This window comes from Hyalella azteca, unplaced genomic scaffold (assembly GCF_000764305.2).
Source record: "Hyalella azteca isolate HAZT.00-mixed unplaced genomic scaffold, Hazt_2.0.2 contig16930, whole genome shotgun sequence".
NCBI lineage: Eukaryota > Metazoa > Arthropoda > Malacostraca > Amphipoda > Hyalellidae > Hyalella > Hyalella azteca.
Window position 1 is genome coordinate 8526 of NW_025946735.1, and position 63524 is coordinate 72049.

At 34.7% G+C, this 63524-nt stretch overlaps 1 protein-coding gene across 1 annotated transcript; it reads right to left on the bottom strand.

Moving 5' to 3' along the window:
* Nucleotides 1-28756: 28756 nt before the first annotated feature.
* Nucleotides 28757-59733, bottom strand: LOC108682882. The gene is made up of 10 exons (XM_047885109.1): nt 59288-59733; nt 55251-55325; nt 52025-52041; nt 51357-51397; nt 49904-50114; nt 48487-48610; nt 34813-35027; nt 31660-32530; nt 30651-30958; nt 28757-29712 (listed from the first exon to the last, which is right to left on the bottom strand). Exons 1-10 carry the CDS (start codon nt 59591-59593, stop codon nt 29289-29291), a joined length of 2592 nt encoding a protein of 863 aa, XP_047741065.1. The 5' UTR covers nt 59594-59733; the 3' UTR covers nt 28757-29288.
* Between the last annotated feature and the right edge of the window lie 3791 nt (nt 59734-63524).

Sequence of the window (63524 nt, forward strand, 5' to 3'; positions counted from 1 at the left end):
ACAGAGGAGATTTTTCTGGGTTATTAACTTATTACCCTTCCACGCAGGGAATGTTTTCGCTCTGTTAGAGCTCTTCAAATCGTTATACAAACAGGATGAGAGTTCATCTAATATCGGTACAGGCAGTGTATGAGCTCGCGCGAGCCTTGCTTCGGCTTCATGTGCTGTTCATTGAAGCATTACAGATGAAAAAAGTGAACCGGAATTTAAAACGTCATCAGACAATGTTTCAACATTTACAACAAATAAGCAATACAATAACTGTCCCGTCATCCTACTAGAAGTGGAAGCGTGCATTAAAACATGTTTTAAACATTTACTTTTAAATTAAATATATTATTTAAATACATTTATTTAAATGCATTTCAAATACATTTAAATTAAATTATTTAAATACATTTTTAAATTACTTCATTATATGAAGTAATTTACTCAATAGCCTCCTCTAACTCGCTAAATAAATTTCCACCTACTTACTTTTCTCAAAGAACTAACTACATCATAAGGGTGAGTTAAACAAATTCATCTAATTTATAGACGCATATCAGTCATGCTTTTCAATATTTATTTGCCTTGAAAGCAACTTGTGTACCAGTTGCCTGAATGCAAAAGATTTTTAAAAAATTAAACTTTTCATCTAATTTCAATTGCTGACCATTTTAACCTTGGGAGAAAATTTAGGCCAATAACCTTAAAAAAATAACTTAGGCCATCTCATTATTTTTCAGCAAATGAGGTTCATGATTTTCCGTGAAAATACGTGTGTGTTTTTCCAGAAAATTCGTCTATGATCTGAAGTCCTATAAATATTCTCTTTGCCCTTTATTTTCCAATAGGCCTTTGCGGCCATGAAGCCCATGGAACCATCGCATTTCTAACAAATATTATTTGGCAAGCTCTTAGAATTTCCTAATTATTCTCAGCTCCAAAGAAAAACTCTCTGAGTAACTATTTCCAGCGACAATAATGCGTTTCACCATCAAACGTAACTGGCGAGTCGTATATTTAGTAAATTTATCAGAAGACGCACAATAATAAAAACATAATATATTGTTTTATTCTTCAATACATAAACATTTTCCGCCAAGCTTCTTTCGAAAGCAGGTACAGTGGAGTGAATTACTCTGCTTATTCGGCACGTTGGGTTTCATTTAAATTACATAATTATTCATTTTGAAAGAAGCCGCGTAGTTACAATGCTGATGCACTCGAGTTCCTCTCAAGAACAAAATGGCTTGTCAAATTAAAAAAGTAAAGTCAAGTGATTTTTAACACTACTGTTTTGTGTGATAGAACAGAAATTTTTTGTTTTAGATCAGTCAAAATAACTGGTAGTCGATTACTTCATATTTCTGCGGTTCCATGTCAAACAAGTGATGCTACCGTGTTGCAGAACAAAAACTTAGACAATCCATCAAATATTACGCTAGGTTTTTTCAAGGTCAATTCATGTCTCTTCAAAAAAAGCAAACAAGGTTCCATATCCGCGGTACTCAAATAGGTTGTTTGCTTCCCTCTGTGTCAACTCTGTAGAAAGCTTCTACATTCGCTTGCTATGATCCAGAGACTTTCTTTACCCAAGACTGCACCAGCCAGCGTCTCGGTAAGTTTCGGTATCAGCCCAGTTTGTTCAGCAGCAAAGGCCCAGTGGCAGCAAACACCGATACTATTGAGCACGCTCGAACATTACTCGCCTCGGGCAAAAATGTCGTTGCAAAATTGTTTATGATTCTATCTACTCTTTTATTGGCCTGTTCAACAACTTTTCTTATTATTTACTATTGTAAAACATCTTCCAATGAAGTTTAGCGTCATTCATCTACATACAGACAGCCCGTGAATATTTACATTCATGCGCTTATTTATATTTATATTCATTTTTGGTGAATATTTATTGAGTAATGAAATCAGTTAATTTAGCAGTTTAACTGAAGATGCAGATGAATTTAACAATCTGAAGACGCGTTACGTTCAAGTCAAATTTTTTAGTTAAATTATTGCTTCCGTATATCACAATTTAAGCGTCTACATGAGATGATCGAGATCGTCTCCAAGTTAGAGTGGCGGTCAACCAAACTTTGGAGTGGAACGTCGGCACTGGACAAGTATCAGGAATTTCTGAAGTAACTATCTGGAATTGCAGAAACAGGTATCAGACATTTCTGAAACAAGTATCAGAAATATCTGAAACATGTATCAGAAATATCTGAAATAAGTATCAGGAATTTCAGATACAATTATCAGATATTTCTGAACAAGCATCTGGAATTTCAGAAACAGGTATCAGACATTTCTGAAACAGGAATCAAGCATATCTGCAGCGTGGATCGGGAATTTCAGAAACAAGTATCAACAGCCACAGGTAGGTCCGTTAAAAGCCACATTAGGCACACAGGACTGCAACTGACCACACAAGTCTGACGAGGTTGAAAGAAAACTCAACGTACATGTTGCCGCAACCAATCTGATGGCAGCGACAATTATTGAAAATTGCATAAGTGCTATCAAAATGTACTTATTTTTTACAAAATGTACTTTTGTATTGTTATATCACTTCTCTAATGAAATTCGTGCGAATTAAGTATAAAGATTAGATCAAATCGCCATTTATTGTAGTTCTACTCTATGTGCGAGTATTATTACTTCATTTAAGTTAAATTTATATTTGATAGATTAAAGAGTATTTTTTTAAATTGTCATATTGTGCCCTTGCTTCCTACGCCTCGTAGAAGAATTGATTCATTATTAGTCGTGGCCTCCGAATAAGTTGAATATATATCAAAAACACCATTTGTTCGGAGGAGCCGGTGAAAGGCGAGGTTTACTTTTAACTTAAAATTAATAATACCATGAGATGCTCCTAATACATAAACACACACTCCGATATATGAAATGCAGATATGCTGCTAAAAGAGTGAATAAAATACTGTTGGATTGTTGAGAGACTTCATTCTTTGCTATACGTGGGAAATGGGCAAAACATGCACATTTTACATGGAATACGTTCAGTATTTTTACTTCTGCTTATTTTCACTGGAAAAAATCCTATAACATTTCAAACGGTAATAAAAATGGATTCCGATTAACTACTAATTCCTAACGGCTCTGATGCAATATTTATTCAACGCAGTTAGACTTTGTTCAACTGGAAAGAGTTTTTTCTTTACCACGTTCAGAGTTTATTGGAATCGAATGTGGCTGTCCTATGAATTACTGTTGATCTGCCCACACATCCATTGAATATAGCAGAATATAAATGAAAAATGTTCTATTTGCTGGATCAAAAATTGCCTGTGTTCCTCGATACGTGCTCGTGTTATCAAAATATTTCCATTTATAACAATTATTTTAATGGATCATCACAATAGAAAGTTAAATAATGACAAAAAATGTACAAATATAAAAATTTACTAATGTAAGCGATGAGAAAATTATGGAAGTAATTATGAAAATTATCCTCTGAAAGGAGACATTTATCGATATAAAATTTTTAAGCGGACGCGTAATTTCTGAGTCGTCCACGATTGCGATAGATTTTACTGTGATTTCAGAGCATATTTTACTCACTATTTAGCAGTCATATTCAAAACCATGCTCAAATGAGCCCAATAACCGGCGTCTAACTTGCTTGGTTTCACTATATATCACGCGACAATTTGAACTTTTTATTATTAGTTTTATAATTTTATTATTTATTTTATTTCCAAAAATAATTCGGAAATTATTTGTACTGCGTTACAGAACATTCTTCATGTAAATTATTATGAAAGCAATACCAAGTTTAACGACCAGCTTCCAAATATTTTATGTATTTTTGTGAGTTTCATCGAATTACAACACTGTTACTTTACAAGTGATAGTTAGGAGCTTAGTCTCAACACGTATCATTTCAGGTAAATTTTGGAATTATTTCGGAACAAATTCTTCTCATGTTAAGTTCGCAGGAAAATTCTATGTTGAATCGATCTTGCTTTCTGTGTTTCATTAAGGCCTGAATTCATCTTCTTTATTCATTGTAACTAACTTTAAAACCATGGAAAGCGGGATTCTAAGCCCATAGAGATGATTCAAGCAAAGCCAGCTTCATTTAATGGTATATACTATTTACTTTACGCATGTTAACTCGTTTCTTAATAGTTTACAAAAATATCACATGAAAGACTCTGCACTGTAAGGGGATGAATTGAAGACTCTGTTAATTACTGGCTTGTTGATTTTGTCGAACTTAATTTCAGACGAAAATGTTTTTTATGTACATCAAGATTCTGAAGAACATTCCCTATGAGGTTGGAAGTCAAAACCCTATTATGTGTATTGCGAAATTTTAACCCAAAAATGTATTATACTAGAATCATCGAGAACTTTAAGCTGAAACTTCGATTACATGATGAACCTGTACGATAGAAAAGTATCAAGATACAGACAATAGGATAAACATGCAATTTATTTGTGTTAATCTATGTAAAATTATTGGTCAGTGCACTTGTACTATATATACAGACTAAAACTCAAAAATGAGTCGCCGATAGGTAGATAATTTGGTTGATGTCAATTGTGCCTGTGGAACCTAAAATTCCATTCTAAAACTTAACCAGCGCAGATATAACTAATACTTCACAATTTTAATTCGTAATAACTTTCTTTCAAGCGTAAAATCACACGGTCTGCAATTCTGTCGTTCATAGAAGATCTTCATAATTCCGGTCCTAATAATTCCGCTACTATGATAAAATTCCTACCTACATACACGTAAATTTCCAACCTACATAGACTGGAAAACTATATCGAATAGGTTCATGGTATGTCATGATGACACATATCATTTACTCGAAAACAAAGGAGACGTCCAATTTGCAGAATCTTTTGTCTTTATAGGCATTCATGGTATGTCATGATGACACATCATTTACTCGAAAACAAAGGAGACGTCCAATTTGCAGAATCTTTTGTCTTTATAGGCGCATTTAATGTCAAAGCAAAAAAAAAAAAAAAAACTCCAGAGCTTCTTACGAAGATTTATTCATACAGCTATTTTCATCATAAAGCAAGAAAGTCTTCCAACCTCTAAATACAAATTCAATATCATTACGGTCATGTCTCGTGCTTGCAATATGGTGATGCGGAATCAAGCGAAAAAAATGAATGTGATCAGTGAAACCTTATACTTCAAAGACCTGGACTTTGAAATATTCGAATCAGATTATTGCCTGCAGCCAAATAACCTTCTTGATGTCAAGTCGAAAAATCTTCTTATTTCAATAAAATTTGAGAACCAGGTGGAGATTTTCTGAAATTCAATCTCGCGATCAAAATTATTTCCGGTAACGGACAGATACTCGTGATTATACTCCCTTAAATGCTTTTCGATATCCATTAAATATTGAAAATTTGATATTTTTTAGATATGCATGAATGTGATGGCATGTAGCTTGTCATTGCGCAGATTGGGAAACTAAAGTTTGCGATTTCCTAAGTTGTGATTTTATGACTTCAGATAAGAAAGTTAGTAAGTGTTATGAATATTAGAATAAAATATTTCAATGAAGTTAACCGTTGTTAACCTGAAGTTTTTATTGTATGTCTTACTCAGCAAATACCATTGTGAATTTTGTTGCTCATGCACAATCAAATAATCCTAAACCAAATCGAATTCAGCGTTATATTATCGTATCTGCATGTCAATTGCATAGCAAGATCTAAATCATCGTGAAGAAACTTCATATTGGATTTCGAATATGCCAATAGAAGCCATATTTTGAAAAAGGATTTTGCATTTAAATGTTTCTAAATGTAAATTTAAAAACCGTTATTTCAAATTTCTCTATACCGGACTAACGGTATAGATATATAGCAGTAAATAGCAAATACAACTCGGTAACTATTCGAGAGTATTCCATTAAGGGTAGAAATCTGCTTCGAGCTTGGAGCACCAAGTTTACCCGCGTACGGAACGTCAAGTAAAATTTATTTAGCTCTTATTTGCTAACTGACTTGTACTCCTATGGGGTAGTTCATAAAACTCTACGGAATATACTCCACGCATTCAACTAACTCATTAGGTCTATAGTGCAGGCGTATCATCAACTATGTGACATGACTATAATATTGCCGATATTGAACAGACTGTATTCTCATTTGTTTAAATCGATTAATCATGCGTGTCGTAGATATTTGATTAATAAAAGACTGAATACATGGAACTTGGTTATAATTATTGAGCAGAAACGAGTTTCAAACAAATCATTTAAACTCACAGCCTTCAATTCAGTCATTCTCATTCCTTTCATCAACGTTGAATATAATATCTCGAAAAAAAAATAATGAAAAATAAACGTAGGTTGGAAATTCCCAAGCTAGTTAATATCGATAGGCTGATTATTAATAGAATTAAGACAATTGACAAATTATTAGTGGGTATTTTATTACCGCATCTATAACCAAATTTAACATGACATTATGTATTTTTAACAATAAAAATACATTGTTTAAATGAAAGTCTCTTCTTTCTTAGAGTCGATAAAAGTCTGTTGTCCACAACAACTCTTTGGACAGGCTTTAAATTAACTCAAAATTTCATTTTAAAAACAAGTATTTTGTGTCAAATCTAGATATTTTTGGACGTTCGCAAGGTTACCAAATTTTAGGTGCAAGTTTACCCTTAGTTTTCCTGCTGCATTTAATGTTTATAATTAAAAGCAACTCAACTTTTGAAATGACTTTCAAAATAAATTCTTGTCACGAGGCCAGTGAACTTTTATCAAGGAATGCCCGGCAAACTTTGCCGACTAGAAGAGAACAATGAACGCGTCTGGGATCGCTCTAATGCATCTCACCCACGTAATTTAGGAACAACTATAAAAGTTGATCTAGCGAGTAAATAAAACCTCGGTAATTAACTTGCAAGATAACCCTAATTTGTGAAGTGAAAGTTGAAGTACGAAACTTCAAAGGATGACGAGATGACTTACAAAAATTTAAAGGGCGAAAACTGTACCTGGAATTTTTTATCAAGCCCAAACAGAATAATAACAAATTATTTGGCGAGAAAGATGATTCATATATCCCAACTCATATAATTTCGCCCACAATATAGCCCATACACTTTGAGGCTCCAATTGAATGGAGACGCTCCAATTGAATGCTGAATGATTGTGGAGTACGATAGCTGATCATAAATTTTAACAGTCCCTATGTCTTTTCATTAATAATTATTTTCAAAGTTTCTACTAATAACTATTCGAACTATGTCCCGAAGTTCCAAATATGAAGTTCTAAAGGCCCATCAATAAAACTTTTAAGGCGTCTTTCGCAAGTTTAACTGCTGCCAGCACGGAATTTGCCGGGCTCTGAGGTAATGAAATATTTAGAAATATTTTGAAATTTTGAAATATTAAGGAGGAAGATTGCATCTTGGCAACTGATCTTGACGATCCATAAAATAGAATTGTTATATATGTTTTGGACAATATTTTTCATCTAACGCCTAAAAGCATAGGATGAAATGCTTCAAGCGAAGCAATATAGTTCTGGTAAATTATTGAAAATCCATGTTAAAGGTGAAAAATGTGTTAGATTAAGAACTTCCTGTTTATTCTGAATATTCGGTATATTTCAACAGATTTTCAGGTTCATTTCCAATTTATGCCTTTCTACAGCCTGGTCTAATTCGCCTAACAAAATATCCTGGTGTTTTGTGAGAATCGCTATCGCATTCGATACTGAAACCTGAGTTCGCGATTTTTAGCACATTTTCTCATTTATGAAAAAAGGCGCTATTGTGCACGCCATGTCAGTCCGTCCGTCTGTCCGTCTGTCTGTTCGTCTGTCTGTCTGTCCGTCCGTGACTTCACGTTTTCGTCGACGAGAAAATGCGCTCTCTGTCACTCACTGCAGTGAGTACTGAGTTATATTTTTTTTGTTCTGTGTAAACTTCACGTAACGCACCTGATTGAGTGATATGATGGCTTGAATCGTCACTACCCAGGATAAATAGGCATCGTTTTTTGGGAATCTTATAATCGATAATCATAATTTCAAAAGTTTTGCAAGTTTATCAAAGGAAGACCCGTCCGAACCCAAATTTAACGAAACTTCTTCCAAAATCCAATTATGAAATTTAAAGAACACTTTAACTTAACTCTCAATTCTGCTGATTTTGCTACTGAATTGAAAAATACACTAAAAATATAAAACAATATAAAATTTATTTATCTAAGTTCCACCCAGTTTTAGAATTCCAGCACAAGAAATAAAATTTAATTTTTGAGGAAAATCGAGATTTAATAAGTTTCCGAGAAGCAACTATGTATATGTATGTGCGGTGCCTGTCCAAAAACGCAAAAACCATCTCAAACATGTACAAGAAAGCCTGCATATTTCCCAAGGCCATTAACATTTCTCTTTCATTTCATGAAGGAATAGTAAATTTGCGAGTGTTACGGCATACGACAGGTCGCTCATTAGATTTTCAGGCAACTACGAGGAGCCGAGAGGCGAAGGCTTTTTTTCAGTTATCATAAATTTGATATTCACCTCGACGCATGAATGTCATCCTTTAGAGGACTCGTTGAACTTATGATACATATTTGCGATATTTAGGTTATTTCCCCGTGATTATGTGCTGCATAATAGTTGGAAACGTTTCAAGTAAAATTTGCTTCATATTAGATAATACCCGTCATATTGCGAATAGAGTGAAGTTATTTCAGCTTTTTAAATAAATATAATTGGAATAATTCTGTCAATACCAGAAAGGTACAAATATCACACGCTGAGATAGTATATATTTCACTATATATATAATATTTCGGTCCGGTTTGCAAATCGGAAATGTGGTTCATGATTTCCTGTAAGATAATTGATTTATTAGTAAATTTGCCGAAGATTGCTCCCCTTGTTAGCTAATATCATATCCAATTATGCGCTACTATCAACTAAAAATCTGCAATATTTTCTAATAAGTCACTAACACATTTGCGCAAACCCTTGTCTCAGTATTTTCGAAATTGGACACGATTCATTTCGTCCGACATGTCTTCTGAACTTCTAACGATTTTAATGTAAAATACCTGCTTCCATCACATTAATGCTCCAGAATTCCTCTGGATATAGAAAACATTAACATGACCGGTAATTAAAATGTTCAAAGGAGATTATGTTTTGCGCAGCGAACTATGCTGAACTCGGCTTATGAAATGAAACAAATGAATGATTCAATGTTAGCATCAATATATTCCTTGATGTTTAATTCAATTGTTTAATGTCTCTTGATTTGTATTTGTCATGTTCGTTAGCTGCGGTTGATAAAGCCATTAGAAATGGAACTTTCATCACTGAATGCAATCACTATCACAGTCATTATTTAGAATTAACAAACGTTGTTTCCCGAAATAAGGCACGTCTTGGTTTGGACATTTAAAACTAACAAAATCAGACAGTATAATCTAATAAAGTCAAATGTATTAAAATAATGTATACTTAATGTACTTAATAATAATGTATACTTAATTAATGTATACATAATAATAATGTAATTAGGTATACAATACCTAATTATAAATGTAAATTTCTGGTGTATTTGCGATTCAAGCAATCATGGTTCATTGCTTGATACTTACGACTACAGAGGTTAAAATTAACAATGCTTGTTCAGTGACATGTCTTCCAGAATATAATATGCTAATAAATTTTTTCAGCGTCTCCACGTCGACTTTGAAGATTTGAACCGCATGAACTGCACGGCAACAGGTTATGTCTGACCTGTCACCGATTCCATTCATTGCACAAATCCCGCTGATAAATAGTTCTCTGACCCCAAGTTCCCAGCACAAATATTGATCAGAGTAATTACGTGACCGACCCACTGAAAATCTCTTAAGCATAGCGTTTGATTTATTCATTTGTGACGGCACTGGTTCAGTTAAAGGTTTGATTGAGGGAACGCATATTTGACCAATGGACCGACATGGTCATTCAGAAACAATAAATTCCAGCAAGTTTCCTCCATTAAAGTGTAAAATGCCTCTATAGACACGTTTCTTCCGTGAGTAAATACACGTGGAGATTTTGTTCTCAGGACAAGTAATTGGGATCTTCAGTGCTCCTCTCGACCTAAATTTTGCCAAGTCTGAGATTCTGTATAATAAGGACGCCAACGTTATTCGAAAATAGTTGGCCTCAATATGAGCAATAATATTGATATTAAATTTCTTAATTCTTATTTTTTATACAACCCAGTATAATAAATCGGATTCAAAGTGAATCACATAGGACGAGTACAATGAACTTTGATCGCATTGTTTAACACTTAAAACTCAGTTTTACGTAAAACACTCAGTAAGAAAAATATCAGAAACGCACCCACTATATAAACATGTCAGAAAATATACAATCAATTCATTATAAACCGAATTTCGGACTTCAATCTTTGAAAACATGGAGCTATTCATGTCCAGTAAAGTTTTAATTTATCAGCGCAAATCGTGAGTTATGATAGAATTGCATCAAATGAAGGTTGGTCAGTGTTACGGTCTACATAAAAAACATTTCAACGGTGATTGTTTGAAGACATTTAGGAAAATAAACAACAAATCCAGAAAACTACAATTTTATCCATCAATAAATACCGCGTCTTCTTCGTCATTATAAAACTTAAATGATCAGGCTACGAATAAATTTCGTTAAAAGTCGTTTTCTTAGTTGATTATATGCCCATTTTAAAGCATGTTTCAATGATGCACTCTGAATTTTACGTTGGGCGCATTTGAAATCAACGATATAAGTTTCATTTGAATTATATAGCTGATCTCTCAGAAATATTACTGCATGAAATTTCAAAAGAACTATAGAAGCGAGAAAAAAATGAAAAACAAAATGGAATCATTTTCAAATTTTCACTGGAAATAAGATTATTTAATAAGGACTCTCGACAGCATGACACGTCAAACTATACTGAAGTATTACTAGTATTACTTATACTTAGTCAGACGAATGCATAAATTATCAACTTTTACATATTCTTTCATTGCACAAGTTGATCACGCAAAAGTTACCTCACCATCGAATGGTGAGGTAACCACCATCACCTCTTCTCCATCGAATCCTGCACCAGTTTCTTGCCATGTCACTTGAATAGCCACCGTAAATATTCAAACTCATTCGCATGCTTTTCACCTCCATTCAGCTACGATTTGACCTGAGTGGGTCGAAGCATTATTGTCTTGGAAGATTCATTCACCTTCAAGAAACATTGTTTAGCGCGTATATTGCATGCATCTGGTGGCCGTAAGTGTTCATATATTTGCGGATATCTATCCTTCCGTGCAAAGAAACAAAAATTGGACCACAACGACTGCACGATGTGACTGCCCACAGCATTGCTGAGCCTCCGGCGGGAATTTTCACTGTTCCCTTTACCACGTTTTACTGATTTTTTCAGACTTTTAGACACTTGGATTGTTATATGATTGTTAGACACAAATTAGTTTAGGCAAGGGGCTAAATAGACCAGTATCTAGTGCTCCTATAAGAAGTTACAAGAAGAAGAAGAAGAAGAAGAGCCTCCAGCGTGCTTTACCGCAGGGAACAAACTATCCGCGTAGGAAATTTGCATGGCTGTTCTCCTCACGCCAACTCGTCCTGAACTCAGGAAAAAAGGAAACTGGACTCACAGGTGAAAATCAATTGTGTACACAGAATTGAGGGTGTACTATCAAAACTAAAAAGTACCGCTTTGTACCAAGCGAGGTAAAGGGCTAGTAAGACACACGGTTTATAGTTTTATATTTTATTTCCTCGTATTTCTCGTTCATTTATTATTATGTTCTTCATTTCTCGTTATGATTCATATTTTATTATCGATTATCGGTCAAATGTTTGGGGTTAAAGATAGCCTATTTATTGATTAGTCCCCAACAATATTTCAGCTGCACAAGCTGATCTTGCTATTGAAATTGAATCATTCTGCCGATATTTATAATTTTTAGAGCCAAATGGACCTTTATCAACTGGTATCAGACGTTTTCACTAAACATCGCTGAATTCTCTGATGCAAATGTTTTTGAAGATAATATGCCCAAGTATTTCGTCATCATTATGATACACGAGACCGATACTTCAATTTCGAAAAGTTCCCGTTCAAGAGCAACGTCCGCACTCCGAGAAATTTAATATCTGCAAAGCGCTCAACAACTCCACGATTAGATTTTTGACATCGCTTAATCGCTGAAAAATATTGAATATTATTATAAAAAAGTCAAACCTCTTAAGTAGTTATTTGGTTGCAATTGCCAAGTATTGCATGAACGTTCAAAATATCCTTGGGCTCTGAAACTAACTCGTTATTTGTATTTAGCCAAGGAATTCAAAAATATGCAGAACGATTGCTATTGTTCACTCATGAAATTTATTTATCAACTTTGACCTCTCTTGTATTGTGCCAATCTCAAAGGCTGGCTTTTGAATGCGAGCAAGCATGATAAATTTTCATTTCTTTTCATATGCCTCACATGCAAGTCAAAGTGATTTTTTTCAGTAACTGAAGTAATATTAACAAGCAAAAACTTCAACCCAGTCAAAATTTCTCTCATGGGTTCAAGTCTTGCAAAGAAGTAACGGTAATACATGTTAGAGAAAGAAGTCACGAGAATTAACGAAGTCTAAATAAACAAAATATACGAGATTGTCACGATAAGAATCTGAAGTTTGAGCTGTTTTTACTACAGCGTAATTATAAAAGTCTTCGTTTGCAGTAGAATTTTTAGCCAAGCTGAAATAAACTTCACTCCAAGTCGAGGCCACACTTATCATCACAGCGGAGCTCTGCATGTAGGCAGGTAAGCTTTCCGAAGGATTATTTATGACCTTAAGCGCATGTATTATAGCTTTAGTTCGGCTTCTCCCATTGGCAATAAAAATTGTGACAGATGCTCACCATTCGCTGAATTGTTCATCAATATTCATTACAGTACCTGACGCTTGGAGCCCTAAAAATGTTAATGCTGTCCGGAAGTATACATGGTATTTTTGTGGTCAATTTCCAGCGTACACAATCATTATCCATCTAAATCATCCTGCACGATTCTCAAAATTCTCAAACTGGATTGAAGAAAAATCAATTTTCCCGGACTTACTTTCAATACGTTTCCGAAATCATCATTAGTTTGAACGTCACAGTCTTTCTTCACATTAGATTTTTCCTCATGTTTTCAGTCCACATTGATTAGGAAATATATTTGCAATTTTTAATCATGTTGCAAGATGAAACGGCACATTTATATATTTATATTAGTTGTAAAGATTATCTGAACTGTAATATTAAAAAAAATTTGCTGTTCTTACTTTTATTGTAAATGAAATGCTAGTTCACATGAGAAAAAGTGCATTTTATCTTTGTTTATCAGTTGCAAATTAATAAGCACTAGGTTCAAATTATCGAAGTAATTTTTTTCGTCTCAACAGGTTATATTATAGAAGGAATTCGTAATAATAGTTCATATATAATCGGTATTATTTAACAAAGGTATACTGTTAATTAACTTGACTGAGCGTTAATTTTTTTCGTGCTTTTCTTTCTAGCGGATGAATTAATAAAAATTATAACAGAAAACACGGACACATTTAATCAAAAGTTTAGATAGTAACAAAACTAAAATTTCTCCATCTCTGTCGAGGCCCTCTAAAAATATATTTAAGAATTCAATATATACATACACATTACTTAATTTATATGAACATTTTCTGCATCTTCTAAACGATTCCCGTTCGGTAACAAAACGCGTAGCGAAAAAAATCCCTTGAATCATCACATTTATATTGTGCACCGGTGTGGAGCCAGCATTGCCTCTGACGTCTAAATTTCTTCCTTCTCAAGCAGGAAGACATTAATCTATTTACTTCGTCTTATGTTTGTTATTCATCGTGCAATAAAGTCTATCAAAATACATATTGATGTCATAGCTAGTCTGCATAAGAGCGTAACTTTAATTTTGAGCGAAACGCAAGAAAATTGCCTTGCGTAGCTGAAGTTACCCAAAAAATTATTCTAGTCTCTTGCAAGGCTTCTTCGGCAGCACCTCTTTACTTCCCAACTTTTTCCCGTTTTTTATCGCTACGGTTAACTTGAGAAAAAAGTCAAATGAAGTTCAAGACTGATCAACAACTTTGGCGAAAAAAATATCTTCTCGTGGGTAGTGGTAAGTTAATTTGCATGCTGAAGAGCTGAACGCTTCAGTTATATTACATCAAACACTTAGAATTTCCAAAAAAGTGCATCATGCACTGCAGACACACCCTTAAACTCTCTCATGAAAATAGGCAAAATTCTTCTAATTTACTGGAAATGAATGTAAACATTTCATATTGCAGATCACATAATACAAAGTTGAAATTATAGAATGACTAACAGTTTCTAGCAGTTGATGGCTATTTCAAAAGTTAAATGCTGATTAAATCTACAGAAGAAATCAGCAATAATAATGTAAGTAATGTGACTTCTGTATTATATTCAGTTAATTTAGAAGACGCGATCGCATGTTTCCTCTGCCTGCTTGATCTGCCATAGTAGGACTTGGAGGCAATCAGAAAACGAATACCTACTTTAAGCATAAGAACAGAAAGTATCTGTATTAACAGTAAATCAACAAAAAATATAGAAAACACTAGTGGTTTGTTGATTCGAGATGTTGTGATTGCTTAATCAGGTATTAATTCTTTGTGATGCATAATGAAAGAAGTATTATAATTTAAATTTGCAATTATTATTTCAATGACTATCGTTACGGTTGTGCCTATATGGTAACGTTGAGAAATTCTATGTAGGACAAATTAATGTTAAAATATAAACACGGATATATATATGGATATATATATGGATATATATATATATATAATATATCCATAAATTATTGGCATATTTTAAAAACGATTTTAGTCCTGCATTTACGCATATCCAATTCAAACCAAGAAAACTAGATGAATAATTTTTTTAAAGCCATACAATATTAGTTCTATCTGACCTGATAAACATTCAATCCTTCTGACCTGAATTCAATCAATCTGACCTGATGAACATTCCCGTTCAATCCTAAAACATAAACAGTTGCTGGCATCAAAACGTGTGATTAAAATCTTCTGCAATATTCTCATAAAGTCATTAAGAAACTGTTAATACATCATGGCTGAATGAACCCTTAAATAAAAAAACGGCATCAATAGTTATGTTATTTGTTTGAGTTGTTACAATTTGGTACGCTGTTTAAAAAACGTGACTTCTTCTCTTGACCACATCATCAGAGGTCGAATAGAGAAGATTGAAAATTATCAAATTTCAAGCCAGTAGTTTTTGCTTCTACAGCATTGCCATGTGAGAATTTTACATCCTCTAGATGACTTAATTTGCCATGTGAAGTCTTATAGCTGAATGTTGACGGCAAAAGGTGCTGCTGTTCGCTGTACAGTTTATAATAATCGGGACCCATCTGTTCCGCAAGTCTCCATATTTCCACTCCAGTTTTCCATTTGGCAATCGTAATCATTCCAAGGCTTTATATGCCCTGTAATTTGTACGGGCAAGTTCTGTCGAGTAGGAAGTGAGCCTCTGATAATTGTGATCCATATTTTAAAATATTTCACCAGGAAATTTTACCTTCCTAGCTAAGTGCGCAAAAAAACGTTAATAATGAAAATACAGAAAAGGCTACCAAAATTATTAAAAGTTTTGTTTTTATTCAAAAATTTACGGAGGCCCAAACTTTACTGAGATCAGCGTGGCAGCTACTTTGTGAGGCACTCGAATTAAATTTTAGGTTTACACTCAAATGCAGTTACCGTGTTGAGTTTTATTCAGCTTGAATCTTACGGAAATTAACACAGTCTAATTTCTGATCTGAATGAAATAAGAAATTCCGAGATTCAACCTATTAGTTTTTACGTCTTATGAACTAACCTAACCTTAGCGGCATAGTCTAACCCATTTTAACCCAACCTAATCCAGCCTAATTTTTAGAAGTTTTGATTTAATCAAAAACGTATCAACTTGAAAAATTTGCTGAGATTCCAACTGCGTTGCCATGCTATTAATTAGTTATGACCTATATTTTATGTGTATCCATTCAGAATTGAGGGACTTAAGAGTAGTTACGTTGTGCAGAACCTGCGTTTTTTGCCCTGATCCAAAACGAAACGACGTAAAAAATCGTAACAATCCCACCCGCGGAGCTCTGCTAATAATTTGTTCTTGTCTATTTTCATGAAGATCCGTGAAGATCCGTTAAGAATTGAGCGACTTGTGAGCTGTTTGATTGCGCAAAAGTTGCGTTTTTGGTTTTAATCGAGTAAGAAATGATGTAAAATTCTGTAATAATCCTCCCGATCATTTTCATCAAGATCCGCTGAGATCCATTACGAATTGTGTGACTTGCATGATATTCAGTTGCGCAGAAGTTGCGTTTTGTCAGTCGAGAAAGAAATAAAGTAAAAATTTCTAATATTCCTCCCGAGGTGCATTGCTAATAATTACTTATGTTTTTAATGCCTTACAAATTCATTGAGAGTTGAGGGACATACGAGTATGAGCTGTTAAATTTGGCAATAGTTTGCATTTTGCTTTCGAGTCCGCGAGCTGGCTCCCATTTGAGTACGGAGAAGTGTTCCCCAAACTTTTAAAATAAAGATATAGTGAATTTAATGGGTACTTTCTTTGTTTTTAAATTAGTGGTGATTTTAGATTGAAAAAACTAATGATATAAGTACTTATTTAACGAAAGTTGTATAAATGTAAAACGAGCGCAAAGTTTTGAGTTGCGACTATTCTAGTGCACGATCGTTTATTAAAATATATACCCTTAGAAATTTAAAAAAGAAAACAATATTCAAACCAGAGTTAGTGAAGATCTCAGCAATAACTGGCAGTAGCATGTTAGCTCATTATATCGTATCGTCCTAAAGTTTCGGGAAAGATTTTCAGATATAAACTCTAGAATCTATGTAGAAATTCAGAGACTGGAATTTCTCAGCATATTTTGAATAGAAATGTAGGTTGTGCTATGTGTGAAGTCTAGTTGCGTGTTGTGCTGTTTTTTTCAGCGATTTTTTAATCATAAAAAANGTATGGCCCTTGCTTCACTCATAAAATAGAAATTCTGCCTCAGATTGCGCTCAGAGCGTTGGCATCACTGCTGCTGCCCTGGTGCTTTTTCTCAGCATTTTTATTAGGAATGCCGACGGCAATCAGATGCTAATAATTTGCAGTCAAGCATGGGTTTCACGCCAAAGGGATTTTAACGTGATTTTCGGGCCTATTTTCAAGATGAATAAGGAAAAATTTACCTTAAATTTAGATCGTCATTTCCTGTACAATCTTCATATATTAAGATATTTAATACAACGCAAATGGACATGGTTCTTCGATACACAAAGAGCCTTTGTCGAAATTTCCAGAGATAAATTTTCCGTATAGTTTAATGTTCTTGTTCTCTTGTATGTTCTTGTTCCTCTATGTTCTTAAAAGTACATTCTAGGACACACTTCGCAACGTGTACAAAAGAGTTCAGTGAATTAACTGGAAAGATTTTCCTTACCCGCTTATGTGCCAGCTTTATTTGTTAAAAAATTGAGAACTTTTGGGACTGTAAGATTACAAAATGAATTGCCATTGAAAGAAGCTTGCTAAGGAGTTTTTTTCAACAGCATGTATGTGATACAAGATTTCTCGTACTCAATAAGCATCAACAAGCGGTCGGGAAGGTGCCTTTCATAGTCGCTAATTAACCAATGAATGCCAGCTAGTGACCGATAAAGAAATTAAAATCTAAGTAATGAAGATTAAGTCTCCTTTTACTGAATTGAATTCTTTGATCCTTGAGGAATGCTTCCGATGATTAATTGGAAGCCATTATTCTTCATTATTAAATGAACGTGCATATTGCCAAAATGAGTGTTTATCGGAACCAAATTATGAAAATTTATTAAAAAATCAGTTAATCAAAAAACTTTAAGCAGCACTTTGCTTAGAGATGTTTTTTTTATTTTGAATTTATCCCGTGAAAGACTCATATATAAATTCACAAGGAATTTAAAAGCAAAGAAAACGCCAAGAAAATTCACCATATCGATATTGAAAACGTTTCGGAGTCCAGCTCCATCATCAGTTCGACTAAACTAAAAATGAATAAAATCACTTTAAAAGTCAAAATTCAAAGATAGACATAAAACCTAAACAAGACCTAACATTATATCGAAATAAACAGGACTAGTTATGAACAACTTAGTCCTAGGGGTACGACAAGAATATAAAATCCTAGCGATTGTGAACTTGCGATATGAGCAGACTAATGATATAAGTACTCATATATAAATTGAATGTAACCCACAGTCATGATATTAAAATGTATTTGCTCTCAGCGGTGTCGTTGTTTAACTTATTTACTCGAGTTTGAATAAATGAACTGCGCAATATTTTGTGGAAAATAGATTGTTCCCTGAGTAAATAATTCGACCAGAAAATGCAGTCACAACACATTTTTGAGAAAAAAAAAACAATTTCAAGCCTTGACTTTTAATTAAATGTTAACGATACGACATCTAATAGGCTAAATTCTTTTGTGATATGCATATTAAAATCTCAGAGCAAATTCCCTTAGAATCTTCATTTTTATGGCATCACTGATTATATATCATGTCTTTATAGAGAATTAGACTTAGAGAATGTTCTACCAAGACTAAAAATTTTTTTGCATATACTCCGATCACGTGCATTAATTAAAGCGTCTTTATTGTCTGTGCCATATTGTATCTTTGCAAAATGACACTTGATGGTTAATGAATGAGTTCATTTTTATGAATAGATCCCAGTAAATTGTTTTTATATTAATTTCCTTATAAACTACAGTCGTTCTTTCATTCATATTCCTAGTTTACGTGTGCACGATATGGAACTGTAAAATATATTAATTTTATCTATTTTATTTCATTGTAAGGGCAGATAATAAAAAAACATCATCGAGGAAAATATATTGTTATTTCCTATACTTAAAATGAGATGAATTCAAACTCATTCGCATGCTTTTCACCTCCATTCAGCTACGATTTGACCTGAGTGGGTCGAAGCATTATTGTCTTGGAAGATTCATTCACCTTCAAGAAACATTGTTTAGCGCGTATATTGGATGCATCTGGTGGCCCTAAGTGTTCATGTATTTACGGATGTCGATTCTTCCTTGCAAAGAAACAAAAATTGGACCACAACGACTGCACGATGTGACTGCCCACAGCATTGCTGAGCCTCCGGCGGGAATTTTCACTGTTCCCTTTACCACGTTTTACTGATTTTTTCAGACTTTTAGACACTTGGATTGTTATATGATTGTTAGACACAAATTAGTTTAGGCAAGGGGCTAAATAGACCAGTATCTAGTGCTCCTATAAGAAGTTACAAGAAGAAGAAGAAGAAGAAGAGCCTCCAGCGTGCTTTACCGCAGGGAACAAACTATCCGCGTAGGAAATTTGCATGGCTGTTCTCCTCACGCCAACTCGTCCTGAACTCAGGAAAAAAGGAAACTGGACTCGCTGGTGAAAATCAACTGTGTACACGGAATTGAGGGTGTACTATCAAAACTAAAAAGTACCGCTTTGTACCAAGCGAGGTACACGAAACAGTTTATTTTTAGGCTGTTATTGGTGGGTAAGCTTGAACATTTATCGGTGCCTGGCTAACGAAGTTGTAAATTCATCACTATTTTGGATAGCACGGCCACAATTGGTTCAGTCCTAATGGTCCTGCCATTACATTATACGCTTTTCAGTGTTTCCAGGAAAAGGTATAGCTTTGTTAGAAATAATTATTCAATTTCTTACCATCCCTCATTTTGAATTTTACATTTCTATCATTTCGTGCCCCATACGATGAATTGTGGTACCTGAACTTCGAGTGAATAACTTACAATTAAATAAACAAAGTGACTTTCATGTCATTTTGTTGATGTTGTCTGTAAATTCCGTTCATAAAAATCGCTGACTTTTGAGCAAATGCCGTATTCGATTGTGGTATATACTTACATGCACGTCCTTCCTTTCTTCCTCTTAATTTTTTAAAAACTTCAGCGTGGGGTGTCTCGCAATTAATATAAAAATTTGACTCCAAACATAGAATGGATTTCTTTAATTCAACATCTGCATTGAAATGATGATGAACAATGTGTCACTTATGATCTTGGAATGTATTGCTTTGATAGACATACTACTTTCAAAACGGTTTTGAACGGAGTTTGCAAAAAAAAGAAGTATTAAGAATGTAAGCTAATTCATCGCACAAACTACACAACATTTCTTCAGTCGCGTATGATGTTGGAGTCAACCAGACTGTGAGCTACAAATTCATGTGTAGGTGCTAACAATCTTTCCATCATCATTTAGTATTTTAGTTGAAAAAATGAGAAATTGACTGACATAGAAATTGGCTGACACTAATGATAGCAGCCGCAAATTGCCACGTGTTCTTTTATAATAACGCCAACACACTTTTATTATAATATTCATAACTGAAAGAGAAGAAAAGCACGAATATTAGCAAACATGATATCTAAGCTCTGACGGCTAAATCTCGGTGCCACGTTCCCAAATACCTCCGTACCTTTTGCTGGCTTATCTAGCCACGTGTGGCGACTTTTTTTTATCCTGGTAAGCCGGTAACCGCAGCAGATCAAGACTGTCAGTCAAAAGCAAGGTCATAATTTTGCGGTAGATTCTACATCTGCACTGAGCGAAGAGTAAAAAACTTCCTGCCCTAACAAATTGAAGCTTTCGGCTCCCGGAATGCACTGAAAAAAAGAGAAAATTATTTTACTTGGGATATTCAATTATACCGTTCCCAGTGATGTTGTTAGGGAACGCCTTTCATTATAATAATTTCGTCGATACTTAGGTTACAAGTACTGTCATTTCGGTTTTTGAGTTAACTATGAAGTCACCTCGTGTAGACCTGCCATGTAGCTTGTCATTGTCAATTGATCCACCACAGAGGTTAGTGCTCGCATTGTTTGTCGTGCTAATCTTCCGTGTTGGTGGCGTTTCTGGTGATATTGAAGATTATTTATATTAGTTTATTAATTATCTGTGCTGTATTCATTTGATAGTGTTCCATTAATTCAAGTCCTTAATTTGTATTTGTTTGTGCTTTTTAGCGAGGCTCCGAACCTAGGACATGATTAGGAATTGATAGACAAGGGCTAGTAAGACACACGGTTTATAGTTTTATATTTTATTTCCTCGTATTTCTCGTTCATTTATTATTATGTTCTTCATTTCTCGTTATGATTATCCATTAAGAATTGAGTGTCTTATAAGATATTCAGTTGCGCAAAAGTTGCTTTTTTGGTTTTAATCGAGAACGAAATAACGTAAAATTTTTAATATTCCTTCCGAGGCGCATTGCTAATAATTACTTATGTTCTGAATGCCCAATAATTCATTGAGAGTTGAAGGACATACGAGTAGGAGCTGTCAAGTTCCGCAATAGTTTGCATTTTGCTTTCGAGTCCGCGCGCTCCCATTTGAGGACGGAGAAGTGTTTCCCAAATTTTTTGTAAAGATATAATTAATTTAATTGGCATTTTCTTTGTTTTTAAGTTCGTGGTGAATTGGTTATTGAAGAATCTAATGGTATAAGTATTTATTCAACGAAAGATGTATGTGTTTAACAAGCGCGCAAAGTTATGAGTTGCCACTATTCCAGTTCACGATTGTTCATTAAAATATATCCCCTTATACATTTCAAAAAGAAAACAATATTCAAACCAGAGTTAGTGAAGATCTCAGCAATAACTGGCAGTAGCATGTTAGCTCATTATATCGTATCGTCCTAAAGTTTCGGGAAAGATTTTCAGATATAAACTCTAGAATCTATGTAGAAATTCAGAGACTGGAATTTCTCAGCATATTTTGAATAGAAATGTAGGTTGTGCTATGTGTGAAGTCTAGTTGCGTGTTGTGCTGTTTTTTTCAGCGATTTTTTAATCATAAAAAAATAATTTAATCGATGTTATCAAACATCATCCAGAAAAAATCTAAGAAACTACAAGCTTCCTGGAATTCAACTTCTGTAAAAGAATTCATTAACCATTTTTTATCTAGGGTTCTTTAGCATGCTCACTAATGAGCCAGCTTTATTTGTTAAAAATAGAAAACCTTTGAACCGTAAATTGCATTGAAACAGAGCTGCCAGAAAATGTTTCGAGAAACATACATTCATACATGCATGGATGCAAGATTCCCACACGAAGTGCAACTAAGCCAGCTCAGAGCAAAAATGTGACATTCGAATTTTCTAATGAATTAATATGCTTCAGAAAAAATACTAACAATCAACAGTATAATAACAGAAGTTATTTATAATGAAGAACTTGCAACAGAATACTGTACTTACTTACAAACTGACAAAATGATCCATAATTTTCCCTGAACTTAAAGAAATTTATCCTCAAGTTGCACCTGCATGAATATCAGTTGTCTGAATTTTATCGTGTTTGTATTGTGTATTTAGCCACCGACTGCCTTAAATGAACTTGGATTATCACCAAATTTGAGAAATTACTATGGTTTTAGTATCTGCTGAATTAGAAATTTCAGAAACAACTATCATAATTTAACGTGATTTTGAAGTGAGTTTTATAAATTTACCCATTCAAAGCATGCGAAATGGCTGTGAATTTACAAGAGTTGCTTAGTCTTTTCTGAACTAGGAATTGAATCGATACTATCAAAACTGTACGTAATGTTATAAAATATATCCTAGAAATTGTTTCCGTTTACATTTATAGAAAAAAAACACAACTTTCGTGTGTGTGTTTAGTCGTTTCTGAGTTTGCTATACAAACAACTTCTGACGAAACGAAATTTGTGGCAGGAAAATGGAAACTTTTCAATTAATTTGAATTGTTTCATTTAATTAAGCCGTGCGTTCCGAGATCTCGAAATCTAAACATGCTAAAATCATGAAATTAAAAGAAGGAATTAAATTAAATCAAACCCCGCCTAACTTTCGTTTCAATTCTCCCATGCGTAAGGTGAATAGAATGCCTTAAGGTTTGATTCGACGTAACATGCATCACCCTCAGGTCGAAAGCATAGCAGCCAGTTTTATGAATTAAAATTAGCTCGTCAGCTTACAATTATTGAATCAATTCAGCTTTATCAATTAGCAATCTATTCTTCAACAATCGTTTAATCAAATTACATACGTAGCTATTACACAAATTCTTTAGTGTATCGAATAAAACTCGGCACTCCAGCTTTATTTTAAATTCAGGCCTCGAAGCTGCTTTGAACTCCTCTGAGCCAAAACAACATCCCAGGCAATAATTTGCTTATTTCTAGTCGTCAGGCTTACAGCGTAAGGTCTGAAGGCTTGACACAAATGGAAGATTTTTTTCGACAATGGGCAGGGTGAGAGGTGCCAGATCACGGGCGATGGTGTTGAGTGGATCTAGTGGATCACTGTGAACCGAAACTAGGAGGATACTAAGGATGGATAAGCAGAATCGGAAGAAGGACAGTAACGAAGGAACAGCAATCATACGTCCCGGTACTACATCGCTAATTTACCAACCGTATTCTCCAAATCATCGACTAGCTTCACTCATAAAATCGAAATTCTGCCTCTGATTGCTGTCAGAGCGTTGTCGTCATTGCCGCTGCCCTGGTGCTTTGAATTTTATTAGAAATGCGGACGGCAATCAGATGTTAATAATTTACAGTCAAGTATGGGTTTTAGGCCATAGGGGTTTTAACGTGATTTTCGGGCCAATTTTCAGGATGAATATGGGAAAATTTACCTTTAATTTATCTCGTTATTTCCTTCACAATCTTCGTATATTAAGATATTAGATACAACGCCTATGGACATGGTTCTTCGATACACGAAGGAGCCTTTGTCGAAATTTCCAGATATAAATTTTCCGTATAGTTGAGAGATTCCTAAAATTCATCTATGTACTTAAAAGTACATTCAAGTACACCCTTCGCAACTTGTGTAAAAGAGTTCAGTGAATTTTGTTTAACTGGAAAGATTTTCCTTACCCGCTTATGTGCCAGCTTTATTTGTTAAAAATTTGAAAACTTTTGGGACTGTAAGATTACAAAATGAATTGCCATTGAAAAGAGCTTGCTAAGAATTTTTTTAAACAGCATGTTGAAAAAACAGCATGTTATTTCCTCGTACTCAATAAGCATCAGCAATAAGGAGTTTTTTTCAACAGCATGTATGTGATACAAGATTTTCTCGTAGCCAATAAGCTTCAACAAGCGGTCGGGAAGGTGCCTTTCATAGTCGCTGATTAACTAATGAATGCCAGCTGGTGACCAATAAAGAAATAAAAAACAAAGTAATGGAGATTAACGTCTCCTTTTACTGAATTGAATTCTTTGATCCGTGAGGAATGCTTCCGATGATTAATTGGAAGCCATTATTCTTCATTATTAAATGAATGTGCATATTGCCAAAATGAGTGTTTATCGGAACCAAATTATGAAAATTTATTAAAAAATCAGTTAATCAAAAAATTTAAGCAGCACTTGGCTTAGAGCTGGTTTTTTCATTTTGAATCTATACCGTGAGAGACGTATATAAAAAATGAATAAAACCCACAGCTTTGATATTAAAATGTATTTGCTGTCAGCGGTGTCGTTGTTTAACTTATTTACTCGAGTTTGAATAAATGAACTGCGCAATATTTTGTGGAAAATAGATTGTTCCCCGAGTAAAGGATTCGACCAGTTCATTTTTATATCATTTATATTTTAAGTTCATTTTTATATGCATATTAAAATCTCAGAGCAAATTCCCTTAGAATCTTCATTTCTATAGCACCACTGATTATAAATCATGTCTTAATAGAGAATTGTCTACATTTCCTCCCACGACTAAAAATTTTCTTGCGCATACTGTACTCCGATCACGTGCATTAATCAAAGCGTCTCTATTGTCTATGCCATTTTGCATCTATGAAAAAGTAAACTTGACGGCTATTGAATGAGTTCATTGTTTATGAATAGATCCCAATAAATTGTTCTGATATTAATTTCCTTATAAACTAAACTCGTTCTTGTAAAAATTGTAAAATATACTAATTTTATCTATTTTATTTCATTGTAAGGGCAGATAATAAAAAAACATCATCGAGGAAAATATATTGTTATTTCCTATACTTAAAATGAGATGACCGATTAACAGCGATTGGGCTGCATTAAATTGATTGAATATTAACCGAAGAAGCTCCGTATAATTTAAAATTATAATTAATTATCTATATAAAAAAGAAGCCCCTTAAATGGTAATAACGATTTGAGGGCGCACAAAATACACCAAACTTTTCATACATATCAAGCTCTGTACAAGGCCATCGAATTTATGACACAAGCGTATGAGAACGTATTCTAGAAGCGGTAACAATATAGTTACACAAACGACACAAAGACGTTGTCGACACGTTACGCAAAGATATTCTGGATCAAACGCATCATCCAACCATCAATTTACAAGCAAAACATTAATCGAGATTGAATGTGCATCGTTGACCAATTGCATCGGCGTAAAACTCTACTGGTATTCACGTACGCAGGTTTCATGCACATAGACTTATCACTGTGGTACAAATGAGGTTACTGGAAGGAAGATGTATTTCTGCTTTGAAAATGAACAATCACCAATTGATTGCTTGTGGAAATTGGTCAACAATCACCGATTGATTTTTTTTCTTTGATGCTGGATTGCGAATTATTACTCTATAGTCAGTGAAAACTTGCTCAAATGGAAACACAAATCAAATCGAACACTAAAATGAGCCTCTCATAAATTTCACAAGGCAGAGAACTACAAAAACATGTTAAAAGAAACTTAAAATCAAAAGAGAAAAAGCTTCATGAACTCCTCCACTAGCATCAGTTTTACGGCCATAATCAGTCGTCTGCAATCGCATAAAATTATTTAGGCAGACATAAATGAATCAAATCTGGATATAGCCAAATCACTTTCGTATGTAAAACCTTTCACTGACTGACATTAAGTCTTGTGCAAACAATTGTCTCATATTTTACGAAATACACATCAATCTTAAATGCAGCATATTTGTGATTAAGAATTTTTTATTTCTTGGTTTTCATTGATATTCTCGTCCAGAAGTACAGCTGAAATTTATGAATATCTGGCATCATTATGGACCAGTGTTATCATCTGCTGGATACAAGCTCAAGTGTCATGTGATTCGCGTATGTTCCTACGTAAATTCTCGAATAACTCTGAATTTTTAGTTTGAATCGACTGCTATTAGTTAGCTGACAAATTTTAAGTGAAAGTAATGTGTCTTTATATGGAGCATTGGACGTGTTTTGGAAACATGCGATTACGATTTAAAGACGCCGCGCATGTTTAGAACCTTAATTATAGTGGCAAGAACTACTTCATTTCAAAAAGAAGGGCACAAAAAATTACAAGCAATCCGATTAGTTGGCTTCTTCAACCTGAGGTATTTCTTCAAACTCTGAAAAATTCCTTTGATAGTAAAAATCTGCTAAAATTGAAAAAAAAAAACATTAAGTTTCAATGAAAAGAAACGATAACGGATTTGTGAAGATTTTTATGAAAAATAAGCTAAGCTTCCGATTCTGCTATCTACATGGATTTTATTATACCTTGAGATCATAAGTACTCGTAGAGTCTTTCTCAAAATTCAACAATAACTTGATTATTTTTGGTCTAATAAAAATCTTCTCAAATTGGATCAATTTCCCTGAGATTCTGCAAAGGTGATCAGTTGCAAAGATTGTCACCACATGCACAGATTGTCAACGATCAACACCGTCCGAATAAAATGTATAAAAAATTGAGATTAGAACAAGAATGATATTTACTTATTATTACCTATGGATATTGATCTTTACTATCTATATTCTAAACATATTTTAATAATGCATTACGTCCTAAACTCATCATAAGGTCATAAGGTAAGGTCATAAGGTCTGAGAGTTAAACTTGAATAGGTATAGCGTATACCAAATAATGTAATAATGACGGTAAATAAACATTCTTAAACTGAAAGTTATTTAAGAGTTTGTCTCGAAATTAGACAACAGAAAGTTATTTAACATAACAAATATACTAAAAAGAAAAACTGAAATAATTTTACTGGAAAAATATTCAAATTTTATGATACCATTTCCTGTGCAGAAATTCTTCGTTTGAGGCCGCGATGAAACATATGTATTGAGAATATACCAAACCAAAAACTCAGCATACGTAAAGTCCTAAATTACCTTTGATCTTTTAAATTTTTTAGCGAAAAATTTTTGTGTACATCAGCTGGACCAGCGCAGCTCCACGGTACCGGCACCGAGATTAGACAAGTTCGTCGTGGGTTCAAGTCTTGAGAAGCTCAGGGCCTATACTTTCAAAAAAATGTAAGAGATCGTAAGTTCATCAGCCAATCATTGACGGCCTTTCAAGCAAAATCTACCAATCATAGACAAGAAAATAGAGCGTAAAGTAACGTTCACTTAGCGAGTTTTGAAAGTATAGCCTAGGTCATTTCTCGCTGTCGCTAGTGGGCGGTGTATGATGGGCATCTAAGGTGGTGCTTCCGCATGGCCTGGAGTGATGACCAATCACGTTTTACTATGCGGTCTCATTGGAAGATTTTCCCACATATTTCTTTACGAGCAACGTGCACACAAATGGATGTCAGATTATTGTACAATTTCTTCAATGCTTGAAAATATTTCAGCAGACGAGCTAACGTATTCCTGTTGCCAGTAATACATCTCAACTTTTGTTAATAATGAGTGAGAATGTCCTTCCAGTAACCAAATGCTATGAGGTGGTTCAACTTGAGGTTCCAAATCCAGATTTTGTTCCGGTTCAACTGATTACTTTTGTTGAATCTGATATAAGATTTTAATGACTTTCGCGTGAATAATTCTATAGTAGACTGCGTTTTTTCATATCACTCCGAGAAGTGAAATTTTCATAGATTCCTTGAAATTTTCATAAAAATATGTAAATCCCAGGTTCGATTTATACTGTTAAAAAATAGGTTTTCCAAGATTTATTACAATGTTATCCCTGAAATGTATTCCAAATTAATTGAGGATGCTGAACCTATAAAATAGAATCGAATCGAGAGCTTTAAATAATTTGCTGTTAATTGACCAATGTTGTCTGTATGCCGTGACCATCGCCATTAAGGTACAAAATTGCTGATGTTCTGGCCGCCAAAGGTCAGGGCAGCACGCATGTTGTCCATCAGACTTAAATAGCAGCAAAGCTAATGCTTAATCTGAAGTACGGGGTAATTTTGTTCCTTTCATTTATTTTTATTATTCATAACTTTCGATATCCATGAAAAGTATGAATAATATTAGCCACTTATCTTCACACGACTTCTTGTTTTATACTATACGTTTTTATATTACTGAAAATATTCGATTCTTTATGCATGAGTTAAAAATTGCACAGATGAAGTGGCGAACGATTAATAATAAAATAAGATAATCATTTGATGGACACGTTTTAAGCGTATTTTACGCACATGGTTACAGATATCACGAGAAAGCTAATATTTTTATAAAAAATTATTCTGGAAAATTATGATGGACAAGTTACAGTATTAGAGCACTATGTTCCTGATTGTATGTAAGTTATATGATTCTCGTGAATGTTAAGCTTAACAAAAAATATTTCGATTTTTAAAGAGTTAATGACGAGTTTTTACACAATTATCAGTGAATATATGATCGGACAAGCAGAATAATAGATTAAGGTAAACATTGTACATATAGTAAGAGACAGTTACTATCTATAAGCGTTAAAAAATCTACCATAAATTAATATTATCATCATAGCATTTGAAGCTGACAATGAAGCTGATTTGCTTAGATAATCTAAAGCTTACTATTAATAAATATTATGATTTAAGAAAGGAAGCTTGCTTGAACTATACGCTATGATGGTCATAATCATGATGGAAAGCTTGACAGTTAAGATGTATTACAAAGATTATCGGAGTATGTATACCTAAAATTAGAATTTGATCATAAAAAGATATTTATTTGCGATGATTTAAATAAAGTCAACTCACGGAAGCCTGGTTGATTTTCGAGTCAAAATGGAGAATCAAAAGTTCATAAAAATGCAATTGAGTAAACTAAATGTACATGTTATATTAGTGAAAGAATCGCCAAAGTCAGTTGGTAGATCCATTTTTTACGTATTATGCATGACAGATTACGATCCATGATATACAAAATTAAATATTGGAAATATTTTCGAGTTCTGTGCAATTCAAGATGGCGGTAGGGGCTTCATGATAAAAAGTTGATGATGAAAACCGCGCTGTGTTTTGCCTTGATATTCCTTTATGGGTCTCTGGAGCCGCGATGCCCGGCAAATGCGGCAGACTTTTAGTGCACCAACACACGTAGAAACAAGCGGTCCCACACGAGTACTTGTTTGGCGGCTGAACAGATGCTGGAGCTGCGACCGTCCACTCGGATACAATAGTTTGGTCAACCTCGGCCTCGGACGCATGCAATAGCTTGTCTGCAGTCACTGACGTCTGGTCTTTGGAGACCGGTGGTGCAGGGGGTAGGTTGGTCTGTTTGTCGCAGCACATTTTACTGCAGCCCGCGCCGCTGTTGCTGCTGTTGCCACTGCAGCAACCATCGCCGTACCTACATAAATTAAAGATGGAGCAACATTTATAACGTGCGCACCAATATCGTACATAACCATTTATTAAAGGAGGAAAAATCTCTTATCGATTCCGCAAAATGCAACTAACGATATAAAATTAATTCGAGAAATATGAGATGGAGCAACATATTTAGAACGTGCGCACCAATATTGTACATTACCATAGATTTACGAAATATATTTTACTATAAGAGGAAAAATCTGCAATCGATTCCGCAAAGTGAAACTAACGATATAAAATTAATTCGAAAAATATGAGCATCATGTATGCGCTTTCCATAAGAATGCGAAATTTAACTAAAAAATCAATGTCAATCAATCAATCAAACGCTTCATCACAACTTATTTACATCTAAAAATTGGAGGATTGTTATCAGAAATACATCTAGGTATGTTTCAGTGAGACATATAAATGATGTACTCTTTGCAAGTATAGGTCATTTTATAATAGAAGTACGTAAACAGGCGGCTCACGTTGCACAGGCATCATCGCTTCAGCAGCCTGGTTTTGATGTCTTTTAAAAGATGTTAAAGCTCCTAGGTTACCAACTATGTCAATGCCTCTTAATGACTACAGTACAATAATGAGAAGCTCTTCCACGAATTTTTATGACTTGTTAGGCGTTTCATCAAAATAGAAATATGTTTTAAATGACGAAAACTACGACGCTTACGGGATAAAAATATAGTAACGATGTGATGAAAACCCAGAGCTTCTTACATCTTAGCAGACATCAAAGAGATTCCGCTACAGAGAAGACATCATACCAAAACAATAGTAGTTTTTTAGCTCGGAACCTGGAATAAGAAATCTTTTGTGCTCTCAAGACGCCATAATAGTAAAAATAAAAATCCCTGGCATAAAAAAAATCCCTGGCATGATAGTAGTAAAAATAAAAATCCTTTTTGTACTTACCTCACACATTTGCAGCAGCCACTGCGCAGAGGAGGGAGGCCGGCCTGGGTTCTTGCGAGCTCTGAACAACATGACTGCCGTTTGGCGATCATCCGCCACATTGACTTGCGGAAATTGTTGGACATGAAGCAATAAATAATGGGATTTATGCAGCAATGGATGAACGGCAGAAGGTCTGCCAGATATGTGAACGCAAGGAATACTTGGTTGAACGCTTGAACTTCAAGTGCTTTGCAGATTTTAACAACAAGCGTTGGACCCCAGCAAATGATGAACAGCACCACCACCACAACCAACATTTTTATCACCTGCAAAGAAAAATTAAAGTTTTAACCTTTCGCAAAAAATATCTAAACGGAACACAAGGTATTTTTTACTGGCCATTCGATCACAAGCAAATTTATACACAAATATTAGCTTATAGCCTGAGCGGCATAATATAATTCATCTTCACTTTGATTCATTAGCAATTTGTCCCCTAAGTCGTTTATAATTGTAGATAATTTTTATCAAACACATCGAATATTCATTTCGTATGTACCTTTAATGTTAATCTGTAATAGTATTTGTTGTAACAAGGTTTAATTATAAGGCAAAGCTGGCCTCTCAAAATGCGGCAGAATTTATTACTGCTTTGTGGGGATTTGAACACGCAACTTATTGCTCTAATATTCATTTTATCACTTACCCACTTCCTCGAATAACTCGAGCAGAATATTTACAGCTAGCTTCGACCAAACCCGAGACTAACTGCTTTATTTTTGGTGTTCCCAACTTTGACCACCAGCCTCCCCAACGGCAGCATTATTAACTGTTATTTGTCACTAGCAATTTTCGATTATAAACTACATACCTATTGATTAATGATTTTAACATAATAATTGCTAGTAGTTGTCATCTGGTCTGCTTGTGAATGCAAATCATTTTAGGCGTATTTAAAATGTTAGACAATAATTACGGTGTAAAAGAATGGTTATCAAAGTTTGTTGGCTAAACATTAAAAACCAACCTGCTTCCTGGTTTTCTTAACGTCCTCCCTCTTAGCCATAGGAGGCAGCTTCCACTCTTCCCTGCCATGAAGGCCAACAGCTGCCGAGGAAGATTTACTTTTGCGGTGACCGAAAACTCCCCGATGACTCGCACCAGTAACTTCTCTTGTGTTCACTCCACTGTCATCGTAGGACATGGCCTTACAATTCAAGCCACCATTGTTACTTGTTGCTCCCAAGCTGTTCCGATTTCTCATACTCGCCCGGAAACCGACGGGGCTTCGCAAATTGTGTAGCGTGCTTACATTAGAGCGCGGATTCACAGTGTTTTTCGCATCTTCAATGATCTGAAAGTCTTCCTCAGACGAGAAAATAATCCCAGACATACTTTTACCTCTGCGACTGCCTTTATGACTTTTGAATGTGTTGGTTCTTGAGCAAGATAAAGAGTTCATTCGTGGGAAAGAGACAGCGCTCGCTCGTGTGCCGCGCGATGTGTGCTCAGTGACGTCAGACATGGTATCATAGTCCAGGTGTACCGGAAGCGTGGTCCCGGAAACAACCCTTGACTTTTCTGGTCCATAAACATTTGTGGATTCAAACGTACCTGACGAAGACTGAGGCATGTCACAATCAAAGCTCAGTATCGGCCGCCCAATCGAGAAACCCGATTCCTGAACTTCATCGAACCTATGCTTTTCAGCAAGATCTTCCTGGTCACTAAACGGGTCTGAAATTGAAGGCAAAGGTGATCCTTGATCGCAATTCGAATGAGATTGAATACCAATTACTGTTGCTGGTGAATTCAGAAGTCTGCGTGGATTGCATATCGTAGGATGCCGTACGTTCAAACGATATGATTCGCTTCCTCCGCTGCTGTTATACGGTCCACTGCAACATAAAATACAAAATACGTTACATTTTACAGCTTAATCGTTTTAATCCTTGCTCTAATTTTTTACCCAGACTATGCACTGCATGTGTTCCCTATCGGCACAAACCAGTTACATTAATTCGAAAAATGTGTATTGATATCTGAAGGAAAAGTGTAGTGTACCGAAATCGATTAAAAATTAATTTCTTCTCGCTTGCTGTGTCTATAGATGCATATTTATTTTCTTTCTGCAAGTTTTTTCAACGTAATGGATGTCTATTTTTAAATTTTCGTTGTCATTAGCTAGTGACAGGCTCCGAAGTCAGTACCGCAGCAGGTAAATTGGACACTATCACCTTAATCAGCCATCTCTGCTGGCTTGGTTCCTTGGAATCAAGAGTCAAGCGTATGGTCTCAAACGGCCGAGAAATCTTTGAAAATTTTCATCGGCATTGAAATTTCCTAAGTTTAGAGCTAAGATCTAAGCTAAATTTCTATTAAAATCCCAGCGTTTACTATGGGGTACATATTTGAATAATTTTTGTTTTTCCAATGAATGCCCTTTTCACACGAATTCAGGTTTAAAAGATATTTTTTCAAGATATCCATCGCCGTTATCATTCAATTTGCATAAACTTTTCTACGAACTGGGCATAAAAGTGTAGAAATTATTAAAATGTTTTGCAAAAAAATACGACTTCAAGAAACAAGTGGAACACGAGGGTACATAAACACGCTATGATGTTTATGTACCTATAAACCTATAAAAAATAGTAATATACTTATAAAAAGAGACATGAAAGAAGAAGAATGAGATGCATATGACTGGATTTATCGAAATATTTATCTCAGAAACTAATTTAATTGAACTTTTTGGCACAGAATGTTTGAAACTAGCTCCATTTTAAACTTCTAAAAACAGCAGAAGTGCGTAGAGTTTACCACTTTTAAATTAAGTGAACAATAAATTAGATACTCGTGGCCGGTCTCGCTCAATTAATTTCTTTGCTTTGGTTGCAAGTCCTATTAACTTTCAACGTTTGTGAGCATCGCTATTCAATCTTAAATTTTCTTGTATAAAAACGGAATTTTTTCACAGCTGGGAAAATGTGTTCATGAAGCTTCGTATTCATTAAATTGGTAAATAGAATTATTTTCAACTCTTCCTTCAAAACTATTGGTCACTTCAGGTACACAACAATTGCCATCTCAATGGAAATTTCAAATGATATCTGTTTCAAAAAAAGGTCAGATTTGAATCAACGAGAAAAAACCCTACGATTGTAAAATTTGTAAATTAATTCTTCGGAAAAATTTTCGTTGAAATTAGTAAATAAATTTTTATAGTGTCTAATTCTTTGAAATTCATTCTCAACTTACAAGGTAAAATTCCCGAAAAAGAGAACCTAAATAAAAGAAATAATCTTTTAATGCAGAAATTAAAGTTTCTACATTATTTGGAAGCGCCTGTTCTTTACAGAGCCGTCACACGGAACTTGGGCACCAGCTGCCTCGATTGTCATGTAACAAACTTGAGGCCCAAAAAGTTATCTAAGATGGCGAGTTCTCCAACAAACGCACCTCGCCCACGATCGTGCGAGCAAGCAACAATAAACCGAAATATTGAAAAATACACGAGGTTGTTAAGCAAATATTCCTGGAAAAATGTCTATTTGGAAGGCTTTCAAGTCGCAAGAAATGAATATTTATTCAAATGCTTCAATACCTTGAAAGTTGGATTTCCAATGCGAGTCCGTAATCTCCTTCCAAATCATAACATGTGCCTGGGTAGGTTGTCTGGGAAAAAAATACTTTTCTCTTCAAATTTTGAATTATCAAGAAAAAATTATGTGGAATTAATAATACGTTTGCGTATTCCTACTAAAGGAATTATTAGAGAACAGATGATGCCCCCACGTACTGCCTCGCCACTGCCCTTTTGATCATAACGCTGAATTTAAAATCAAACTCCTTCTGTGCAACCTCAAGGTTGAGGGCCCGATATCGTTTACACGAATCGAGATGATATTACTAATGTTTTGTCATTGAAATATCATGATAAAAATTTCACGATGAGCATCGTCAATGTCATGAAAATCATTCAAGTTTTCTTACACATCAAACTTTTAACTTTATTCATGGTTTAAAATAAAATAATGACACTTAATTTAATATATAATAGTAATAATAATAACAATAATAATGATAATAATAATAATAATAATGATAATAATAATAATAGTAATAATAATAATAATAATAATGGTAATAATAATAATAATATTTATTTATTACCCACCATCGCACAGGGTTGGTGAGCGCTGATATTGTTTTGGTGCTCTTCCAGAGCTCCCTGATGACGGCCGTGTAGCAGCAGATCATCAGCACGGCGGGGATCACAAAGAGAGCTAATACTTCGTATGATACGAAGCCCACCGTGTGATGCGACTTGCAGTAATAAGTGATGACGTGTTCTGTACAACCTTTGTTGTGGTATACGATCACTTCTTCTTCCTGGAGATCAAACACATCAATGAGGCAGACAAATAACGTAAACTCTTATGATCAGTTGATGTGATAGAAAAGCAATTCATGTTTTGATCAACCTCTACTGAGCTGCGCATGAACTTTTCCTATTTTAAGATTGAAGTACACGGTAATTAATTTAGACACAGATGTTTGAATGTAAAATGAAAACTCTTGCTGGTGCTGAAACTTAATTTTTAACGCGCGTATAAACAATCTGGAAAATCCACTCCCCTTGATAACTTAGCATGGAAAACCATCCTGAAACAGATATTATTCGGATACTAAAATGCTGGACAATTATCAAGAAATAAATTTTCTTTGCATAAATTGCCACACAGGAAATTACTTCCGGTTTATCAAGCAAAATTCTGCTCAACACTTCGTCCATGGATTTACGTATGAGTTATAACATGTATGATATCTTATCTCTTAACAGGAAGAGTGATCTTAAAGCACGATGTGTTATCATATAACACATGTATTATATTTCTGCCTCTTCCTGGTGATCTTCCAACAGGAAGGGATGATTTAAAAAATATTTATTAATTTTAATCGATCTATATTAATCCTTACGGGTTAAATTTATGATCATATGCAGAGCAGTAGATTTTTCCGAATATAGTTCCCAAAAATTTATATTCGCCTACCGCCACGAATTTCTAGAAAAACTGTTTCTATTTTCATAAGATGAATAAAAAATGGTTCAGGTTACTTGTCAACGTACGTTGAGAGGCACCTAAATTTTTCTTCTTTTTCTACCTCCTTCGTTTCACTAACAAAGTATAGTTGAATTTATTTTAACTTGAGAAGATTTTTTGTATTTGTCATGAAAAGTTCTAACAAGCCATTCCTCTAGCATCAACTGAAATCAAAAGGCATAAAAAATTATTTTCCAAAGAAAATGCCTCTTTAATTAGTCCTCATGAAGTGCCTTAATTAAAAAACCCAACTTTTTAATAATGGATTTAAAAAATTATAATATTAGAAAAATAGTTAATTAAAAACTTGGCTAATATCAGCGTTTTCTAAGAAATATTTTTTTAAATTCCTGTGCGTAACGCAGTCAGCCTGATAGAGCCGGAGTTCTCGCATAAATACAGAAAAATATAACTCAGTACTCACTGCAGTGAGTAACAGAGAGCGCATTTTCTCGTCGACGAAAACTTGAGGTCACAGACGGACGGACGGACAGACAGGCAGACAGACAGACAGACAGACGGACATGGCGAGCACAATAGTGCATTTTTTCCATAAATGAGAAAATGCGCTAAAAAGGATTATTCTATATTGAGGAAATTAAGAGGCATTGAATGGTATTGTTTTCTTAAGAGACTCGTCTCTTCTGAAACAGATGCTCTAGCGACAAGAATGCATCCAGTATAAAATGTAATGTTACTTCCTATTCATCTTCCTACCTCACATTTTCCTGCTATAAACCTTCCACAAAATTTATTTTGTTTTGACCCAATGAAGCATTGCAAATTGCATTGACTAGCACAACAAAAAATCTTGGAACATGCCTTTTCCACGACTAGAATTTCAAATCTACGTGCTTTTCCGCAAAAAATACAAGTTTGCTGCATACCGATTTTTAGTTCCCGTGCGATCTTTTTAGCGCATTTCTTCGTTTATAGAAAAAAGGCGCTATTGTGCTCGTCATGTCCGTCCGTCTGTCAGTCCGTCAGTCCGTCTGTCCGTCTGTCCGTCTGTCCGTCTGTCCGTCTGTCATAAACATGCAAACATTATTAACGGTCCTTGAAAAAACACTCATTTCCGGGAGGTAGCTGATGATATCATCTCTCTTTGAAATTTAATTTGGAATAAACAGAATTAGACTCATTTTTAGCGCATTTTCTCATTCACGTTCGCATCATATCTGTCCGTCTGTCTGTCCTTCTGTCTCTCCATCTGTCTGTCCTTCTGTCTGTCCGTCCGTAACTTCACGTTTTCGTCGGCGAGAAAATGCGCTCTCTGTCACTCACTGCAGTGAGTATTGAGTTATATTTTTTCGAGGATTATGTTTCTCAAAAGTTCCTCTAATCTCACAGACTTCTTAAACATCCTGAGCTGATCTTCCGCACTCTCAGCATCAAAATCCTCAAAAAAACTTACTCCACTTGAAATTGTAATGCATTTCATTGTTCTTTCTCCCTTCCATCATGCATCGATGATACTTCTGTCAAATGAAATACTGTATTAGATGTCTTGTGTACGTAACTTTGAGCTCTTAATTTCATTGCTCATCTCCATTAATAAAAGGATTTCATTGTTCATCTTAATAAAAGCTTTATCCGTGAGAGAAGCTCCTCGCTCCCTATAGATTAAAATAGGGTCGGCTCAATTCTTGAAGAGATGCTGCACTTTTACAAGGATATTATTTTTAATCCCGTTGGTATATTTCAGTCGTTGGCTTCATTTTTGGCATGTAACTTTTGCCCAAAGTATTAATTAAATTCTATTAAGATCCAAGTATTGGCCTAACTACTGAAAATTCGAGCTGTCGCGAGAAAATAACATTCTCACATTACGTGGGAATTCCTTCAAGCAAAACTTCATTGTTAACGTAAGATCAGGAATAGAAAGTTTGCATCAATCAGAAATCTCTGTTATCTTCGATATAATTTTAACTCGCCTAACTTTGATAATGAAAAAGTACAAGAATATTGACTTTCTTCTGAAAATTAATAAAGATTTCCGATGAAAATCACCTTAATAGCTTTTGCGAACATCACGACCAGATGATTGACATCCAATTTCATGCGTCATTTTCATTTTGGAATTTTCACGTCATTTTTTACCAGCAGAATTAAATTAAGAATTTTAATAGAACCTCAAGGCCCGCATTCCCATCACATTTGACCGTCAAATTTATTCTGGTGTCATTAGAAAAAGCATTGCAGAAGAATTTCGAGAGAAATTGCTTGCATAATTGATCCAAACTTTGAGCACTTGCTCTTAATAGTTACATGTTTAATTTCAACACTGCAGCAAAGTAACTTATGCTTGCATTGCCAACACTTCAAGCTCGTAGCAAATACGATATTTGACGCCAAAAAATTGTTGTCAAAATCTGTATAAAAGTCAATATATTTCACATATGTATTAACAATTGTTTTCCTTAGATAAAATCGTATAAGGGATTCATTTACAATCGAAAAAAAAATATTTTTTTTTCTTTTTGATAAAAATTATATCATGTATTCTTTCTATATCGTATTCCCCATTTCATGGGGAGAAAAATGAATATACTAAATTACGAATTCAATAATTGAGAGTTGTACAGCCAATGCTACGATGATTACGAAGGACTGTTTGAATGATCAAGCGCTGCACGAAGTGTGTGTAGGACGTTAGATTTCGAGACCGCGGGAACGAGTTATTTTCTTTACAGCTGACGGGGCCGAAGAAATATCACAAGACATTTGCCGAGGAATATTTCGTTCATAGACAGGGCCAAACTGTGTGCGACAGCCGTGTATATGAACAACCATATCTTGCTAGAGAGCTTCCTCTGAAGTCCGAGTCACGCCCTCAAGGTATGCCGCTCCGCTGATTTTGGTGACAATAGACCGGTGCTCTATGTCGATATGCAAATACAACTTTTTCATGAGTGCATTAAATCAATATTGCGATATCAATCTTGAACTCTACGGTCGCCCCGGCGGTAAGTCAGCCGTAAGACAATTTGCTGCAGCGCAAGACAAGGAGACGTGCCTCGAAAACTGAGAGCCAATAGCATCATCGTTCACCAATTATCGTTTGGAAGCACGGTCACGGCCAGCAGCAGCAGTAGCAACGATAAGACACCGAAACGGGAAAAATGACGTTAGTAATTCTACGATGTAATAATTCCGAAGAGTTTCGCGTATTCATTTTAACGCATCTGTTGCCCATGAGTCGTCTTAAGCTGAGAGGAGACCGAAACAAACTCTTGGAGAAGACAGATCTTTTTAATGGGTATCGTGCCCTCGAAGTTCGTTTAAACCAGACACCACGACAATCACTTCGTAGAAAAATAATAATGATAATAATAATAATAATAATAACAATAATAATAAATAATAATAATATAATAATAGTCGCCTTTGAGACACGGTTACGGTGACACGGCGCTTTACCACGGCAAGGCTACCAGCAACAATACAGCCAGCAATATGGCCGAGAGCGTTCGTGATCGATTAGATCACAGCGGGGCAACCTTGCCTCTCTACAATATCTATTTGTTCTGTAATTTTTGAAAATTTATTAGCGGGTCCTAAAACATTTAATTGTAAAAATATAGAATCCCCTCATTAGTTTAGAATCAAGAACTTCATTTCACTCTCATGTGCTCTAAAGGCTAGGTTAAATTCCTTTAAAGTCTTTGTTTAAACTCGCCTCCCGGGTTATCGTGCCACGAGTACAATTAAAAATTGTGGTAAAGTAAAATGACAAAATAACAAAACCAGAGAAACCAACTGAACACATTCAAATTTAAATCAGCTTTTCCTTGCTTTCATAAGTGTTCACTTAGAGACTAACGGTTGCTTTTTAATTACAAGAAGACTTTCATCTTCAGCCTGTTTTAAGCACTGGTTCAATATTGTCGACTTGATCTGAATTCCCACAACACTTTATGACTCTATAGCAATTAAAAAAATGCAATTTTAAGAGGCCTCGCATATTTTCGAGCATATTCATAGCCCTTAATTGCACCGGCACAACGCGGCATAAACTTCGTGTCTGGCCCGAGCCTTGGAAATTATGTGCTTCCTCTCCTGACAAAAAATTCATAAGATGTCAGAAAATGAATCGTAGCTTCTGCAAACTTCATTTCCGTCACTAAATCACCATGAGCTTGTCTCACAGTAAAAAATACTGACATTGACGCTTCAATAAGTCGTTAGTCCTACAACCTGGACAGGTATTTTGAGCCTTAATTAGGGCTTCCAAATCAACAAAATTCCAAGCCCGGTATTTCCAATCAACAAATCAACAATGAATATCAGCAAATCCATCAAGAGAGTAATATTGTCTAAATGGTATTCACTAAGACAATGTCATCCACCAGGCCAATAACGTCAACAAAAATGTTGATTACGAGTTGATTTATTTGGAACAACGTGTAATCAACGTTATTCGAGCGTCAAATGCCTGGTGGTAATATAAGCAGCAGGGAATTAGGTGTACAAAGGTTCCAGAACACAAATTAGTTAGCTCACGAATGTTTGTTTTGTATTCACATTTTAGAAGCAAACTTGACTATGATGTGTAATTGCCTGGAGTGCAAACATGTCAGAGCTCATGAGCACAGGTCGTGGTTTCATTAAACGTAATTACGCGTTAATTGTAAAATTCTCGACCAAAACCTGAAGGCGAAATAATTGCGTTTCAAATGAAAATAATTCATCTATTGCCAGGGAAATAGAGGTAATGTAAAATATAGATAATAGAGATAATGTAGAAACGGACCAGTGAAATGATTGACCAGTGAAATAGAGATAATGTACTGGAAACGGTCATTCAAAAGCTGATTTATTTACTATATTTAGTTCTAACTTTTTTAATACGAAATACATTCCTAGCTTGTCATTGTAATAAAGTATTTTAATTTTATATCAGTCTCTTATCAACCGTTAAAGGCACGCTACAACATTAACAGCGCGACTATCATTTGTTAATATTCTTTGCTTGTATGCTAACAAATTAAGCACCAGGGCCCATACTTTCAAAATTCGCTAAGTGAACGTAAGTACTTACGCTCTATTTTCTTGACTATGATTAGTAGATTTGGCTTGAAAGGCCGTCAATGATTGGCTGATGAACTTACGATCTCTTAACTTTTTTGAAAGTATAGGCCCTGGTAAAGATGTAGGCAAACAAGAGTCTAATGCTGAAGTAAACTCGACTTGAGATGGTTGCATCACAATTGGCTGTCGACTGCTCCGAAGATTAAAATCTTCTGAAGGCAAAACTCCTTAATTCAGAACCATTAGCTTGTTTCAGTATAACGTACAGAATATTGAACTGTAACAGTAGGTAAGTTATCAAGTAATTTATCAGAATAGAAAGTTTAAATAAGTTTATCACAACAATGTAATACTGCTCTTAAGTAATAGTATTTGAACGACAATTACTAGTAATCATCAATCTACTATGACTTTTTTACGTCGCCTCCAGTAGCAAAATTGAAAAGAAATTAATCGTTATTTTTGCCCTTTCCCTTCCTAAAAAATATCAAATAACATTTAGTTTTAAAGCAAGCCTTATAGAGATTATTAAAAGATAATATACTCGTTCCTCGACTCATTTGCGAGAAAATCTTCTTTTTTTGTGGGCGACTGGATGTGTGTTCTCATATTTTTTTCCCGTAAGATCGCTTAGATCAGGGGATTTTCATCGCTCTTCCCCCTCATGACGGCAAGTCAATAAGAATAAGAAAACCTCGGGCAGAGTGTTGGAGCAAAACCCATCGATCAACCCTTGCAAAATCGCTGGGGATGATCGATGGAATAAATTATTTCAGGGCAAGATATTGCTTATATATTATTCTGACAGTAACGAAAAAGAGAGTAAAGTCTCGAGAGGGTTAGATATTTTTTGGAAACTGATTAGAGATGAAAGTTTTTCTAAAAGGTATGTAAAGCGCTACTGAATCAACTTTACAACACTTTTGGCTTAGCCAGCGCTGCTGCCTCGCTACTAATCATTTTATGAACATTTTAGTATAACATATGCTCTCGAAACAAAAAAAAATCGCTCTAAATTTTTGTTATTAATGTTTCAAGAAATATGTAATGCGAAATATATTCTATTTAAAGACAATACTAAACCAACCTAAAAATTGAACGTCTATACGAACCTGCACCAAAAATTTTTGATAAGAGCTAATTGAACACACTGTTTAGATTCTTATATCCATAGTTTGTTCATTAATATAGTTTTTATTATCCATTTTATTAATCAATTGTTTACTGTCATTAGCCTATTATTAGTGGTGACTGAAGTCTTTGTTTTCTCATTTATTTATCGAATGGGTCCCAGCAACAAAATGTCGCCCCCTACACTGAAAACGTGTAAAATCACGAATTTATATTAATTTCGGAGACGCATTTGAGCAGCCTCCCCGATATATTTGATGATTTCGAACCTACGATGTGCTGTATGAGTGTATTTGAAAACATGAATTTAGTTCACATGCATTAGTTCTATTGGTGAAGGTGAGCAAGATAAGGAGAGAGATAATTCACCACTATGAAGCACCAAGCGATTTCTGATGGCCCTCAATCTCATATATATATTGGGATCTAAGAATATTGACGACTTGGTCTTTGAGCGGCAGTCGTTGAGATGCGAATCACGACGACGTTGAGAAATTTCAAGGGCAGGGTTTTTCTTTCGCCGCATTGTGCAGCCTAAGTCCCACGCTGCCCCAATTTTAGAAAGCATCGTGGAAAAATTTTCAAGTGGCTCATGAAATAAGTAAACGTGAATTTTGAATCTCGAGAATAAAACAAGTTTAAAATATTTGACCAACCATAATTCATTGTAGAAGGTTGTTAAAAATAGAGAGGATCTATTTTGTCGAAACACTTCGTGGATCTAAAATTTTATTTTTATTTTTAACCGGATTACTAAACAGTGCAAAAGTTAGCTGAATTAAAACCATTAGAATCAATTTTAATTAGAATTAAGTAGAACTAAATTTTGTTCGGGCATGAAATATACAGAGATTATCGAACTTATATAACGTGAACCCAACATACGTAATTTTAAGGAGCCAGAGAAGCCAGTGCAGAGCTTCCCTTAATTCATTTCGCTAATATTCGAAGAATTATAATTATGAAATCATAATTATAAGATAATTCTTGTTTTATCCGAGCGATGCCGGTTCAACCTGTCAGTCTACTTTATATTTTCCACAATTAATATATAAAAGAATCAGATATTAGAGTTTTTTTTCGTGCACTTTGTTCTCAAAATAACCGGTGACCTAAACCTACCTACGGTAGCAGAATAAATAAAAAAATCCTAGTGTGTCTGTTCCAATGGTCAAGTACGCTCGAAGCGTGTAGAAAATATTCCTATGCAGATAGGTTGAGGTTTCAAAAATATTTTTAAAAATATGTATCTCCAATATATCTTCCAATCATAATTGAACAACAGGTTCACTTTCAGAGTTTTTTGGTTTTTTTATCTCCTTATTTATGACGCATTACTCATCAGCATCCCATGAAACTGCAAGTTCTCACCTGCATCGCGTGTTAATTCAAATAAAGTTTGTTGAAGTACAATAACCAAATCAATTGCTTAAATCTCAGTTGCTTCCATTTACTCGCGATTTAGTCTGGAATGTATGAAGCAAGCAGGGAAACCTTTATGGCTTCTGGTCTCCAAGAGCAGATTTCCTCGAGGATTCGAAATTGGAGGGCTCCATTGTGATGACAAAAAATGGACTGGTCATTTCTTCAATGCAATATTTTTCTAAAATTCTCTAAGCGGAACCAAATGTACCATTCAATTTTTCCACTTTTTAGAAAACTGAAATTTATGCATATGAGTCAAATTTGGCTACAAAAATATGATTGTTTTGACGAGAGACAATTCCAGTGAACTTATGGTGGAGAGTTTCGTTCGACTGAAAGACACTAACAGCAAGAACCGAGAATGTTATTATTTACTGGACCTCAGTGAATAATTTTTGGCTTTTTTAATTCCAGTAGCGATTCAATTCTGAGCAAACATAAATATTCTGCGATCAACTTTCTAAATCGAAGTAACATTAATTACACAACCAAATTTAGCAAATAAATTAGAAATTTTACCTCACGTAAGGAAACCACAATGCCTGATCAATAAGTAACGTATTTAAACTAACGATTTTAAGTATTAGGGCTAAAAATAAAAAAAAATATCCGTTATTACGGGACGGACTATGAAGGATGTCATATATAATTAATTATAGTGATCAATTTCCCTTTACAGAGCACGGCTGATTCAAGCATGCTACATCGTTTTCAGTTTTGTTATTCGACGATTAAATACAGTCTTAGATCCGGGGCAAGATTCCCTGAAGATCTTTCATCAGTTACATATTAAAGAGTGTTTTAATCATGAGAGTATAACGATGAATTCGACGTTGCGGTTTCAGCAGCAATAATTTTCCAGCCATTTGAATTCGAAACTTGCTTAGCTAAAAATTGCAGCTGCTATTCGGTTAGATGATAGATGATTACAGAACCGAAGAATAGCATCACCGCAATCAATACTCAATGCCGCTTGAATTCATGAGCCGAACAATAACAGCATCGCAATTATTAATCAATGATGCCTGAATTATCATTTGCACGCTTTTAGCTTCCAGCACAGCAACCAATTCTTCTTTCAGACAGCAATTAATGGCAAGTTGCCGAAGCCCGGAAAAAGTTGGTAATTAGTTGCCAAGGTAACTCGGCAGCAGCTGCTAGCGAATGCTTCTAAACATGCAAACATTATTAACGGTCCTTGAAAAAACACTCATTTCCGGGAGGTAGCTGATGATATCATCTCTCTTTGAAATTTAATTTGGAATAAACAGAATTAGACTCATTTTTAGCGCATTTTCTCATTCACGTGCGCATCATATCTGTCCGTCAGTCTGTCCTTCTGTCTTTCCATCTGTCTGTCCTTCTGTCTGTCCGTCCGTAACTTCAAGTTTTCGTCGACGAGAAAATGCGCTCTCTGTCACTCAATGCAGTGGGTACCAAGTTATATATATATATAATATATATATTTTTTAGGGACGGCTGTGTATGCAATTATTTCCCCCTTCAAAATCATCACCACGTTTGTACATTATCAGGTTCATATTCTGCATTGAATAATAAGGCTGATAACGAAGAAAAATAGTAAAAAACAAAATTTGTTACATCTTGTCCCTATACATTGTTTGGAGACTTGATAATGGTAATTTTCAGAGTTTCGGACTTCTCCTGGTCGAATTTCCGCAGGTCCGGCCTCGTTAATCGTGACGAGTGAGACAACAGATGTCGTATTGATCGCTGGGATCACTGAGGTCACTCCTGCCGTCTTCTTATTGTGTGCCTGGCCTCAAGTAATATAACAGAAAATTTCTGAAAAATTTCATTTGAATCTATGTTAACCTGAAAGTGGTCATTAATATAGTTTCCTTTCCTTGACTTGCGTACGCTCGTGGCACAGGACAAAAAGTTACTTGTAAATTAATTGAAATCAAACAATTTTGACCAAGATTACTTTATTAAAAAATTTACAAAGAATAAGTTATCTATTCCCATACTCAAATGCTTCTAAGCTCCTCTATGCCTCAATGAATTGATTTATAATTTAAAATAAAATTCTTGACGCAGTTGCAGCTGTCACGCGTCATGCGTGCGTGGAGCTATTTTCTGCCGCGTTCGCCCATTCAAAAGCCCCTTTGTGAGCACATTTTTTTCCGAAAGCGATATCATTGCGTCTTAAACTCTAATAATAGCCTTAATAGGGTAGTTAGATCCCATTAACCCAGCAAATAATGATCAGACGTTTAGGCAAGTAGGGCTATAGTTATTCATATTCAGGCGACATTAATTTATTTTCTCGATTAAATCAAAATTTGAATAAAAAATTTTAGTTTGTTTTCAAATGTAACCTTCATGTATATTTCCTCGATGGTTGCATTTATTTAATCCTGCAAAATTTTACGGTACCGAATCATTCCACAGTATATCAATTTTTTAAATATCTTCATTTTATATAAGAAACTGTTTAAATACTATAGAGAGAATTACCAATTTGATTTAATCATTCACCAAATATATGTCCCCCATGTGTGTGGATTAATGTCAATTTTTTTAAATTCAAATTTATCCTTCAATCTATCTTTTCAATCAGCCAAAAATCAATGAATATTACGAGGGTACACATAATATATTTCTTCATACCCCTGACACATAAATTATAGTCTTTGCCGTTCTCATGTCCCTGGCGAGACTCTTCGCATTTTTAAAAACCTATATCATTATTTATACCTATTCAAATCGACATAGCAATTTGTCATAATTGACTGTTTATTGCTAATGAAAACATTCAACAACAGATTTTGACAAACTCTCTACAATAAACCTTACTCAATCCAAAAGACGGTTAAACCGCAATTAAAAACGCAGATGACTATTCCGTAATCTTGAGTGAAATTCATCCATTTGAGCTCGGAATTCCTTCATCTTGTTTCGTAACGACGCTCCTGCCAACAAACAGCAGCAAATGCCTAGGATTAAAGGGTAGGAGTAGCCACCTCATTTCTCTTTACGACGCCCAACAAAGCAACAAACTCCGACATGGACCTGAGCACCAGAAACAACGCTTGTCTTTGGATTAAGATTTACGGCCAACCATTGTGGGCCATAATTTGGACCTTACCGAGGAGCATGAAGCAGCGGAACATGCTTGTATTCTGAGAAACGAACTGCAATGAAGCTAGACCCAGAATTCCATTCTGTGGGCTCTTGCTTCTATTAAAATTGAGCCAAAAAGTCGGGAAGGATTAGTAGAACCAGAGTATTTCTAGGGTTATCGTAGTCGGTAAGTTTGCCTATAATCTATATGAATAAAAATTAAGACCAATAGCTATAGCTCGCTTCATTAATATTTTGAAAGAGCCAACAAAAAAAATCTGAAATGGAAGAGCCAACAAAAAAATCTGAAATGACTCGTCTTTTATCCGCAGACTAGTTACATGTCAAGAGTTTTGAAATTATTTGAATTTTTATTAAATAAATTATTATTATAACCGGAGTTTCCCTGCAGCCTATACAAAACTCATTCTTTCAAAGTTTAGTTGAAAGGATTTATTTCCCAATTCGTGTACAGTTAAAAATTTAAAGAAGCCTTTTTTTTCATAAAAAATTGCGTAGACTAGACGAAGACCAGAAAATTTGCAAGATGCAAGCAACTAAACTATTGTGGTCGCATGATATGATGCCAATCATTGCGAGGCGTCTTCCTTTACTGAGCCTCGTATCATCGTAGAGAGCAGAATAAACTTGCGACGACCGAGAATATGCATAAATAGTTCTCTGCTTCAAAACCTTGGTTGGTTGAACCCATTCTATTGTAAGTTAAGATCTCTTAAACGACTGAGAATTTTGATCAAAGAGCTCGCAAGCCCTGCACATAGAATTATTGGATTCTATAGAGATAAAATTTTGGAATATTTTAGAGATTAAATTCCACAAAGTTACTCAAATACGAGTTTTTCAACTGAGTTTTTTGAGTCAATGAACTCTCGTTGATGACCTGCTATCTGAAGGGCATTCTGATGAATTGTCTCTCTCTCGTAGACAGAATTTTTTATGCAATAAAGTTTTGACAGAAACTATATTGAACATCAAAAATATTCTTGGCTTCGGTCAAAATGTTTTAGTTCTGAAGGAGAACGTAGTTTGTTTTGCACGCAGAAATCCACGAGACATTCTTCAACCTTTTGTCTTCAAACAAGCACAGTCGCAATGCAATTTTAATATAGAAATAATAGAATAAATGTTTTTGGATAAATATTTTCCGATGATAATTTTATTTTTTGTCAGAGGAAGTTGTAGGCATTTTGTCTCGATAAATCAAGTTCAGAAACGAAAGCATTCAACGGAAGAAACGACGCCTGAAATTTGATTACAACACAAGTATCCCAAAGCAGGACTAATAAATTCTGGTGTGTTTGACATCGTCGCAATCAAGCGAGTTTGGGTGGTTAAAAAAGATTTTTCACGTTTCCGAGCGAGTTGATCAGCAGTCTTTTGCAGTTGAGCACTATTGCCTGATGACCAGCACTTTCGTGCTGCATTGGACAGAAATTGTCAGAATTCATGAAGAGGAGAATATTAATTCCCTATTTTGAATCTCATATTTCAAGGCGATAACTCCAAGCTTATCAATTCAGCAGAAAAAAGTATTATCGATATAACTCAGGTTCCACATGTTATTCAGCTGCTTAGCGAAGACAACACAAGCAATTTCAACAGGTGAGGCACAGGTGAGGCACACCATTTGCACACAGTTTTTTATTTCAACACTTGATTAAATTTATGGCAAATAACTAGATGAGCGTTTTATCTCATTATCTGTATTTGTTGAGATTGTGTTATTCCTCTTCCTTGAGATTATTCGTACGAACCTCAGGTTAAAAAAAATAGATCTCTCCGACAACAATTGAGGGTATGTTTTAAAATCATATTGCATTTTTTATAAATAATTCTTCAACTGTAATAACCTCCTGGTGAAGCATTAATATACTTTTTGTGAGAAGCTTTCCCTTGAAGCCTACATGTTATTAAAAAGTTTAAATATATTGACCTCCCCAGCGTTCGAATTGGTTGTATCCTATAATTAACAATACAGCGAATCAAAACTTCTATGCTACTCGTAATTAGTTCTGAGTTTTATACTCAATTGTTAATCAATTGATACTCACGACCATGTTGACGACCGGAGTAGCCATAGCCATGGCTATTAGCCACACCATGATGACAGAGCGCCTGCAGTTCTTCATGGTGCACACAGAGCGACTTCGCATTGGAAAAACAATCACGATGAACCTGGAAAATTGGAATGGAAGATCAGATTTAGATGTTTTGAATTTGGTCTTGCCATACAGGTTTTAAATATCGATGCTTGACGAACGCTGTTTGTAAACTTCTCTCTGTATATCTGCATAAGCGTTTGCTCCTGGGCAGCTGCCAATTAAGTGACGGTACTTAGGATTATCATTTACATTTTCATTACTGAAATAACTGCATCATTTTCTCGAAACATATAGTTTGGGCAAACTTAGCATTAACCAAAATTTTACAATAATTTGTGAGAAATACCACTGAAATTTATCGGTAAAGCGCCGTGGCGTATTGGTTTTGATAGGTAAATGCCCTCGCTAGAGCTTCGATCGAACACCGATGGGGTCCCATTGCGTGTCTAATACAAGGCGATAGCTACTCGGGAAATTGAAATATTCTTGCCCTGATAACTGGCCTTCACCATCGACGGTGATTTGATACCCCGCCGCTGACTAAGTCTTGTAATCAATCTATTAAAAAATGCGACTTACATCAACGTTTTTTACTCCAATCCCTTATCGTAAACCATACGTTGCACTTATTAACCACAGAGCTATTGAACACTACCTTCAAAGTGTGAGTCTTTCGATTGCATGTACAAAATAAAATTTATGGCGACGTTCACTCAACCCACAGAGACTCACTTAACATGCGGACAACCCTAAAAATTTCTCAAATATTCATGTAATGCAATGTGCTATTCATTGAATGCTTGAACAAATAAAAAATCATAACGTTTCACAAAAAACTGTTTTATGATCTCGATTATGCAGAGCACATTAGTCTTTCTGTAGCTTTCAGAATTATAAATGATTCTGTAAACTAGCCTGACGAAATCCAAATACGTAGGAGAATATTTATTTGGAAAATCGAGGTTTTGAATTAAATTTGAAGTCAAATAAGTAAATTTCAGTTCTTAAGGTAAATTTTAGCATCTTTCAAGAAATTCCAACTCGTGTTGAAACTTCAATGTACCCTAAATCATTACTACACAACAGTTCTTCGAAGGTTTAGCGATAAATTTGATCGGAATTCAACAACCTCGAATTGACTGCTCATGGCGTTATTCTGATCCTTGTCGACTGAAGTGACTTCTCATCGATATGCGATCAAAAAACTACCGTACACCGCACTTAAATATCACCACGCTCAGTTCTTATATTAGAATTATGGATGTAATCATTTAAATTCCAATTAAATCTGTCAAGTTTAACACACATTAATTTTTTTTCTTAATTATAATTATTTTATTTCTCAAGTTTCACTTACAAACTGTACCTTTCAAGGCTCACTGCTGTGAGGTTCAGCACGCTGGCAGAAAATGAAAGCATGTGGATGTAGCTTTGTATGGTACAAGAAGGGCTGCCGAAGTCCAGCATGATTGCGAACATGCCCAGGATTTCAATCGGCACTCCGAAGATGAGCATGATGAGGTCCGCCACCGACAACGAACACAGGAACATGTTCGTGTTAGTCCGGGTCTTTTGATCTGCAAATATTGTGCGGAAGGAAGACTCAATTAAATAAAATGACTGAATGAAGACTCAATAAAATAAAATGACTGAAGGAAAACTCACTACAATAAAATGACTGAAGGAAGACTCATTTCAATAAAATGACAGAAGGAATACTCAATAAAATAAAATGACTGAAAGAAGATCCAATAAAATCNCTTGAAGTACTCATAAAAGGCAGCTATTACATTTAGTAATATAAAATTTAAACATGAGAAAATTATGCGCGAATGCTTGAGTTCAAGAAATACTGCAGAGTTGCATTAACTAAATTAAATATCAACAATTAAATTCTACCTTAGTCATGCGTCCATGTATTTTCTATCATTAGCTATTAATTATGAACGTTAACATGCAGTAAACTTGTTCACTGTAATTTCAATCCAATCAAAGTCTAGGATCAAATGCACGCTAATACCGCTTGAGGGAAGGTTATTTTCAATGGATTGTTACTCGATAATATTCATGTCATGCGCTCGTTCCCAGTAACGGATGTACATTCTCGGAATTAAGCAGCAAGTTCGTGATAATTTTGGAACAATAGACATCACTTCAGTGAATATCTTCAATGAGAAGGGAAGTACGAGATATTTATTGAATGGCAACCATGTGTAGAAACAGTGGTTAGTCGTAATGCTTGAATGTGTGACAGAACTGGGCTGTCGAAATCTTTTGAATATATTATAAATTCTTCGAAATTCTGATGTTGTTAAGTAAACCATCAGCAATAATTTGTGTTGAGGCAAATTTTTTATAGAAATTTACAATATTACAATTTGTTCACGTTTTAATAAAACGATGTTTTAATGTTATGCGATGGCCCAGAGATTCATGACCATGTCAACCAACGATCTTACGTAACCATGTTATGTGAATTTTATGTTCAGCAGGTAATTAGATAAATTTGCTTAGCAAGTAATTAGAAATTGTGGCCATAATAACAGTGGCGGAAATGCACCCCAAATTTCGATTATATTTTCACCGGCTAAGCAAATATTATACTGGTATGGCCTATAGAAAGGCAAAGACACATAATTTTATCTATTGAGTTCGTTTAAAAACGAGTATACCTTTTATAGTCAAATAGAAACAACTAGTTAGCCTCGTTTAGAATCATAAATTAACCTAAAAATAGTAACAAACACAGGCATAGCCAATTCGTAAGCATTTTTTACATTACATTTTCCTAAATTGTTTCTTTTAAACTAGGCACTGACAAACAAATAAACGACATTTAATATAGATGGATGCCAGTACACTAAAAATTATCAATTATAACAGAATATTTAAAGTATTTATCATTGATTTTAGTAGAATAATCCAGTTTGATATTATTTTTAATTTCGCATAGTGTATGAAATTATTGGGGGTCGCAGATCAGAGGCTTGAGTGCGAAGGCATGCGTTTTAAGAAATTCCAGAGGGCCCAACAAAAGTGTCATCGCGCTGCACCGGACGTGAGAAGATTCCAGTATTGGCTCAGGATGGCTCCCAACTGCATTGCGAATTTAAAGCTAAATGACAATCCGTGCAAGAAAAGCCAAATTTGATTTTCTCCTATACTGCGTTGGCACGCCAAAGCTTTTAAAGGATTCGTCCTCCTGAGAATCAGGATAACCGGCTTACAGCACTGACCGTGAAGAACTAGGATCAAATATTTGCACTGGATGATTCTTGCTTGGACAGCGAGAATGTGGGTCCAAGCAAGAATTTATGGAGGCTCACACTTCATAAAAAAAATTCTGCTTGCTTCGGAAGGCGACAATCTTTGTGTTAAAAATTTTAAAATTGTAGATTAAATGTTAAATGTAACAACAAAACTACGGCACTGAGTCTTCTAAAGTAATGATAGTCGTCAATCCACACACAAAAAAAAACATTTTTACTATTCGCTAATCTCCGCCTAATAATATTGATCTTCGTTTTTCTGAATCATCAAAACTAAAGCCTGAGTCATAATATCAAAACATAATTCATAATTGAACCATTTCAGTCATTTCTTACATTTATTTTGGCTAAAATCAGTTCGACATTTTCGCGAGCATTAACTATCTTTGATTTCGGTGGAAAGGTGTGAATATACCAAAATGTGATGCGTTTTTGTTAGGGTTCTCTACGATTTTTTCTGCACGAGAAAACATTCACGAAAATGAATGGTAATTCACCTCTACAATTTTACTCTCCAAATTTCAGTAGATAAAAATTTGCTCCTTTTTTAAAATAATTTTGTGTGAATTTTGTTGTCGTTGCGTCCAACAAAAATTTCTCAGCGAGCACTTGAAACACAAAGGCCGACTTCGTTAGAGTTCAAGATGCTCTCACGCTAGCAGGGCATAAATGAAATATCTCGGGACTCTTTTTATTATTATACAAATGTGAAGACAGAATCAGGGCTTGGAAGTAAAATTGAGAGAGTTCGGGGTTTTTATTGTGCCCACTACATAATATTATACTTAGGTGCAGTTAAAAATATTAAAATTTTAAATTAATCGTTCAGATGAAGTTTAAACGTTTGTGTTGAAGTTGGATCTCGAAAACTTTGGATCAGTCTCTTTTGATTGTATGTATCGAAGAAACTAACTAATGAAATAATATTAGCCAAAATTGGGTTAAATTTATAATGCATACTGAAAATAAATAGGAGATGATTTGACGCCTATTCTAAATTTTTGTCGTGTCGGGATAATAAAAATGTATTTTAAAATATTTTGTTGTATATTGTCTAATACTCTGTGCTCAGTTTTTGACATAGGTCAGAGGATACTAGATGAAAACATTTTTATTCTGTGATAGGGTCAGATTGCAATCTAATTAGGTCATTACGGAGCGTTTTCGTTGTAAGAAACCTGTTACTGGACATCGTATTTACTCCAATTTTCAACGAGTTAATAATCAAATCCTCCCAGCAAGATAATTTCAGTGAATAAAATGAATGATTCCTGGGAAAATTTTTGTCTAATGCCTTACCTTTTTTTCTAACACAGAGTATCTTTCACTGCAATCCAATTGTGTCGATAAAGGTTTTAGGAAATTTACATTTCACGCTTGCAAAATAAATTCCTCTTGAATGAGGCAATCTAAATTCAATTCTTAAAGGTCTAGATATTCCCCCAATAAAAGAAAAACACTAGCAGCTTCCTTTTAGTTTGCTATGCAGCTATCACAACAAACAAGCAAGGCTCAAAATAATTTGTGAATAAATACCATTATTAATAAACTGAATCGCTACAGTACATAATCGCGGTCCTTTTTAGCGCATTTTCTCATTTATAAAAAAATTCACTATTGTGCTCGCCATGTCTGTCTGTCCGTACGTCTGTCCGTCCGTCTGTCCGTCCGTCTGTCCGTCTGTCTGTCCGTCCGTGACTTCACGTTTTCGTCGACGAGAAAATGTGCTCTCTGTCACTCACTGCAGTGGGTACTGAGTTATATTTTTTAGACAATATTTTCACAACAATTTGCATACCTATTAAATACAAAGAGAAACTAGAGCTTAAATTTACAACTAATTTTATCATTCTTGTCAACTAGACCTTCTTTGACAAGAAAAAAATTTGCCGATTTTAGATTGCAGTGCTAAATTTACCTTGAGTAAACCCCAAGGGAAATTTACTAATTTCTAAAATATAAATTAAATTTTTTTTTTAATTTTTTAAATTAAGAAGTGAGTTACTATTATTAGCAGTGTTATGTAATTTCGTCCAACATTAAAAAATGTTTTTTTTTGTTAGATGTCAGCTTGTTTCCATGGACAATTTTTATTTCGCGTCAGCAAACTCTTATTGATTTCATTGATATTGAGATTTGTATCAAGAAATTTTGCTTTTAATGATGACGTATCTGTGCACTTTTCTCCATCGCTCACTTTTATTTATGAAGTAAATAGATAAATATAAACAAAATTGAACTTTTTCATCACTGAATTTCTATTATTTTGAAGTTCCGCTTAATATTTAAAAATTTACGGAAAGCGTTATATCAACTGAACAAATTTTTAATTGATATTCCATGCGAGTATTGTTTGTTAGTACCAACGTTTATCAGGAAGCAAGGCTACGCGTCATGGCCTAGGGCGCTAGTTTCCCAAATCGTAAACCAGAAAGTAATCATGAAAAGTTCATTCACCCTTTTATGATGTCGGCAATTTGTGCTGACAATTTGATCTTGTCAAAGGGGATTTTCATCCTGGATTAACTTTGTTGCAAATTGTAACATCGGAGCGCGAATATTGTGATATTCGGAGCTTGGATATTGGTAATCTTCAGATTGGAATAGTTCCAAATTTGTATAGTTTTTCATTTAATTTAAGTAAAATATATATGCATTTATTATATATTATTAGTTTTCTCATATATATCATAATATATATTAATTTTTGTTTTAATAATTATTAATGAAAATGTATACTGTAGGATTCTCCTGAATAATGAATCAAATACTGATTGAATGCATTCAGACAACTCATATGAAAGATTTTAGATACTACTTTGGATTTAATTAATCGAATATAGCTTTTTAAAAGTAATTGAAAATAAATTTGACTCTGAGAATGATTTTTTGCGTCCTGATCAAATGTTAATATTTTCTGTTCAGTTTTTAGTTGAATTTAGTCAGATTTGCATTAATCACTAAACTGGATGCACGGCACAACGTATCTTATGCTCGTTAGCGGCAACGTTATGATTTTGCAATTTTAGACCACTTTTTTCCCAATTAAATGCAATGAGATGAATTTGAAAAAAGGCAAGGTTTACATCACGGTCTAAGATTTGTTTCAATTAATTCAGAAACTTCAAGGTTTTCATCCAAGAATATTTGCATGTATCTTCTTTTACTCGACAGATGCGTTAATAAGTGTTTCAACAGAATTCATTTGGTTCACCTGGTCATGCTCCCAACTGAAACCTGAACATTAATTGTGTTTATCACAGCACTTCTTTCAACGTTCTAAAACAATATTCTTCTGTAGATAGAAATTTGAAGCAATACTGCTGACTGACATGCTTTGATAAAACTTTTTGGCCGCTTAATATGATGCGATCGGGAACTTATGTCAACATACATTGAAATGGTTTCAAATCGACGAAATCCACCAAGAAAATAACAGATGACAGCAATGTTGCCAGTGATGCCCAGTAGCAACGTCGCCACATACGTCAGGATGTTGGGGTAGAAGTGAGGGTTGGACTGCCGAGCAAAACAACGACAATCAAAAAAATGATTTTGAAAATAATCATCATATAAGGTAAAATGCCAAATGTGTAAATATAATTGAAAATGAAACACCGGAGTGTTGTGACAAATTCTATTTCAGATAAATCAGATATCTAATTCAGACAGCTCCTTATTTGAAAAAATTGTCGAAAAAAAAATATTTTTTATCGACAAGAAGCGAGTCGTTGTTTTGAAAATATTGTACCTGAAAGAAAGTATAGACCCTGTAGATGCACATGAAATTACTTTCAATGAGGGACTATATTATGCAGAGTGTCAGACGTTTCGTTTATATATTATATTTTCACACACACTCATAAATTATTATCACTTCATTATTCATTACCCAAATATTCTTCTTCATCACACATTGAAAAAAACTTTTGAATTCAATTGGCTGGATCGACCGAAATCTCGTGCATAAAAATATCTGTTAACTAATTCAGTACTTGCACCAAGACTTAGTATGACAGTCTTTCAATTCAATTATAGCCATAATGATGGCAGGGCAGGTTATCTGTCACGTTTAAATTCTAATTCCATGCAAGGTTTTTCACAGCTAGCTGGTTTTCAAACTTACAACTCACTGCATCAATATTGCAGTTCGTAACCACTCTGCTACTCGATCAGAGGGGAAGAAATTTTTCCTATTGTAAAATTAGATCATAGTGAATGTCATCACTAGCTACATTTATGAAGTCTCATCTGCAGAGACCTTCTCAAGAACTTGCTTGTTTACAAGGAACTGTTTACAGCAGGTGCTTCCGCGCACCCCTCTCAATGCCTGCAGTGACAGATGTTCGCTCTTATATGCGAGGAAATTATCAACAATATTGGGTTGTGAATAAGGGTTCATACGATCGCTCTTATTTAAAAATTGAATTATTTTTCAGCACACCGATTGCGAATGTTCAATATTATCTGAATATTATTTGAAATATTGGATTGCAGAATAATTCCTCGGTTGCAGTATAATTTTTTTGATCACAAAGTAATTGTGTGTGATCTACGCCCGAAGCTCTGCAGGCATTTTTAATCAAATATACTTCCTTCTTTCTCAATTTTCTCCATTAAAATGCACAAAACTCATTTGATATCATCTTAAGATAACTGATGCCAATAATAATTTAAAAGCAAAGAAAATAGCCAGCAAATTCACCATTTCTTTATATGAGAAAACGTTTGGAGTCCAGCTCAATCGACAGTTCAAAACCTATAAAACAAGCAGAATTATAGCTTCTGAACTGATTTATATCGTCTGATTGGTTTTCAACTGAAGATGGAGCTGGACTCCGAACGTTTTCTCATATAATGAAATGGTGAATTTGCTGGCTATTTTCTTTGCTTTGATACTCTTAGTGAATTTGACTTATGTCAAGAGTTTCAAGCTAATTGATTTACAATGCCTTAATTGGACACATAATTATTTGTCACTATAATGATTTATTAATTTTATCTTGCACCATTTAGAGTTGAGATTTCCACCCCTCAAAAGACCCTTAGTTAATTAATATCAAATTCTAAATCACGCGCCCCGGTATCTTTCGTGTTTTGCTTCTTAAGGAACCCTATAGTAGGTATAGAGTGATTATAGAATTGATAATGAGTTCGATTCAAGACATCCAATTAGGTGAATAGGTTATTAATAGGCATTGGGGCCGTATTTTAACATAGAGGTTCATCAATCGTTGATTCCTGATTTTAGTTTTTATTGTTTTGTGTATCAATATATGGTGTTTGTTAATTACAGTATAACCTGTTACGTGTTTACGTAATATGATCAAATTCAAATGGAACTACTATATTGTCAATAGTATGTCAATGTAAGGCCAGCAAGCCTTTGTCTTCAGTTGTACACCAGATTCCACCAACTATAGTGCACCAAATCTCTAGCCTCATCTCTGCCCATCTTCCTCCTTAGCTGGGACTCGGAAGTTATACGACCAGCGAACGTAACAGAACCTATGAATATGACACATTTCTAACCTAAACCGCCAATGCAATATATTATTGGAGACAATGCTGCGAAATGGGCCTAGAACCCACACTTCCACAGAATTGGATACCAAATGAAATTTCCAATAAAATCTTGCATTGATAATTTCTGAATAATATCCCTTTGATTAAGGATGAACTTATTTTGCTTACTCCGCAGGAAAATAACTCTCTGTTGTCGATTAAATTATTCCATATTTTATTGAATGGGATAATGGAGAAAAATATTTATTCAAATCATCAGAATTTCCTGCCATTAGCAAAATTAACTACAATGAATTAATGTATAGTCAGGAATTGTATTTTGTTCAATGTCCGTTTTTATCTCTGATATGTGAAATTATTAGCGAAAGTCCATGTTATTGGGTTTTGATTTCACTGCACTCTCTTTTTATTTTTAAATTATGAGAGGTCGCCTCTCAGGTTTAATGGCCAGGCCACGTGCATTGAGGGCTGTTGGTTCTTTATTTACGGCCCTGCAAAATTCTTGAAGGAGTATTTTGAAAATTTTAGTAGCAATATTATTGAAGAAGTCCTATAGCACAAGAGACGTTGCTGTCGACAATAAATAAAATTATTTCAACGTCAATTAGTAACGTTCGAAATATTCATTGTTAATCTATTTTGATTGTTATAATTGATTACAAATGTTCATCATAATTAAACAGCGAATATTTTGTTCGTGTGAAGCCAAAACTTAATTACAGATTTAATCTCATTACACGATTGTTCGTACGTTGGTGCACAAATTATCTCATTTTAATTTCTCATTCGTCCAATTTCCTTCACTACCAATAACTCAATCTTCACCTGAAAACAAATCGAAAATTCTACGACTGTTGTTATGTGAACCTGTCTGAAATCCGAATGTCTAACTTACTTTACATTTATTTCACATTCTTTTTGAGGTGTGAAGTATGGAGGTTTTGAATCACGGTCAGCGAGTTCTGTTCTTTTCCAAAAGCATTGTGGGGCCTCGGGATTTTTTGAAAAGTTTTATCCCCTTTGGGGCTGCGGTCTAAAAGCAATTCCAAGTAACCGTTTTTAATAAAAGAATTTTCGCGTCTGAGAATGGAACGGAATTTTTAATTCGGTGAAATCGTGGTTTTTGGTCAGTATTCCAAAGAAAAGACAACGGTTTGCTGAAAAGACATGTGCTGCTTTACAGGGTATGAGGCCAACTGCTTTAATTTGGCACATATGACAGAAATAAACGATTTTTTGAGAGTTGCATTGAAGATTGGACAATTTTATGTTTTCTTGTTTTTTACATTTAGTGACTAATAAAGTTACATCAGACAATGAGCTTAATAACTTAATTAACAACTAAATTACCTTGAAATGTTGAAAATCTGCATAGAAAATTTTCCTTAATATGTGCATTAGAAAAGTTCTCACCCCATAAGCAATACAGATATGAGAGTTAGCTCAATTTATTGTTGCGATTATTCTTAGTTGAGAGAATGCATGGAGCTGCGCGAATGTTCGACGAGCCAAGTTCTCTAACGAACGCCAGAGACGAGCTCAGCAAAGTTTTCGTGTTTGTATGCTTCTATCAAGAAGTTTTGTCCTGTTTCAATGTATTCTTGTGAGAACAGAATGCTTATTGGAGCAACAACTTCTCAAGGCAAAAGTTGCCGGCAATGCACTTGCCAAAAGCTTTTTCTACAGTGACTGATGCGCAAATTACTGCTACTGGTCTTAAGCGAATTCAGTTCTTTGAAGGATAAAAATACAAAGTTCTATTTATCACTCCTGCAGTAAGCATGAATTTTGAATGAAACCAAATCTTTCATGATTGATTCGAGAGTTCTGATCGATTCAATACAATGAAATTAGTTACAAACGTTAAGCTGCACAATGAAATTCATAATAGAATTTAAGAAATACTATAAACCCTGAGTCATGAAAAATTGCCCTTAAACCATCAGGAAACTCACCTCCCATGGCAGCCTCATGCTACTGGGTTCATTGATGAAGAGCATCTTGTTTTGGCACAACGAAGCTTCGCACTCGCATGGCAGCGCTAAATAGTTAAGGTAATCCACCCCTCCTCCTGGACCAGGCAACTGATCCTCGAGGTCCATGCCGGTATAGTTGAGTCCCTCCTCCGCCAGATGGCCAGGGAGGCTGGACTGCAACATCGTTTCTTGTTGCACTTCCGTGTACAAACTTGAGGCTCGAGCTGTTAGGTTTGATTGCATCACTTCCCATGTCATGGAATGAGGCATGGGTAGAGATTCCATTGTTTTTCATTTAATTCAGCTCTGTGGTGAAGTTCTTTAGTATATTTAGTTTTGTATATAATTATTAAACTCCCTTAAACTATAGTAAGAATATCTTTGGATATTTCCAAAACTTTTAGTCTCGGTCAATGATATGAAATATATATTGTAATATTTTTAAGGGAGAGAATGTTTCAATTAAATGTTTCTGAGTACCAAAATTACATTCAATGTGCACTTCAATATAAATTATTGTTTTCTTGTTACAACTGAACGTTTTCTTGAATGGATTTGAGAGCGTTGCTATGGCCATGTTGGTATCGACCAGAGAAGAACCTTAACGATTTTTTGAACTGTTTCTCCATGTTTCCAGGTGAATCTTCAATCTGAAAAAAAATCATAATATATTCAGTGAAAAATTACCAACTGTGGAACGTTGAATTCATCTTTCTGATGCATAAAGAGAACTTTATTTTTTCATTTTGGGAGCATTGCCCACTATAATAAATAAGTAATACAACTGTTTTGTTTGTAACAGAAACCAATTTCAATTCTGACTGACGACCAAATAAAATTTTCCGATCGATCTTAAAACCTAATAGTAAAATATTCAGATCTTATCTGGTACTCAAATAAATGTCAGGGTGAAGTTAATTCATCCTGGAAACATGATTTGAATCTGGAAATAATTTCTCGTGAAATTTGTCATATTGTTGCAACGAAAGGTAAATAAGGTTAATTATGAGCCCTTCATTCATAAATTGGATTTCCCGTTGGACTTTTGATGGCAAGATGGAATCATAATATGGTATTTTTACATCAATCAGTGTCACGGTCCTGAGATCGGAACAGACATCTGTCACTGGTTCATTAATTAACGTCCGGCGTGAATCCACGCGCATCTACATTACAATATCGAATGATAAAAAACATTGAACCGGAGAGTTCATATCCATATTGCACCAGCAGATCATGTCATCCCTGTTAATTTATTCGCATCATGTTCACCTAGGATAAAAGCATCTAACCGAATTATTCATGAAGAAATTAGTCTGTAAGTTCACGCTGTCTTACCTGGAGATCACCGATTAAATTTTGGAACGGCTGTTATGATAGAATGCTAGAATTACTTCAATACTTTTACTTAGTTAAGGGCATTTTAGGCAACTCCTCTCGATATTGTTCATAGAATCAATACATAGAGTCGTCTAAGTAGAAAAATTTTAGAAAAATTTTTTTAGAAAAAATTTTGCGAAATATAAGATCCTACATTGTGGCTTTAGCGATCGGTAAAAACTAAAATAATAGTTGCGTTATTAAAAATTGGTCTATAATTATTGCCAGAGTGAGATAGATGACGGGAACTTCAATGCAAGTAAATGCAAATCAAAGTTATATAATCAATAAATAAGCTCAAAATCAGTTATAAGATGCAACTAAATGTAACTCAAACTTCTATAAGTTCAATAAATAAGCTCAAAATCAGTTATAAAATTATTCTACAACTAAAATATTCCACTGACATGTGCCGGAATTCGCATTATTGTCAATTCTGTAAAAATTATAAAAACAGTTCATGAATAACGTAATTATTAAATTAAAAATGTAAATTTTTAACTTATTAATTATTCAACAAAATATCATCGATTTCAGAAGGCATTATCGGCGTATCTCTCACAAACGAGTAACCTTTGACTCAGCTTATTCAAGGATGGACTACATAATGTAATCGTACTGAAAACGACGATATGTCACTGCTTTCATGTTCAGATCCCTCTTACCCTCTGAAGCGTCATGTATATAAGAGTACGAGTACAATCAATAATTCATTAAATTTCTGTCGAACTGAATATAAAGCGGGTCTCTGTTGTAGAGGGCTTATTGTAAATTGTATTTTACTGTTGGAATATAAGGCTTCTATTAAATATATAGGTATTGTAAATTTGTAATTAATTAGAATTAGTAATGTAAGAATGTTTTAGAGAAAGTTGAGAATCGAGAATAGAGATTGCGGATTAGGAACGAGTAGGAACGAGACATCGACATGTGTTGTGGAACGTAGCTGTTTGAACGAAGACTGTTAATTACTTGTGTGCCACGTGAACATGTGCTACGTATCCCAGTTTTTGCAGAAAGTCTGTGGTGATGATTGATGTGCAGTAAAGTATTTTAATGATTGTTGGTTTGATCACCTGGCACCAGAACCTGCCACTATACGCACGACACCGTAACGTTATCGACAATGATATAGTGAATTTACTTGTCGTTTTCTATGCTGTTAAATACTTGTCATTGTTAACTTTTGATCTGAGGAAACTATGATAGAAATTAATATATGAAACAACAATTCCCTGTTTAATTATTTTTTTCATTTGCATATCATCTCAATATTGCTCTCCAGGAGCCCATGGCTACATATGCCTCGCCCTCGCACGTGTAATAACTTGTCCTTGAGGGGAAATCGAACTCAAACGTTTTGATTTTAGTATTAGGGAAGAAAAATACGAATTCACGTACAAAATTTTATAAATTACCATTATCACCCGGATTTTACTTGTATGTCATATACTAATTTATTATTTAATTTACAAAATTGCAAAATATTACGCACTTTAACATAGTATTTTTTATTATATGGGGTTGATTTAAAATTGCCCAAACAAATCTCCACTCAGACTCGCAGATAACATTTATGTATTAGAATTAACCAAACAACGGATTAAGTATAAAACGTATGCTGTTTTTTAAGGCCATATACTGTATATGAATGGTCACATGGGCACGGTTATCCCTTATCTGACGTACGCCTAAGATTTTTTAACGTTTTTATTTTGTAAATTATTTGTGCTTATTAACTGGAATCATCCTCAATATAGAACAGTTTTATACGAGGAAGAATCTTTATTCTTTGAATGTAAGTCTTTTCAAAGATAGATCTATTTATATAGGTTATGAATTTAGATTTCAATCTTGAAACTTTTTGATTTAGAAACAAATTTCTGCTGCTGCTCGTTTGCGTTAGACCCATGATACATTTAAGAGAGATTTTTGGCGAGCGAATTTATTAGTTGAGCTTGAATTTTTCAGTTATAACATAAGCAACAGCTGGAGCTATTCAATTCTAGCGGATAAATTGTGAAGTGACTCTGAATTGTGATAGTTTGTATTATGCTGGCTGTGTGGCAGCGCTCTCATGCTATATGGTAAAATGAAGTCCATTCTAGATTTTGTGGACGTAAAAATTGCAATTAATCGTTTCAAAATACTGGACTTATTTTCCCCAATTAAATTTTCTAACCAAAGAAATCTCATGAATGATCGATGTTCGAGTGATTTAATGTGTTCGCCCAGCCCGTCGTGATGATCCCGAGACGATTGGTTATAAATAATGAGTTTCATTACACTCTGCCGTATATATAGTCCAGAATCTCGCTGTAATAAAGTGTTGCTGCAAATTTCCCACTACTGTATGTCAGACTACGAAGTTTAAGTAGGACCGACTCTGACGTCGGTGTTGAATTGATTATAGCCGTCAGATACTATGCCGATCCCGACTTGCGCCCTGGTTCCTCTCTTATTGGATTTTGACTCAGACGCCAGGGTAAGTCGCTGCTTTGGTGGTGAAATTTAGATTGGAATACTTGATGAAATATCGTGATTTTTGTGTATATACGACTTGTCATGCGTAGACAAGGAATTTAAAAGCAAAGAAAACGCCAAGAAAATTCACCATATCGATATTGAAAACGTTTCGGAGTCCAGCTCCATCATCAGTTCGACTAAACTAAAAATGAATAAAATCACTTTAAAAGTCAAAATTCAAAGACAGACATAAAACCTAAACAAGACCTAACATTATATCGAAATAAACAGGACTAGTTATGAACAACTTAGTCCTAGGGGTACGACAAGAATATAAAATCCTAGCGATTTACTATTTCCAGATTATATG

Excerpts from the sequence above, each read along its gene's own strand:
- LOC108682882 (XM_047885109.1), bottom strand. The coding sequence starts at position 59,593 with ATGGAATCTCTACCCATGCCTCATTCCATGACATGGGAAGTGATGCAA. Across the intron at positions 50,115-51,356 it reads TAAATGTCGTTTATTTGTTT|ATCAAAAGACCCGGACTAAC; the intron begins GTCAGTGCCTAG and ends CAATATTTGCAG. Across the intron at positions 32,531-34,812 it reads CTCACCAACCCTGTGCGATG|TGGACCGTATAACAGCAGCG; the intron begins GTGGGTAATAAA and ends TTTATGTTGCAG.